Source organism: Helianthus annuus, chromosome 13 (genome assembly GCF_002127325.2).
Source record: "Helianthus annuus cultivar XRQ/B chromosome 13, HanXRQr2.0-SUNRISE, whole genome shotgun sequence".
Classification (NCBI taxonomy): domain Eukaryota; kingdom Viridiplantae; phylum Streptophyta; class Magnoliopsida; order Asterales; family Asteraceae; genus Helianthus; species Helianthus annuus.
The window spans coordinates 87993051-88065139 of NC_035445.2; the positions used below are offsets into that span (position 1 = coordinate 87993051).

Genomic DNA, 72089 nt, shown 5'->3' on the forward strand with positions numbered 1-72089 from the left:
AGTCCCTATAAATACAACGTCTCTTTCCCACATTTGAACATCTCAATTCACAATTCAGTCCAAATACCAAACTAATTCGAAGTTATGGTGGCAATTTTAATCAAAGTGGTGCAATCGGACTGTCAAACCTCATTGTTGATGCATATGTCTGTCGACTTCGTTTTGTATCGAGTCTTGTATCTAGATAGGATAAACCAGAGCTCGGTAACCTAGAAAATAGGAAAATGTTGTTAACAGTCCAGTTTGCACGAACTGGCTTGGCCAGTTCGTACGAACTGACCAGATCGTGTGAGGTTGTCTCATGCGAACTGGGCTATCTGTAAATAGGAGCTCTTGGGTTGTCATTTGTAACTTTGTGATTCCGGAGCAGAGGTGCTGCCGAAGTGTCTCCAGACCGTGTAAAGCTGTGAAATCAATACAAGAGACATTACAAGTGATACTGAGTGTAAATCTAGCTGATTCGACATCGATACGTCTGTTTCCGCCTTTCGTATTGATCAAGAACTCTTCTGATAGACTCGTTTAGATCGAATCTCGATCCTACAAGTGGTATCAGAGCTCAGGAGGAAGAGTTCTTACCGATTCAGCTTGATTTCATCCGAAAATCTCACTTCTACTCATTTTCTTCACATTTTTTCAAAATTAATCGAGTTTTCACAGATAAAATGGATTCATTTTCACATATAATACGTGAAACACTGTTTTAAACAATCCTTGAAAGAATCAGATCTTAATTCGACCTAAAACTTGATCAATTTGTCAAAAAACCGCCCGATTGTGTGACATCAGCATTAATTCACACGAATTGATCATCAGATCGTGTGAAATACCTCCCAGTTCGTACGGGTCTTGCGCTGCGGGATCACGCGGGAGGGTGAGAGCAAGCCCGGGGGTCGTCTTAGTTGAGCATTGGTTGGATCAGTTCGCTTATAAAGGGTCCAATTCGTTTGAAATACCTTCCAATTCGCATCAAAAGGTCCAATTCGCTTGAAAATCAACTCAGTACGTACGAATTGAACCTCAGGCTGTGTGAACAAGATCACTTCGTTTGAAATTTTTTCAATTCGTACGAATTGGACATAATAGGCCTCACTTCACTTGGATTGGACTTAGTAGACCTCACTTCGCACGAATTGAACTTTGTTAACCCCAGTTCGCATCAAATCAGTTTTTGTGATACATCATTAGTTCGCATGGAGTGAATTTAAGTCCAGTTCGTTTGTAATTGTAAATCAGATAGCATCAGGTTGTTTGAAGATTATCTAATTCATTTGAAATTTGTGTTTTTGGGAGTCTTTAGAACCGAATCATGGAAAACAAATTCTACAATGCATTTGCTATTGCCTCGGGTACTCCTGTTACCATTGCTCAGAGCGTGAACATGGAAAATGAAACAAGAACGTTGCAGAAACCTCCGAAACTGATGTGCATTGAAGAGTATTACAGTTGGCACGAGCGTTTTGAAAACTGGGTTCAAGCAAATCATCTAAGATCTTAGGAATGTATTGAGAAAAAGTATGTTCGTCCTCGAAATAATATGGGAGTTGTAAAGACTATTTCTGAATTTACGGACAAAGAGAGAGACATGTACAAAGCAGAAAAAATGATGATCAGTTTACTTCAAAAGCTGTGAAAGAAGATATTTTCATATTACTTCAACATGATAATAGTGCATATTCGATTTGGATAGCACTTCATACAAAATTCGAAGGAAGTACAGAAATGATCAAGAGTAAGAAGTCTCTATTAAAGAAGGAATTTGATTTGTTCTCAAGTTTACCAGGTGAAACTACAAAGGTTCTTACTGAGAGATACTGTCATTTAGTGCGTTCAATGACCCGGTTGGATATCAAAAAGGATCGTGAGGAGTGGGTTGAAAAAATAGCCGATGCTTTACCTCAAAAAGAATGGGTGTCACACCCCGATTTCCACGTGTCTCACCAGTGGGCCCGGTGGGGGATTACCGTGACGATGTTGGCAACAATATAGTCAAACCACACAATTATATAAATGCACAGCGGAAGCTTAAAGATAAATATATATACTTCAACCTCTGGTTGTAATATCAAATGTATTACAGAAGTCGAATATATCCACAGTGGATCAAAATAATAATAACATATTGTTCATTCAGATACGGCATCGAGTTTGCGAGACTATTTGTGATGCTTAGGAAGCTAATACCAGCCCATTTCGTATAGTACCTGCACTTAATCTTTTTGGGGAAAATACGTCAGTTTACACTGGTAAATACATTCAACTGACACATTTGAAAATGTTTATTAAAATTGATTTGAATGCACAAGGCACAAACTCTTTTATAACTTGGGAAAATTATTAAAATCTTGTGAACGTTTTACATGTTCTTTTATGCGTTCAGTAGCCCGGGTCGTGCCGGGTTAAAGATTTATAGACACACCACATTGCGTAAAACCGTAGTATAAAAACCAACGGCTACGTCTTTTAATTTAATGTCGACAATATATACCGGGTGTATGCCTACACCGGGATGTCGATGGTCGTGGCCATTTCGTAAAATGATGCCAAGGATATCCGGGACAACGGTCATTAAACCCCCCAAAGGCTTTTAAGAAACAAAACTGTTTAAATGAGCCGATCATATTATTTAATTAACCACCTAAGCGATGGAAGAATATAATGCTCAATCAAGCGGTATTAATATACCGTAACCCAAGCCCATATAGGGGAAATAAGTTAAAGTATTTACCTTTGCAAGTATATTTCCTTAATTTGGATTAAATCACCGATAGCTTTTACTGGGGCTCCTAATCTGGAACGAAGGTTTTAATTAACCTCTTAGAATCCTAACGAGTCGTTATAATGGCCGTAGCCTAGACCGGTTGGTTCCGATATGTGAATATGGTTTAATCGCGTGAAAAGGCGAAAACCGAGAATGGAGTGCGATTCTGACCCAACAAGTTCAGAGACTTGTTTTATATGGGTTTATGGTTCACACTCTGGATTTTGGGGTCCAAATAATATTATTTGACCCGTATCGGCTAATTTATGAAAACTAGTTTCATAAGCCGAACCGTGCGCGCAATAGGCGAAACGGTTAACCATGAGAGTCGTACGCTTATTTCCTAAGTCAATATGCCTTAAAGAGGTTGTGGTATCAGTAGGATACCTTCCGTGATGCCCGTAACGAGTTTAAGTTAATATTATGCCCCGTAGGGGCTTTTCGGTCATTTTAAAGACTTTTAAAAGAGCTTTTCGAGTTCTACAGGAAATCTGAGTTTCCCGTACAGCTTATAAAGCTTAAAATACTTTATTTATTATTTGGAACCAGTAGCAACTGGAATCGGGTCAAAAGACCTTGTAGAACTCATGTTTTGGCCGAAAAGGGCATATTCGGTATTTACCGAACCGTAGCCATAACCGCAGGTTATGAGCAAGGTAAAATTTATTAAAAATATTTAAAATTCCCAAAATATTATTTTAATACAGTGGGTAAAAGTTTTGGTGACGAAATCTTGGTTTAGATGGTCGTTATGCTAATTGCGTCGTTAATTACTAAAGTTTACTTTAGTTGCGCTTTTTAGCATAACTCTCATTCTAGACCTCGGATTGACGTGAAACTTTAAGGACATGCTTATAATTTAATAAGCAAGGTTCTGGTCCGTTCACGTGTCCGAAATACTCGTTTTATTTTCAAAATGGCGTTACGGTCAACTTTTAGGCGATTAACGGAAATGCGTAAAAGACTCGGATAACTCATGAACCGATCACAGAGGTTTATACCAACATGTGACCTGGTCCTAAGAGAGTCCTAAGGCATATCTATACCTCACTAAAACGGGTCAGAACTGAAGTCAATGCAAAAGTCAAACTTTTGCGACATTCGGCTCCGAACCGGGTCAATATAGCAAATGGTCGATTCAAACGAGCGCAAACAAGTTTATATACTTCATATCATATTTTACGAGTGTCAAAACAGGTTTCTTAGTATGTACATTACAGATTATGCATAAATCGCTAAAATAGCTTTCTGTTGACTTTTTAAGTGCGCGTTTGACTCGATATTTGACATAGTTAGAGTGGTGATCAGGGGGAACCCTTTTAGAGGTTTATTACCCACATAAATACCAACTCAAAACCACTTTTGATTCGTCATAAGACTGATCCAATTGCAAGTTATTGTAATGACAACCGTTAGTTACGACGGTTGTGTTTATAAGCTATAACTATGGAAATGTATGACCAAAATGGTTATGAACGACTTACAGAAGTGGTATCTTGCTTAGAGAGCAGAAGGGAATGCTAGAGAGCTCTTGGAATGATCAGATGAATGTGTTTTGTGTTGTGTGAATGTTATGCACATAATGTGGCTATTTATAGTGAAATTTGGGCTCTAGGATCATTACAACACATGCTACACTGAGTATGGATGATGGGCAGGTGCCCCTAAGTGATATGGGTCGAGTAGGGGGCGCCCATGCCTCATTGATTGAGGTTTTGATCATTCACAAGCTCAAAAGGCAAGTAGTTACTAACTTTCTGCATCTGGGCGTTTTACGCGGCCCGCATGGGAGTCCCATGTATGTTTAATGCGGGTTGCCTGATATTCAAATATCAGGCGCGTATTTTAGGAGGCTCGCGGCCCGCCTCAACTTAACCTTAACCATCACGCGGGTCGCGAGAGGCTTGGTTTCCAGAAATTTTAAATCTTTTGAAATGATTACGAAATCCTGGTAATTAATAACGAAATCTTTCGTAATGATTTACCTGACCTTTCGGGTTTGAAGGGGTAACTTTGCGGTTTGGCCCTCGGTTATTTACCGATAGGGGCCTCATGTTATTTACCCGCATTATTAAGTCCCCGGTTAGTTTATTAATTATTTGGAAAGCCTTAACTTTCACTGTTGACGCTTTTAACCCTTCTCCTACGAATTCGATCGTAACTTTCTCGTTTCATAACGAAACCTCGCGAAATTTATATATTATATTTTAGTGAGTGTATAATACTGTTACAAAGCCTTGGGAACGTCAAAGGGTCACTCAGAGGTATAATTAAATATGTTGACACAGTTAACCCCTTGTAGCTTGTAATCTCTCACTTTCTTTTGTATTTCGCTTCCGTACGATCTACGATTTATTCGTTCGAAGGTTCAAGCGTTATTTAGGGCTACTATATAGTATATTTACCCTTGTTGACATTTATAACCCTCGAATTTATATACTTTCAAGGTTTGTCAAAATTAGTCCTTTATTTACTATCAATGCCACGTGTAAACAAATGAAACGTGTTAACACATTATTGGACACAAAATTTCGAGGTGTTACATCCTCACCCCCTTAAAATAAATCTCGACCCGAGATTTACTCAAATAAATAGGGGTACTTTTCTTTCATTGTGTCTTCGACTTCCCACGTATATTCGGGACCTCTACGAGCATCCCATTTGACTTTTACAATCGGTACGTGTTTTCTTCGAAGCTTCTTCACCTGTCGATCTTCAATCGACAAAGGTTTTTCTATAAATTTTAAGCTCTCATCTATATGCACATCTGTGTGTGGAATCACCAATGATTCATCGGCGAAGCACTTTTTGAGATTGCAGATGTGGAACACATTGTGAATTCCGCTGAGCTCTTCAGGCAAGTTCAACTTATAGGCGACTGACCCGACCCGTTCAATGAGCTCAAAAGGTCCTATGTATCTCGGACTCAGTTTGCCTTTCTTGCCGAAACGCATCACCCCCTTCCAGGGTGATACTTTAAGCAACACCTTTTCACCTACATCAAAGTGAAGATCCTTACGTTTTGGATCGGCGTAGCTTTTCTGCCTATCGCGGGCAGCCTTGAGACGTTCCCTGATCTGGACAATCTTGTCCGTTGTCTGGAAAACAATCTCTGGTCCTGATAATTGGACCTCTCCTACTTCCGCCCAACAAACAGGCGATCTACATTTCCTACCGTATAATGCCTCGAAAGGCGCAGCCTTTATGCTGGTGTGGTAGCTATTATTGTAGGAGAATTCGATTAGGGGTAGGTTCTTATCCCAGTTACCACCTAAATCGATCGCACATGCACGAAGCATGTCTTCTAGCGTTTGGATAGTACGCTCACTTTGACCGTCTGTCTGTGGATGGTAAGCCGTACTAAAGTTTAAACGCGTGCCCAAAGATTGCTGGAAGCTTTTCCAGAAATGAGACGTGTATCTAGTATCCCTGTCGGAGATGATAGACACAGGTATGCCGTGTAAGGCTACAATCTTATCTACATAAAGTTGGGCTAACATATCGGAGCTATACGTCTCCTTGATGGGTAGAAAATGAGCTGATTTAGTCAGCCTATCGACTATGACCCATATTGTATCGTTTCCTTTCCTGGTTTTGGGTAACTTGGTTATAAAGTCCATAGTTACGCATTCCCACTTCCACTCGGGAAGTTTACGCTGTTGTAGCAAGCCAGACGGCTTTTGGTGCTCGGCTTTGACTTGAGCACAAGTCAAGCACTTTGCTACGTGGGCGGCCACAGACTTTTTCAAGCCTATCCACCAATAATTTGCCTTTAAATCTTGATACATCTTGTCAGCACCAGGATGGACTGAATATCTGGAACTATGGGCTTCCTGGAGGATAACATCTCGTAGTCCTCCATAGATCGGAACCCATATACGTCCGTTCAGTCTAAGGATTCCATCCTTGCTAAGAGTTAACTGCTCCTCAGTTACTCCTAACTTTTCATTAGGATAATTAGCTTCCAACACAGCCTCTCGCTGTGCAGCTAAAATCCTTTCAATTAAATTGTTCTTGACTTCAATGCTCTTGGCATTGATTCGAATAGGTTTTACCCTTTCCTTCCTGCTTAAGGCATCAGCAACCACATTCGCTTTGCCGGGATGGTACCTGATCTCGCAATCATAGTTATTCAAGGTTTCCATCCAACGGCGCTGCCTCATGTTCAACTCCTTCTGGTTGAACAGGTGCTGGAGGCTTTTGTGATCAGAATAAATCACAAATTTAATACCGTAAAGGTAATGTCTCCACAATTTCAGTGCAAATACAATGGCACCCAACTCCAAGTCGTGGGTGGTGTAATTCTTTTCATGCACCTTTAATTGCCTTGAAGCGTAGGCAATCACCTTGCCCTTCTGCATAAGCACACACCCCATGCCTGTGTGTGATGCATCGCAGTAAACTACGAATTCATCTGTACCTTCAGGTAATGTCAACACAGGTGCGTTGCTCAGCTTTTGCTTCAGGATTTCGAAGGACTCTTGCTGCTTTGGGCCCCAAATAAACTTTTCTTTCTTCTTGGTTAGGGAAGTCAAGGGCGCAGCAATCCTCGAAAAATTTTCAATAAACCTCCGGTAGTATCCTGCTAATCCTAGGAAACTACGAATTTCGGTAGGCGTCTTTGGCTCTTGCCAGTTCATGACCGCCTCTACCTTAGCGGGATCCACTTGGATACCACGCTCACTCACAACGTGACCTAAAAACTGAACCTCTCGTAGCCAGAATTCACATTTCGAGAATTTGGCGTAGAGTTTCTCACGCTGTAGTAATTCGAGAATGCAACAGAGGTGCTTCTCGTGGTCAGCTTGGTTTTTGGAATATATAAGGATATCGTCGATGAAGACTATGACAAATTTGTCCAAATACGGCTTGCAGACGCGATTCATGAGATCCATGAACGCAGCCGGTGCATTTGTGAGCCCAAAAGGCATCACTAGGAACTCGTAATGACCATAGCGAGTCCTAAATGCTGTCTTATGTACATCCTCATCTCTGACCCTTAGCTGATGATAGCCCGACCTCAAGTCGATCTTTGAGAAATAGCTTGCTCCTTGCAGCTGGTCGAACAGATCATCGATCCTTGGCAAAGGATATCTGTTCTTTATGGTAACTTTGTTTAGCTCTCGATAATCAATGCACAACCGTATTGATCCGTCCTTCTTCTTTACAAACAGGACAGGAGCTCCCCAGGGAGATGAACTAGGTCTGATAAAACCTTTCGCCAGCAGTTCATCCAACTGGGTCCTCAGTTCTTTCATTTCCGTCGGAGCTAATCTGTAAGGTGCTCTTGCTATCGGAGCCGCTCCAGGAATGATGTCTATTCTGAACTCCACTTGTCTATCTGGTGGCAAACCAGGTAGTTCTTCGGGAAAAACCTCGGGGTATTCAGAAATGACAGGAAGATCCTCGATCTTTGGCTTCGGTTCTTCAATTATCACCTGAGCCATGTAAATTACGCAGCCTCTGTTCAAACACCTTGAAGCTTTGAGCATAGATACGTCCTCGGGTAACCCGTACTGCGTATCTCCTCGAATGGTAAGAGATTCACCACTCGGAGTCTTTAAAACTATCTGCCTCTTGCCGCAAATGATTTGGGCCTGATTATGGGATAACCAGTCCATGCCTAGGACTATATCGAAACCCGCTAGTTTGAAGGGAAGTAGAGATAAAGGAAAAGAATGGTTCCTAATGGACATTTCACATCCTTCTAGAATAGTTGAGACGGTTTCTATCGTGCCGTCTGCTAACTCTACTTCGTATTTCACATCAAGGGTTTTGATAGGCATTTTTAGTAGTTGGCAAAATTTCTGGTCTACAAAGGATTTATCAGCGCCAGAATCGAATAGTACTCTCGCAAATATATTATTTACGAGAAAGGTACCTGTAAGCACGTTGTCGTTCTGGACCGCTTCCTTTGCATCCATGCGAAAAACTCTCGCATTTGACTTCTTTGTCTCTTCCGCCTTCTTGGCATACTTGGGGCAGTTACTCTTGATGTGCCCCTTTTCATTACAACCATAGCAGGTTGCATCCTTGATCTTTTTGCACTCCACAGTCTTATGATCCTTGGACTTGCATAGTCCACAGGAAGGAGTCTTTGATTGCGATTGTGAGTTCGATGCAAATCTGCATTTCCCAGAGTGGGGTTTCTTGCAGATTTTGCAGTTGGGCCTTTCACCAGCTTGCCCATCTTTCTTGGTCTCAGCCCCTTTCTTGCCGTCACCGTTTCCACGGTGCTTCTTTCCAGATCTTCGTGAGGTATCATCCTCACGTTTTCTCTTCTCAGCCTCCTTGCTCCTTAGTGTCCTCAGACGGACAGCGTCTAAGGTGAGAGACAAGGAAAGGTCAGTAACTGACCTGAAGGTCGTCGGCCGAGAGGCCTTTACACTCGCCTTTATTGCGGGCTCCAAGCCCCCAATAAAACGGGCGATTCTTCTAGGTTCTGGTGTCACAAGGTATGGGACCAGACGAGACATTGTATTGAAACTCGTCAAATATGCCTGGCAGTCCAGGTTCGTCATCACCAGTGACACAAAGTCAGCCTCGATCTTCTCAACCTCATGCTGAGGGCAGTATTTTTCCTTTATGAGAGCAATAAATTCCTCCCATGTCATCTTGTACAAAGCAGACTTACCAGATGCCTGCACCAACGCCCTCCACCATGCCAGGGCCTCGCCCTTAAATGACTGGGACACATACTTCACCACATCCCTCTCTGCACACCCGCTGATGTCCACTATAGTGTCCATCTCATCTAGCCAGGTGATACAATCAACAGCACCTTTCTCCCCTGTAAATTCCCGGGGCTTACAAGATACAAAGTATTTGTAGGTGCAACCCTTAGCATTTGATGCATCAGTATATTCTCTATCGCGATGAACGCTGTTCTCAGTGGACGAGTGTTTGTCGTCATCTTTCTTGGGTTGAGAGGGTGGTTTGGAGTGTGTCTTGGGTTTAGAGGGTGGTTTTGACACGGTTCTGCCTTGGGACTCAGTATATTGACGATCAAGAGCTGCCTGAACAGCATTGTCAATCAGAGCCTTCAGTTGTGCGCCTGTCAAATGCACTGGCGTATTGTCGTAGTCATCATCATTAGTATGGCTATTCTCTCCGTTGGGATCCGCCATTGTAACTTGAATCTGTTACAGAAGATAACAAAATTTTATTCAGGAGATTATCATATGATTGTCTTTTATGACAATTTGTCAACCATGGTACAGAGACCATATTTGGTTAACTTATTACTTCATTACATATTAGGATTTGAATATATCCTACTTCAGCTATATAAATAGTATTGGCGGCATAAAGCCTAATCATGATGATGTTTTATAATATTAGCCGAGATTTCCGAGAATCAAAGGCATAGAGATTTGAACCGTAGTTCTTTTATCTCTTTCTGACAGGGAGTCATAGACCACCACTGCCTTTTGTCGTTATAAGACAATTATTACGGCCCATAGGCACTACACCTCTAATGGATGTTTTAATATGGTTGGCCCGTAGGCACTACATCTCTAATGGATGTTTTAATATGGTTGGCCCGTAGGCACTACATCTCTAATGGATGTTTTAATATGATTGGCCCGTAGGCACTACATCTCTAATGGATGTTTTAATAAGGTTGGCCCGTAGGCACTAAATCACTAATGGATGTTTTTATAATACTGGCCCGTAGGCACTACATCACTAATGGATGTTTTAAATATTGGCCCGTAGGCACTACATCACTAATGGATGTTTTTATAATACTGGCCCGTAGGCACTACATCACTAATGGACGTTTTTAATAAGATTGATCACCTTCATTGGTGATTTAACCCACGATTTATAAATCATTTAGTTGGGTTTTGAAATCCTTAAAGGATTATTGTATAAGAATGACGTGCGTGATTTTAACAAATAACATCTGCCATGATTGTTAACATGCGTACAGAGGTTAACAGGGAATCAGAATCTTTTCAATTAGGTCGTACCATCTTGACTGGATCTTAAAAGACACCAAGCTAGGTTTCACCTTTTAAGATTCTTTATTTAGGCAGATCAATTAAAAGGATTGGTTTTGATTTATTTCATACATATTAAAACAAAACTCATAACATACATTCCATAATCTCAAATACAATTACATATCGCCCTAAACGGGTCTTTCAAATAGTATATACCTCCATAGAGGTATAAAATAAGTGACAAGTCCACGCAGGGACTAACATAAGATAGGTGTCCATGCAAGGACTAAAAGATAAGTCCACGTAGGGACTGAAATACGATAAGTGTCCACGCAGGGACTTATTTCAAAGTAGAAATTACATTAGTACTACTATTAAGGGCTAATGGTCACGTTTCTTCTTTTTGCCCTTTAGTAGGTTTGCCAAGCCCTTGAGAAATCCTCGATGGCTCTTTTTCTCTTCCTCGAACTCTCTCTCCACACGATCTAGTCGATGGAGTATCTCTTCTTGTTCAGGAGGAGAGAATCGTGGTTGTGGCGCTTGATGCGGAACTGGAGGTCTGGGAGGTATTGGATACCCATGAGCTGAGTAGTCCGGTGGTCCCATGTTTCCATGTGCTCCGTCAGGGTAGCGTGCATTATATCTTGCCGACACCACATATGGGTCGTGTTCATAACCGTAGTTGTATTGTGCTTGTGACGGTTCGAACGGGTTGTAAGCCGTTGGACCCGTGTAAGCAGGTATGGGTTGGTCATACCCAAATGGTGGCGAATTTTGTGCAGCTGGTGCGGAGTTCGCCTTTTGTATAGGGCTTGAAGGTCCTTCTTCATGTAGTGGCGGATAGTGGCTACTACTGGAGTGTCGAGGAGTGCTGAAGTGGATACCCCCTCCTCCTCGTGTAGACATACGAGCATTTGTCCTCCTACGCCTTGGCGGATCAGGTATTACTGGTTGCGCCGGTGGCGGAGGTGGTGGCGTAACTGCCACAAAGCGTGAATCCTCAGAGGAATCCTGTGGATATCGCGGTTGTTGTGATGTCTGTTGAGGTGGCGTGTAGTACCACTCATGTCGGTCGAACAACGCTTGGAAACTGTCTGGTCCCTGATAGGGTGTGCCATGGAAGGATGACCCATCAGAGACTTCTATCGGATGCGTGGGCGTACCACGAGCAGGTTCAGTTGGAATGTATTGAGAAAAAGTATGTTCGTCCTCGAAATAATATGGGAGTTGTAAAGACTATTTCTGAATTTACGGACAAAGAGAGAGACATGTACAAAGCAGAAAAAATGATGATCAGTTTACTTCAACAAGCTGTGAAAGAAGATATTTTCATATTACTTCAACATGATAATAGTGCATATTCGATTTGGATAGCACTTCATACAAAATTCGAAGGAAGTACAGAAATGATCAAGAGTAAGAAGTCTCTATTAAAGAAGGAATTTGATTTGTTCTCAAGTTTACCAGGTGAAACTACAAAGGTTCTTACTGAGAGATACTGTCATTTAGTGCGTTCGATGACCCGGTTGGATATCAAAAAGGATCGTGAGGAGTGGGTTGAAAAATTAGCCGATGCTTTACCTCAAAAAGAATGGGTGTCACACCCCGATTTCCACGTGTCTCACCAGTGGGCCCGGTGGGGGATTACCGTGACGATGTTGGCAACAATATAGTCAAACCACACAATTATATAAATGCACAGCGGAAGCTTAAAGATAAATATATATACTTCAACCTCTGGTTGTAATATCAAATGTATTACAGAAGTCGAATATATCCACAGTGGATCAAAATAATAATAACATATTGTTCATTCAGATACGGCATCGAGTTTGCGAGACTATTTGTGATGCTTAGGAAGCTAATACCAACCCATTTCGTATAGTACCTGCACTTAATCTTTTTGGGGAAAATACATCAGTTTACACTGGTAAATACATTCAACTGACACATTTGAAAATGTTTATTAAAATTGATTTGAATGCACAAGGCACAAACTCTTTTATAACTTGGGAAAATTATTAAAATCTTGTGAACGTTTTACATGTTCTTTTATGCGTTCAGTAGCCCGGGTCGTGCTGGGTTAAAGATTTATAGACACACCACATTGCGTAAAACCGTAGTATAAAAACCAACGGCTACGTCTTTTAATTTAATGTCGACAATATATACCGGGTGTACGCCTACACCGGGATGTCGATGGTCGTGGCCATTTCGTAAAATGATGCCAAGGATATCCGGGACAACGGTCATTAAACCCCCCAAAGGCTTTTAAGAAACAAAACTGTTTAAATGAGCCGATCATATTATTTAATTAACCACCTAAGCGATGGAAGAATATAATGCTCAATCAAGCGGTATTAATATACCGTAACCCAAGCCCATATAGGGGAAATAAGTTAAAGTATTTACCTTTGCAAGTATATTTCCTTAATTTGGATTAAATCACCGATAGCTTTTACTGGGGCTCCTAATCTGGAACGAAGGTTTTAATTAACCTCTTAGAATCCTAACGAGTCGTTATAATGGCCGTAGCCTAGACCGGTTGGTTCCGATATGTGAATATGGTTTAATCGCGTGAAAAGGCGAAAACCGAGAATGGAGTGCGATTCTGACCCAACAAGTTCAGAGACTTGTTTTATATGGGTTTATGGTTCACACTCTGGATTTTGGGGTCCAAATAATATTATTTGACCCGTATCGGCTAATTTATGAAAACTAGTTTCATAAGCCGAACCGTGCGCGCAATAGGCGAAACGGTTAACCATGAGAGTCGTACGCTTATTTCCTAAGTCAATATGCCTTAAAGAGGTTGTGGTATCAGTAGGATACCTTCCGTGATGCCCGTAACGAGTTTAAGTTAATATTATGCCCCGTAGGGGCTTTTCGGTCATTTTAAAGACTTTTAAAAGAGCTTTTCGAGTTCTACAGGAAATCTGAGTTTCCCGTATAGCTTATAAAGCTTAAAATACTTTATTTATTATTTGGAACCAGTAGCAACTGGAATCGGGTCAAAAGACCTTGTAGAACTCATGTTTTGGCCGAAAAGGGCATATTCGGTATTTACCGAACCGTAGCCATAACCGCAGGTTATGAGCAAGGTAAAATTTATTAAAAATATTTAAAATTCCCAAAATATTATTTTAATACAGTGGGTAAAAGTTTTGGTGACGAAATCTTGGTTTAGATGGTCGTTATGCTAATTGCGTCGTTAATTACTAAAGTTTACTTTAGTTGCGCTTTTTAGCATAACTCTCATTCTAGACCTCGGATTGACGTGAAACTTTAAGGACATGCTTATAATTTAATAAGCAAGGTTCTGGTCCGTTCACGTGTCCGAAATACTCGTTTTATTTTCAAAATGGCGTTACGGTCAACTTTTAGGCGATTAACGGAAATGCGTAAAAGACTCGGATAACTCATGAACCGATCACAGAGGTTTATACCAACATGTGACCTGGTCCTAAGAGAGTCCTAAGGCATATCTATACCTCACTAAAACGGGTCAGAACTGAAGTCAATGCAAAAGTCAAACTTTTGCGACATTCGGCTCCGAACCGGGTCAATATAGCAAATGGTCGATTCAAACGAGCGCAAACAAGTTTATATACTTCATATCATATTTTACGAGTGTCAAAACAGGTTTCTTAGTATGTACATTACAGATTATGCATAAATCGCTAAAATAGCTTTCTGTTGACTTTTTAAGTGCGCGTTTGACTCGATATTTGACATAGTTAGAGTGGTGATCAGGGGGAACCCTTTTAGAGGTTTATTACCCACATAAATACCAACTCAAAACCACTTTTGATTCGTCATAAGACTGATCCAATTGCAAGTTATTGTAATGACAACCGTTAGTTACGACGGTTGTGTTTATAAGCTATAACTATGGAAATGTATGACCAAAATGGTTATGAACGACTTACAGAAGTGGTATCTTGCTTAGAGAGCAGAAGGGAATGCTAGAGAGCTCTTGGAATGATCAGATGAATGTGTTTTGTGTTGTGTGAATGTTATGCACATAATGTGGCTATTTATAGTGAAATTTGGGCTCTAGGATCATTACAACACATGCTACACTGAGTATGGATGATGGGCAGGTGCCCCTAAGTGATATGGGTCGAGTAGGGGGCGCCCATGCCTCATTGATTGAGGTTTTGATCATTCACAAGCTCAAAAGGCAAGTAGTTACTAACTTTCTGCATCTGGGCGTTTTACGCGGCCCGCATGGGAGTCCCATGTATGTTTAATGCGGGTCGCCTGATATTCAAATATCAGGCGCGTATTTTAGGAGGCTCGCGGCCCGCCTCAACTTAACCTTAACCATCACGCGGGTCGCGAGAGGCTTGGTTTCCAGGAAATTTTAAATCTTTTGAAATGATTACGAAATCCTGGTAATTAATAACGAAATCTTTCGTAATGATTTACCTGACCTTTCGGGTTTGAAGGGGTAACTTTGCGGTTTGGCCCTCGGTTATTTTCCGATAGGGGCCTCGTGTTATTTACCCGCATTATTAAGTCCCCGGTTAGTTTATTAATTATTTGGAAAGCCTTAACTTTCACTGTTGACGCTTTTAACCCTTCTCCTACGAATTCGATCGTAACTTTCTCGTTTCATAACGAAACCTCGCGAAATTTATATATTATATTTTAGTGAGTGTATAATACTGTTACAAAGCCTTGGGAACGTCAAAGGGTCACTCAGAGGTATAATTAAACATGTTGACACAGTTAACCCCTTGTAGCTTGTAATCTCTCACTTTCTTTTGTATTTCGCTTCCGTACGATCTACGATTTATTCGTTCGAAGGTTCAAGCGTTATTTAGGGCTACTATATAGTATATTTACCCTTGTTGACATTTATAACCCTCGAATTTATATACTTTCAAGGTTTGTCAAAATTAGTCCTTTATTTACTATCAATGCCACGTGTAAACAAATGACACGTGTTAACACATTATTGGACACAAAATTTCGAGGTGTTACAATGGGGTACATATCTTATGATCTTGAAGAATACCGGAGAGTATGATGGTTTGACAATTGCTCAGTTCATTGAAAAACTTAAAGGACAAGATCTTGAGCAACAGAAGATTGCTAGAATGAACAATCCAAGTGGTCAACAAGACATCAAGATGTATTACAAAGGGAATGTTCAGAATGTTGAAGCAAATCCGAAGATCCAAACCGCTTTCAGCGCAGAAAACTCATCCAGATCACTCAATCAAAGCTCAAACAACAACAGTGGATTTTCTTCATATCCAAGTGTTAATCCGAATGTTTCAACTTCAAATCATCAATTCCAAAGCTCAAACAACAACAGTGGATTTTCTTCATATCCAAGTGTTAATCCGAATGTTTCAACTTCAAATCATCAGTTCCAAAGCTCAAACAACGGTAATGGTCATGTGTTACAATACAATATCGCGTTGCATCTTCAGAACGGTCAGAGTTTCTCTGAAGAAGTTGCTAAAGGTCATATGGGATTACTAGCCACTGTGTTAGAATCATATGAGGGTTTGGTTGCGGGAAGGATCGGAAATCCTATGTTAACAAAAGAGGACTACGATCAAATTGATGCTGAAGAATTGGAGATAATGGATATTAAGTGGTGTTTAGCAAGTGTGTTGAGAAGAGCTGAGAAATTTAAGCAAATTACAGGAAGAGATGACTTTCGTGATGCTAATGTTTCTACTTTAGGTTTTGATAAGTCTAAAGTTACTTGTTTTCGATGCAGGGAAAAAGGACATTTCAAGAGGGAATGTACCAACTGTGAAGGAGGAGGAGCTCAGAATCCTTTTGGGAACAATGATTATCATCGCAAAGCGATTTATCATCAGGTAGCTCAATAACCGTCATCATCCAGTGCTAATTCGATTGAAGATGGAAAGAAGAAAGCTTTTATAGTAAATCAAGATGATGAAAGACTACCAAAGGGATTTAGCTGGTACAAATACATTCCGGCTGATACTGATTCAAAGTTTAGAGCTTTTATTGCACAGATCATTCAAGGGCCAGAGTTGATGAAAGAATGGATGGATGTGTTTGCAAATGATGAGAAAAATCAAGATGGAGAGTCTATTTCTTCAGATGATAGTTCAGAAAAGACACAAGTGTTTGATCAATCATCAACTAATAGTAGCGATGATGAGGAAGAAATAAATCAAATTAACATTGGCAAAACTTATCTATCTCCTGAAAGTTTCAAATTTTATTTTGCAGATAAATTGGAGAAGCTAAAGGAGAGACGAGCAGCAAAAGAAAAGAATGAAGTAAAATGTGAGAATGTTGCTGAGAATGAGATGAATGAACAGAGTAAAGAGGTCAAAGTTGTTGAAAAGATTGTAGAGGTCACTAAACCTTGTCTGAAATGTTTGGAACCATGCAAACATTGTGAAGAGAAAGAAAAGAAGTATAACGAGCTCAATGAGATGAAAGAAAAACTATTGTTCGATGTTAAGTACGTGAAAGAGTCGTATGATGTGTTGAACAGAACGGTGAATAGTTTGGAAAGGACAAACTCTGAAAGGTAAGATGCTTTGACTATGATGAATGCAACAATGATGACTAAACAGAAGACCATCAATCACTACATTGAAGAGTATGCAGAGTTGAAGAAGGAATTGGAAACTGAAAAGATTGAAAATGAAAGAATCAGACGATTGTTGTTGAGTTACTCAAGTTCTGATTATTTGATTGATAGAATTTATCCTATTGTTGCAGGTTTTGAAGCTTTTCAAGATATGAAGACGGAAGAGAAGGATACTGGTAAGAAACAAAGTGTTAGTTATAACAAGTGTCCGCCTCCGATATGGGAAGGTTATTCTCCCAGAAAACCAAATGAGGAACAACTCAAAAAGGCAGTGAATATAAAATTAAAGTCTGAAACAAATGATGAGTTACCAGACAACATTGACATCACATTCACATCGTCTGACACTGATCATGAGTCTGAGTTAATAAAGAAAGTGGTTGATCAGGTGTTGGATAAGGATGAGGAGTCAGAGTCAAAGTCTGAGTCAGAAACTTCGAGTTCGTCGGTCAACAGTTCAAAATCATCGGTCAAAAGGGTGTACAATAAAGAATTTCTGTTATCAAAAAATAATTTGAATGACGAACCAATCAAAGTGGCATATACTTTGAATGATTCAGACAAATTATATTCTGATGAGGAATTTCCAATAAGAAGTGTTCAAATTGAAAAAATTAAAAAGGTTTTCAAAATAACAGAAATTAATATTTCTGAAATAAAAGATGTAAATCTTACTGAAAACCCTAAAAAATACACTTCAAGAGTTCAACAAAGATTGAACAAGAAAAAAAGGTTACAGTTCTGGTTCTGGTTTTCAAAAGAAACCAAACCATAACAGTAATTTTAAAAAGAAAGGTTTAGGATTTATTCCACCCGAAAATTATAAAAATGAGAAAATTTCTAAAACAAAAACAATATTTGTTTCAGGGTCAAGTTCTGAGGAAGAAGAAGAAAAGAGCTCATTCTGGAAACAATCGAACAAAGAGTTCTTTACAGAAAAGCAAAAGTTTGAAAAGAATTGAGCTAATCAGAAAAGGGAGACAAGAACCTGTTACCGATGTCAAGAAGTTGGTCACACCGCCTGGAACTGTCCAATGGCAACCAAAATAGTTTGTTTTCAGGGGGAGTTCTGATTGTTTAAGCCAAGTGAATGGAGAATTGCTTGAAAATCAGTTTGTTCAGTTTATTTGTACAGTTTATTGCGTTTATTTTCAAATTTTCCCAAAAAATCAAAAATTGAAACATATTTTTGATTTTAGGGGGAGTAAAAAATTTTAGAAATTTTGAAAATTTGAAAAATCCAAAAACATGATAAAATCTAAAAAGCCAAAAACATTGAAAAAATCAAAAATGAGTTTTGTTGTGAACAAGAGGAAATGATAGTACATCAGTGGACAATCACAACATGCTAAAGATTTGGAAAGTCAAATGTGATAAACGATCTCGCTGACGATATGCCAGTAGGTTTTTACACATTCAGTAGATTGTTTTCGAGATATAAACCTAAATATCAAATACTTACTTATCTCGTGGGGAACATATCTCGGATATATAGGTAACCCCTGAAATCTTGTTTGAAAGATTTTCTATTTCTGACATACTAGGTCTTTGTGCGTGATGATATCTGGGGTATTATACCAGGACTTCTGATTTTGCGGAAGCAATAGCCTAGTCCTCGTATAATGCTCTGCACTGCTTTAATCTTAAAGCTCACCCTCAGCATAAAAATGATGAAACATTGAAAAATGCTAATCATGTGCTGTTGAAGAAAAGATCCCCAAACGGGACACACCTAAAGACGAGCCATCATCTCTCTGATTGAACGGAAGTTCTAACCTGAGCTCTCATGGTCTCGCATTACACGTTTACAGATATCATTAGTGTACATTCACCTGTAAGACTGAATATAGGAGTCTGGATACGGGAGTATATTCTGAGGTGGGACACGCGAATAAGTTTAAGTGCTTAAAACACTAAATCTCGTATCCCGAAACAGTTGAACTTTGTGTGAAAATTTAAGTGGATCAGTATACTGACAATATAAGTGAATTGTTTAGAACTTAAAATGTTTAAAGCTTAACGGTGTTTGTGATTTGTCTCAAAAACTGATATGATCCTCTTACACGAACTCACAAAAATATTGTCTGTAAATATTTCTTTAATGCTTTTCATTAAAAACAAAATCCAAAAAGAATGTGTTTTAGCATAAAATTTTGAAAAAAAAAAGATTTGATTTCATCTTATTTTCGACAACTGATGTTGGAAATCTAATTTTCAAAATTCCAAGTGCTAAACATTATGAACAACAGGGTTGGGAGAGTTTGTTTGAGATGAAAAATGAATTTGAAAAGAGAAATGGCTTCAAATTACTGAAAATGTCAAATTTGAATGTTTCGAATACAAGTGGTTATCAGGGATTCTAAATTTGTTAAATCTTATCTATTGTGAAAGCTACAAAACAATGTCCCCGTGTCTAAGCCTGAGCAGAGTTTAAGCCAGGTCACGATCTTAGAAAGAGAGCTATGTCAGATTGCGATCCCGGTACAACTTAAGGGGGAGTCTGCTAGCAAAGGGGAGTCTGAAGATGTGAGAGCCAGCTACAGTTCTTGGAAGTTTGTTAAAGACAAGAAGTTGATGATAGAAGATAAAGTTTGAAGGATACTTACATTGTCAGATACTTTGGAAAGAGCACGAAGACTAATCAAGATTGAAGATTCGTCATACTGAAGACTCGACACCGAAGACTTCGTCAACATCCAAGGGGGAGTCTGTTGATGCATATGTCTGTCGACTTCGTCTTGTATCGAGTCTTATATCTAGATAGGATAAACCAGAGCTCGGTAACCTAGAAAATAGGAAAATGTTGTTAACAGTCCAGTTCGCACGAACTGGCTTGGCCAGTTCGTACGAACTGACCAGATCGTGTGAGGCTGTCTCATGCGAACTGGGCTATCTATAAATAGGAGCTCTTGGGTTGTCATTTGTAACTTTGTGATTCCGGAGCAGAGGTGCTGCCGAAGTGTCTCCAGACCGTGTAAAGCTGTGAAATCAATACAAGAGACATTATAAGTGATATTGAGTGTAAATCTAGCTGATTCGACATCGATACGTCTGTTTCCGCCTTTCGTATTGATCAAGAACTCTTCTGATAGACTCGTTTAGATCGAATCTCGATCCTGCACTCATGCGATTGTCTCGTCGATGTTCTAACGCTACTCCGTCAAACCCTCCCCCTGCAGCAATCTACCCTCCATTGGCACAAAGGCCTGGGCGATCACTTCGTTTAAATCCTCATCTCGCAAAACTTACGCCCGCTGCAATCTACCATCCTCAACCTTCAAATCCAACACCTCCGGAAGAGTTTGATGATCCAAATCTTCTAACAGATAACGAGTTGAACTAAGTGTATGACTACACCATGGCTCAACTGCAATTTGATCGTCTACGACTTGGTGGGTTTCAAACAAACTTCAACAAAAAAAAAACCCTCTACCCACAAACCTCTGTCCAACACAAGTCGTACCCCAGTTGGCTGAAGGGTACCGGTGCACGATGAACCATCCCATCCAACTCCTGACTTTGGACACTTACCTCAAGATTATAGGTCAGATGGTCGTGATAGCAATCGTGGTGTGTCACCTCCACCGGGAAACATATTTCGTTGGGATGGGTACCATTAGGGTTTTTTGTGTAATATAAAAACAAGGTGTGTGTAAAATTAAAATTAGGTTTGCGTAATTTTTTTTTTTTTTTGTAATTTGTTATATATATTTTTTGTATAACTTAATTAGGTTTAATTTTTTATTAAAAAACATAAGAGTTTATTCAAAAACATCAAAAAATAGTTTTTTTAATTTATTTAAGCCAAGACCCCACCACACCATCACCGAACGAGTCCGCTTAAGCAGAACACCCCACCAATGGACCAGCCACCTCACCTCCTCCAATAAGGCAAGTCCACTTGCCTTTGGTTTGCCCCGAGCGGACCACCCCACCAAACGACCCGTTTGGGATGCTCTTACACAAACAAAAGGAAATCCAACACAATTACATATTAAAAGTTTCAACACCTTGGTTAAGATGAGACCTCAACTTTCATTCTTTAAGTGAGATCATCGATCGATTCGAAAGCCAAACGAACGCCATCTCTTTCATGTCTTCCAACACCTTAGAAACAGAATTAGCCTTGTCGTTGTGGTTGATCCACATTCTCCATATCGTAGCATAAAAGATAGATATGATCAAGTGTCTTTTAGTTTTGTGTTGAATGGAGTAGCATTGAGTAAATGGTACTGAGCAACGAAATTGATTCGGTACCGGTACCCAATGTATACCGAACAATTTTCGATACCAATTCGGTACCATTTTTTGCGTTTTCAAGATCGGTACTTTTGGTTCAATACCGATATATTACGTTGATTTACCTTCAAACACCGTACCGTACCGGTACCTGTTTTTTGCGATTTTCAGGATTGATATTTTTGGTGCCGGTACCGAGAATATTCATAGATTGGAATATAGAGGACTTTACTTCATCCAAGGTATTCAAAAGCAGAATTTTGATCCATCTACATACCTCCCCCAAACCGTAGCAACAACCGAACACACTGACAAGAATATGATCCGAATCTTTATCTCCATTTACTTACATATACATTTACAAATGGCGGAAATAGTTGTTGTTCCACCACATTGGTGGAAAATCCCCCCCCCCCCCCCCTTTTTTTAATTTAATGTTAGTATAATATAATATAATTATAATTGTCCTTCCAAAAATTATTACTTCGTTCTCCGTTCAAAATTACGCTTTTGCCCTCAGTTCAAAATAAATTTATGCTTTTGTCCACAGCTAAAAATTACGTTTTCGCCCTTAGTTCAAAACTATGATTTCCCCCCAGTTCAAAACAAAATTTTGGTTTTGCCTCCCAGCTAAAAATTACGAATTTGCCCTCAGTTTAAAATTATGAGTTTGCCCTCTTTTAAAAACTTATGATTTTGCCTTCAGTTAAAATCTAAAATCTGGAGTCTTGCCATCGTTTAATTGTTTTTTTCAAAACTATAGTAGTTTTTTATTTTACTTGGTTTACTCAATCTAACTTTTTTGTCAAGTAGGTGTCTGACACTCGCTCATTGTTTATGACAATTTACTATTTCGCCCCAGCTCAGGCTTGCCATCCTTTTTTTTAGCAAAATTATGGCAGTGTTTTGGTTTAATTGGTTGAGTCGATATAATTTTTTTGAGATCGTGTTATAAGTAGTATGTACAAGTAAACTAAAATACATGCGTACATATTATTAAACTAAGAAATATTCGGCTTAGCGCCCCGCAACGCGGGCGGGGCATCCAACTAGTTAGGACACATACTTGAAAAAAATCCTTGTCTAATTCTGCTATAGATACATGATGGCCCTTATTTAACCCGAGCCCATTCCACACACAACCCAGACCCGAGCCCACATTCTCAAAAGTCACGTGAGTATCACGTGAGGAGTGATTAATAAATAACACGTTGTATTGATTGGAGGGTAGATATGATGCGTGATATTAAAGCCAGACAAATATGGTTGAGTGCAGGGTGGGTATCTCTATTTCAAAACGCAGAATCTGCACCTGCTTCTTCACTATATATACACATACATACATACATACCACCAACTCATAACTCATTCATACTTCATTCTCTCTTGGGTTTTCTAAATGGTATGTTGTTGTTCAATGAATATAACACGTTGAACTTTGTTATGTTATCTTGTAGAATAATATGTTCTTTTTATATATATATGTGTGGTTGTTTTGTGTTTAGGCTTTGCCGAATCAGCAAACCGTTGATTACCCGAGCTTTAAACTTGTTATTGTTGGCGATGGTGGAACTGGTAAGCTTTCTGGATTTTCTATATATGCTTTTGAATCACAGTTATTAAAGGCGCTAGGCCTCGCTGCACTCAAGGCGCACAGGCCTCGCCTTGGGCCTAGACGAAAAAAAAGAGAGGGTGCGCACGATGAAAAATATATTATGTATTAGAAAAATTATAATATTCTTCAAATAAAATAAACAAAACTATTATATAACATTTAATATCATATATTTTGTACCAAAAGTTCCAAAATATTTAGGTAGCGTTCGTTTCATGGAATGGAATTAGGAAGTTTTTCTTTGTAAAATTGATCTTGGTTGGGGGAGGGAGGAATTTGAAATCCCATGAATTTCTTTAATCAATGAAATTTGTGACTATTTCAACATTCCATTCCATTCCTTCATTAGAGTGAAGGAGTTCTAAGGAATGTTGAAATAGTCACAAATTTCATTGATTAAAGAAATTCATGGGATTTCAAATTCCTCCCTCCCCCAACCAAGATCAATTTTACAAAGAAAAACTTCCTAATTCCATTCCATGAAACGAACGCTACCTTAGTGTACTGGTGTAGACGGTGTAGAAAAGTAGTTTGCCTTAGAAAAAAAGTAGAAACCTAGCTAGAATTTTGCCGGAAAATATCATAAATCTAGGAATCTCGTTGAAATATGCGCCGAAACCATCCCCTGGAGAATTAAAGTGCAATTGCCTCGCCTCTCCAGGAAAATCGGCCTAGGCGCAAGAGGCGACGGCTTTTAACAACTATGCTTTGAATATGTTGGGTAATATTGTAATAATATTATTAATATTATCATCTTTTGAAGTTTCTATGATTAGTTTGTAGTTTTTAAATAATAGTTTCAATACAACTTTTGTGTTTAGGGTATAGGGTATATGGCTATGGTTTAGATTCATGTTGTTATGTGTTTTTTTTTTCTTTTTTTTGTGTCATAAATGGAGTTTATCTTTCAAATGGAATGATTTGTTTATAACTATAAAACCATGTTTTGCGTTACTTGACATAAGAAAATTGACGTCCAAAGGGATGCAACACAAAATGTCCTTTTTAGTACTCGCTCCGTGATACTGTATCTATATCAGAAAAAAAAAATCATGTACCGGAGTGGATTATTATTTGTGCAATTGGGTGGTTTCATTTAAGCACGATTATGCGTTTAGGTGTAGACGTGTAGTTTCAATCTCAATTTCGTTAATCGGTATTACTGTTTGCTGTTTTGGTTAAGCCAGATTATTTTTGGTGGCTCTTTACATAAAACTAGAATGCTTTAAAAAGAAACTATATGCTTTATTGGGTTTGGAAGTTCAAATCTTTAACAAAATCTTGGCCTTTTTGTATAGTAAAACCCTAAAAAAATAAAAAAAAAAAAAAAAATTCACAATTTTTAACAGGCTTGTAAACTGGTTTGGTTATAAGCACCACTACACAAGTTTATATCAAATGTTAATTTTTCTCAAGTTGTTGCTTTTAATATATATATATATATATATATAGGGTTAGGATCATGTGAGAAGAAGTAGGCTATTTGAGAAATTTGAGAAGAAATCTGGACCACACATTTTTCCTAAGCTTTTCGTAATATACACATATGTATAGTGTAAAATTGACTATATACATATATGTATATTTAATTATACACATATGTATATAGTCAATCGTAATCTATACATACGTGTATATTACGAAAAGCTTAGAAAAATGTAAGGTCCAGATTTCTTCTCAAGATTCTCAAATAGGGTGCTCTTCTCTTAGGATCTCTACCCTATATATATATATATATATATATATATATATATATATAGAGAGAGAGAGAGAGAGAGAGAGAGAGGAGAAGGATCCGTTAGGAACCACCCTTTATTGCGAGAACCAGTGTGAACACAACCAAAAATACCTAAAAAAATCTAAAAAACACACAAATTTTTTTTAATATTTTTTTATAAAAATCGCTACTTTTCGTTAATAAAAAGAATTTAAAAAAAGGATTTTTTTTGACCGGAGAACAGATATAGCTCGAGTTTTAGTTTATAGATTACCTACCGCGTGTGTTTAAAGATCAGAATTATAGTGTTAATTGTTAAATGCTTCTGTTGTTTTGATTCTGCAGGAAAAACTACATTTGTGAAGAGGCATTTAACCGGAGAATTCGAGAAGAAATACGAACGTGAGAACTTGTAAAATATTTTTACTTTTTTTTTAAGTTTATGTAACAAACTTTCTGCTATATAACTTCACTATTTTTCATCATGGTTAGCAACAATCGGTGTGGAGGTTCACCCCTTAGATTTCTTCACTAACTGTGGCAAGATTCGGTTTTACTGCTGGGATACAGCCGGGCAAGAGAAATTTGGCGGTCTTAGAGATGGATATTAGTAAGTAATCTTTCGTTTTAACATGTAAATTCTGTTTTATACATCGGGCTCGAGTTTCGTTCTATTCAGAAAGGGATGGCGGCGCAGTTTATTGCTCGTCTACCTGCTATCCTTATGTAATTTGCCCTGATGATTGGAATGAAAATGCCTTTATTTAAAAAAAAAAAAACGGGTTGATAAATATTGGTGAATTAACAATAAGAATGAATTGCAGTATTCATGGTCAATGTGCTATCATCATGTTTGATGTAACTGCTAGATTGACTTACAAGAATGTTCCGACGTGGCATCGTGACCTATGCAGGTTTGTGTTTAAAGATTCTGTTTGTTTTTTGGTATGCAATGCAACAGTCTCGTTGAAGGGTATTTTAGACATTTTAACTGTTGGGCGAATGTTGATAGGGTATGCGAGAATATCCCGATTGTACTATGTGGAAACAAGGTTGATGTGAAAAACCGTCAAGTGAAAGCGAAACAAGTTACATTTCACAGAAAGAAAAACTTGCAGTATTATGAGATATCCGCAAAGAGTAATTACAACTTTGAGAAGCCGTTCCTCTACTTAGCTCGGAAACTTGCAGGGTAACTATTGACAACTCCTTACTATTAATATTTGTACGTTAAAAAAAGTTTATACGAGTTCTGACGTTTTTTTTTTTTTTTTTTTTTTTTTTTGTGATTAGGGATGCAAACTTGCACTTTGTTGAGTCTCCTGCACTTGCTCCACCGGAAGTTCAAATCGATATAGTTGCTCAACAGCAGTAAGTTCAACTTTTGACCAACTACAGTAGTTGTCGGCTTGTTAGTTTAGGGGTGTGAATTTCTGACACGACACAAATTTAACACGACATTTGCGGGGTTGTTAGTCTAGATGGTTTTGGGCCATTTTCGGGTTGACCCGTTTGACATTTGTTTTTATATATTATAAGGAAGTTGTATTATTATGTCATAATAACTTAAAGAGTAAATTACGTTTTGAGTCCCTGTGTTTTAGTGGTTTTAATCACTTGAGTCCAAAATCAAAAAGTTTAACGCCCTGAGTCCCTAGCCATTTATTTTATAACGTTTTGACTCCAATTTTGTTTAATTTATAACGATTTGAGTCCAAAAAAATTGGACTCAAAAGGTTAAAATTTGGATTCAAAAGGACTCAAATGGTTAAAGAAAATGCTTATAGGAACTCAGGTCGTTAAACTTTTTGCTTTTGGACTCAACTAGTTAAAACTACTAAAACACAGGGACTCAAAAAGTAATTTACCCTAACTTAAAACTAATTGTATATTTTATGTCAAAGTTTATAAGATAAAAAGACAAATAAGTATTAGTTTTATGATTTAAACATAATTAGATACAATTGAAATTTTTGTTGTACATTGTAATTTGGTGTGTCAAATGCAAGAAATAAGTTTTTTGTGTTTAACGGGTCGTGGTCGTGTCAACTCATGTTAATCAGGTCATGTTTGGTTTGACCCGTCAACCTACAAACACGACGTATTTAACAACCCTACTTGTTATTCAGGTCGAGTATTTAACTATTTATTTACTAAGATGCATATGATTGTTTGTCTTGTAGGCATGAAGCTGAGCTTGCACAAGCTGCAAACCAACCCCTTCCAGATGATGATGATGATGCTTTTGAATAGAGGAAAAATGGCTACTTTGGTTTAAAAAAATATATATGACTAAGTTAAGTGTGTTTAAAGAATATTTATTTGACATTTGTTACTGTCAAAAGTGTTTGGTTATAATAATTATTTCTCATAGATCTTTATCGATAAATATACTATTAGATGATACCCGCTCTGATTATCCAAACATACATACCCATTTGTCCAAACTATACCCGTAAACTTTTTTTTCTTTGTGATCGGGTGAGGTAGTACTCCGCTAATCTATTAAAAAATTATTTTATATTTCTGACGTTTTAGATAATAAAACAAAAATAAAAATTATAATATAATATAATGAAATTTACTTAGCATCCTAACGAGTAATTTACAATCGAGTGTGAGACTGAGATTTCTTGTAGTCGTCGGCCCATTACCATCACCCTAGGTAAACAAAGGATGACGCGTCTTAGCCAAATGAGGCCATCACAATAGGTTTGAGCATCGGTTCCGAACCTTCAAGAACCGGCCACACTGAAACCGGAACCGAATCTTGATAATCATATGAACTAAAACCGAACCGTGATAGGCACCTTCGGTTCAGGTCCCACGCGGGTCCAAAAGTCCCTATGCTATTTGCCACTTGATCTGTATCTATCATGCCATCTCTACCTTTCAACATCTTTATCTATCTTGCCATCTCTACCTTTCAACATCCCCTGTCTTTTATTTTCAAAAAAAAAAAAAAAAAAAAAAAAAAAAAAAAAAAAAAAACCCTAGTTGCCAGCGGTTATAAGCAGCACCGAACTGAAATCGATTGTGCACACATATAAAGAGCCGATAACTGACCCATAAACGAAATGGTTCTGTCCAAGAGGTTTTTTGGGTCGGCTCCAAGGTTCTGGCGGGTCTGAATCGCCAAACGCTTATCCCTACGTCACATACTTATGCTACAAATTTTAAAGGGTATTACATACTAGTCACATAAATATGAACTGTAAGAACTTTCATAAATATATGGATTGTGACAATAGGATCAATTTATTATTTATTATAACAAATAAAATAGCAACACCACATACCATCAACTACAACATGTCACATTCCTCAAAAGAGTATAGAAATATTAGCTTCTTTGTTAATTAAATCAAAGATAAATTAAGATAAATTAATATTAGAGTGGTGGCTAGTGATTAGTGAATGAGCCACTATGACTATATTTTTTTTTTTTATAATTTTTGAGATTAGTGCCAAATGGCAACAAACTGTCTTATCTGTGTAGCAAATGGATAAGCTCATATCAAATGTCCCACAGCTTTTTCCAAGAGAAAGACAGCCAAACCCTTTGGAAGCAAGAGATGCATGCCTCCAATTGTCACTCTGGAAAATGTACACCATTCATCAATAACATTCTTAAAAAAAAATGGTAAACTATACTTCACGTACTTTAAGTTTCAGCAAAATTTCAGACGTTATCCTTTATGTCATAATTTCTTTACATCAGATGTCTTTTATGTTTTAATATAGAGTTAATTGCTCGGATGGTCCCTGTGGTTTCACGTTTTTTTACGTTTAGTCCTCACCTTTTGGAAATAGCAAGTATGATCCTTATATGGTTTGTCATTTTGTTACTCGGATTTGACATTTACTCAGGGGACTATCCGAGTAACAAAATGACAAACCATAGGGAGCATACCTGCTATTTCCAAACTAACTGACATCTACTCAGGGGACTATCCGTGTAACAAAATAGCAAAACATAGGGAGCATACCTGCTATTTTCAAAAGGTGGGGACTAAACGTGAAAAAGCGTAAAACCACAGGGACCATCGGGGCAATTAACTCTTTAATTTATTTACAACATTTTTAGGAAGAAAGGACACCGTCTGTAAAGAAATTAGAACGTAAAGGACATCCGTTATAATTTCGTTAGGTAAAGGACATCGCATGAAATTTTGTTGAAACTTAAAGTACGTAATATGTAATATGCAATTTACCCTAAAAATATATAATAAGATTTGAACCAAAGCATCAATGTTGAATTTCACCTCATACAAGACTGGATTACATTGCATTGCATTACTAATTACAAATTTTAAAAAGTCTATGCAACTACAGAAAGAAAGCTACTTCTTACAACATTATTGAAATTGTACAAGAATCCTAATCTTAAAAGCGGCAAAAAAAAAAAAAAAAAAAACCAAAAGATGCGTAAAAGTTCACTTTTAATCAAGAATACGGGATCCAGACGAAATTAAATGCTTTAGCTCCGTCAAATGTTCATCATTTGAAATATGGAGACTAATACGAAGATTAGTCAATACCGCTTCTTTTTCCCAACTTAATGGGCCAGAAGCATATAACGCCTCCAACGTGGAACGATATGCATGTAACTCTAACCTATGAACACTTGCTGCAACTTCATGTTCGACCCGTGAAGTACTAAAAGACTCTCCGTCGCTAGACAGAATGTCTACATCGGAATGACTAGATAACTTATTATTATAACCGTCACTAAGAACACTACAACTACCAACAGAGCATTGGTCGTTATCAGACTCGTATGTTTTTCTTTTCTTGTTCTCTGTTTTATAATAACCGTTTAAAGTACAGTTAAAGGATTCTTGCGTGTATTCCTTACCCTCAAAAGCATCTACCTTTTCGAATGAATGCCTTTGACTTTGACTTCGACCGCAATCTTTCTCAGCACGTTTGACTTTCTTAGCTTTGTAATTAGATGAGCGAAACGGGGATGCCCTCTTCGAGTTCTTAAATCTAATATTGTTGTAGACAGGCAAGCAATCAACTTTCTTTTGACGAATCGTCATAGAGTAACTTGGTTCGACTTTGCTGTTTCTTAAAACCTATACGTAAACGAACATTAGTATTTTAAAAATAAACATATTTAGAAAAAAAAAAAAACAAAAAAAAAAACAAAGAAACAAGAATTAGCGAATTACCTTCCCGGCTGGAATCCGTCGATCATCATGACACGATGCACGAACCTCCTTGTTCATGACCTTCACTTTGCTACCCTTTTTAAACCTCATGGTGTGTGTATTCAACCCAAGTCTGCAGAATAAAAAAAAAAAAAAAAAACAATTTATATCTAAATCTGTAGTTAACTGATTACAATCATAACATGACACACACACAAAAAAAAAAAAAAAAAAAAAAAAAAAAAAAAAAAAAACAGATTTGAAAACAATTATTACTATGTGAAGATCCATAACTTTTTATGATCAAAAGATAATAACATAACTCAAAATCCAGTTTTCTGATGAGCAAACATTATATAAAAACACAACTGTCACAACAAAACAGATCTTGTATTTAAAACTACAATACCTCAAAAATCAAAACAAACAAATATATATTAAAAAAAAAATCAATACTTTACAGGCAATGAAGCTATTAACAAGTAAATAAATCACAACCAAACAACAGATAATCTGATATAATCCACACTAACACATCCTAATTACCATAACAGCAAAAAGTATGATCAAATTAAAAGCTGAGTATGTATTTAAAAAAAATTAAAAATACTGACAACTTTAATCCCCAAAATCTAAACTCATCAAGCAAATAAAATCAACAAAATTTACAACAATAACTCTAATAAAAAATTAAAAACAACAAAATGATGAAAAATCAAAGATTCAAAAGTACTAAATTGGGGGAAATGATTAAAGCAACAAGCTTTATGAAATTACTAACCTTTTTGTTGAAATTGGCAGAGGGATTTGTATGTATGAGTTGATTGTAAGATGAATTTGATGTTTGATTAAGTTTTGGATGACCGATTTTGTGATTTGAGTTTCTAGGGTTTGGTTGATTATAATTGTTAATTGAAAATTATAATAAGAAAAAAAATTATATATGAGGGTGGAGGGTAGTTGTGTAATATTGGAAAAGGGTTAAGCCTAAAAAAGGGAAAAGGGGAGAGAGGGGTGCGTAATGCGCGCAGGCGTACAGGATGCTTAATTCGTGTGGGAGAGAAGTTTTATCTCAATGGATAGCTTTCTTCACGCTTTTAATAAGCGCGTGTCTTTTACAAATCTATTGTTTTTTTTTTTTTTTTTTTTTTTGAGTTAAATGCATTTTAGTCCGTTTTGGTTATTTTTTCAGTTTACTATATAGGTTTTATTTTTCGTCTACGAGTCTAAAAAGATTTCACTATTATCATTTTAGTCCACTAGGTTAACTTTATTCATTTTTTCTGTTAACGAAAAGAACAATTCGGTCATTTTATATGTAATTCTGTTAACTAGAAGGGAAATTAGGCCATATAAAATGACCGAATTTCCCTTCTCGTTAACAGAAAAAATGGATGAAGTTAATCTAGTGGACTAAAATGGCAACGGTGAAAATTTTTTGGATCCGTAGGCAAAAATAAAACATTTGGACTAAACTGGCAAAATGGCCAAAACCACAAGGACTAAAATGGCATTTAACTCTTGTTTTTTTATTTAAGATTTTATAATAAATTATTCTTCGTCCCCCCGTGTGTTCCGGTGGAGGATGTAAAACTATGTTATCAACATTGCAGGGAGAGTGTAAAATCATGCTAAGTAGCAACCGAACGACGACTATAATCGAGAAAAAGCTTAAACTAAAAACACGAATTTCTACCAAGTGACTCACGTGACGTAAAACGTAGACGGAGATGAATTTACACTGACGCGTATTAGAAAAAGTCGATAGGTGTAAAAAAAACTTGAGGAACCAAATATGACCACCAAATATTGTGCTAAGTATAAACCGAATGACGAATGAAGAAAACGTAAAACAAAACTTACAAATAAAAATTAACTCATTTGACCTTTGTCGCAAATTAATAAAATACCAAAATTACATTACAAAATAAAAAACCTTAACATGTAGTATTTAAAAACAGAAAATACAAAATCATAAAAATATCACTATTCATTGTAATGTTATGAATTAACTAGAATTCACTCCCCACGTTGCGAAGGTCATATTCTAACGTAATTTGAGCTTACGCCCTAAATCAGAAGCCGAAAGCGTAATACCGTTCATTACAAATCATATAACCAAATTTCATATATACTTTATCAATCAATAAAACAACTAAATTACATTTATATTGTCTTTGACATCTTGATTTATCTTTTTGTTGATCTCATTAGATGACATGTAAGATGTGTTACTAACTTGCAAGGCAAGAACAAATAACGTAAGATCGTTTTAAAATAGGTGGAAATAGACACAACGATAAAAACAACGTTAAAAAAAGAAAGCTAAAACTAAAATAACAAAAAAAAAAATCCCATTTTTTTCATCCTATTAAGAAAAAAAATGTGATTTATGCAAACATTTGTAATGGAAGTGTCATAAGGGTATGCGGGGCGTCTTCGGGAAGCTTATGCGGGGAACGGTTTTGCCGAAATGGGGGGTGCCGCCAACCTCGCGGTGAGTTAGAGAGAGGGTAAGAGGGCGGTGGGGAGCTGCCGAAGAGAGGGGGAGGAGAGAGAGAGGAGAGAGGGAGAGCTTGACCAATCAAAAGCCTTCCTTTTTTTAAAAAAAAAAAAAAAAAAAAAAAAAAAAAAACCAACTCCCCTAATAGGGGAGTGCCCCCATCAAAAAGGGGTATTAGGGGAGTGTTAGAGGGGAGTTGACGTGGCATTTTATGGTTGGTTATGTGTAAGAGAGGGGACTCACCTAAGAGGTGAGCACCCCTTACACCCTAAGCACCACAATTCACAATTACTACAGCTCAATTCTTTCAATGTCTACCCCGGTTGATTTATTGATTTCTGTTAATGGCCTTATAGCTTAGTGACATATTGAGATGGGATATGACTTTAGGACCAATAGATCCTAGGTTCGATTCTCATAAAAGGGGTTTCTCCCAAATTATTAAGTTTCATTCCGAATTGGTGTATGGGCATTATGGCTAGTCGAGATGAATATGATCGGTTAGTTCCGCTAATGACACGATGATACTCCAGTAACTATCAGTGATCCAAATTTGCCGCTAAAAAATATTAATTTGCCGCTAATGACGGGAGATTGTCTTTGGCAAACTCTCAGTGACCTATGATCAGTATATAGAAAGTCACCTTCCAAAAAAAAAAAAACACACGTGTATCCCTCTTATGGTAACGTATAAATTATTTTAATGGTGTTTTAACTGCTTGCTTATCTTTCATTATAAATTATTTTAATGGTGTTTTTACTGAAAGTGATAAAAGAAGGTTATAAAAGGGTAAATACGAACACCAAACCAAACTGTTGTGGCAAACAAAAATATCAAAAAGTACACTGCCGTTTACAAGTTTGTCAGTTATTTTATTTTATTATTATAAAGAAGCAACAAATATAGGCATCAAGAGTTGTAACTTGTGTTTAGGGCATTTTTCAAAAAAAAAAAACTTGAATTTTTTACTTTTAACCCAAAAGGTTTTTATCTTTTTCATTTTAACCCTACATAATTTGTTTTTTTAACTATAACCCAAAACTTTTCATTATTTTCAATTTAACTTCAAAACTTTTGTTACTTATACTTTTCATCTTTCGCAAATTTCGTTTTGCGTATAGTTTAAATTTTTCGAGTTAATACGACGCAACGTGCATGTGTGGTTCAACGTTTTTACCTCTATTTTTCCATGTTTGACAGGTTCGTTGCAACACGCATATCCTAGGTCGAGTCATGTTGGTGGCCGATGACGGTTTTTGACACCGTTTTACGCCCCGCCACAACGCGGTGTGTGCTTTGGGGGGTTTTCAAAGAAAAAATGGTTATGCATATGGTTGTCGCAACGTTGGCATCGGGGGTTTTAAAAAAAAAATGATTTTTTTACTTATTACCAAAAAGTATTTAATAAATTACTTTTAACCCAAAACTATTTGTTTGTTTACTTTTAACCCAAAACTTTTTATCTTTTGCAATCTATCCTCATAACTTTTTTTACTTTCAACTTTGGTCCTTTATAGTTTTCATTTTACGCAATTTTTTCGCTATATGCTTGGTTCTAAATTTTGTGACTTAACACATCGTAACGTGCGTCTTTGGTTTAACATTTTACGTTTCGTTCTAAATTTTGCGAGTTAACATGATGCAACGTGTGTGTGTAGGTGAATGTTTTTTACATCGTCTCTTTTTCCCCGTTTGACAGGTTTAACATAACGTGCGGGTCCTAGATCGACTTAGTTATAACTAAAGAAATCCCCGCCGCATTGCGGCGGGTCTGAATCCTAGTATATATATATATATATATACAAATAATGTTATGAATTAATGTATATATAGATAATTATTATTAATTAATATAAAAAATTCTTAAAATAAAAAGAAAAAAAGTTCATATTTTGTTTTAAGATAGTTACTAGATTTTTACCCGTGCCGCGCGTTGCGGCGGCAACATCATGTTTGTCACTTCGTTACATGTGATACGATGATGATATTAACACGTGTTGCCCACGCGTGACGTGACACATTTTTAAACATTGCTACACTTACGTTAGAGACGTTAACGTGGTTAGACATAGATAAAAAGAGAATAATGTCTCGCGTATTGTGGTGTAAATTCGTAAAATGAATTTAAACAAAATAATTGAAGTGTTGGAGAATATGAGGTGTGAAGTTATTTAATAGAAATAAATCAAGAGCAAATGTGTAACTTATCAAAAGATTGGGGTTGAATGGTAAAGTGTATAAACTTGATGGTCAAAAAAAAGAAAACTTAGGACCATGGGTCACCGACATGGTTTATAAGTTTATACCAGTTATTTAACCCACGCGTTGGGACGGGGGACACGGTGAGAACTTAATCGATATTGACTCTGTTTGTTACGGGACTGGTAAGGTATTGGTAGGGTACCACCAACCGCTACACCAACCGAATCAACATGTATTCGACTGTTAGTTTTTAAAATTTGATTTTTTTGTAACAAGGGCAACATATTCATCAGTTACAAAGTTATTTACTTACATAATTAAAAATCCCATAGCTTATTGGTCTAATGGTATGGTATTCGACTCATCGTAAAAGTAAATTAAGTAATGTATGTTCAAATAGTTACAAGTAGAAAGTTAGGTAGAGTTTTGATGTAAAAAATATTGATAACATATCTAAAAAATATTAGTTAAATAAATAATTAGAAAATAAAAAACCTAAATATTAAATATATATTCAAGTTAAATAATAAGCAAAATGTAATTTGTTAATTCTAGTTAAATCAAATATTGAACGACACATATGTGAGTCATGATCCATACATAACGTGTGTTATTGTTGTGGAGCAAGTCATTATCCATACATGTGTTATATTTTCGAGGAAGTTAAGTTGTAATAATAGTAAAAAAAATAGCAAAAGTAAAAAGGAAAGAAGAATAATCAAAAAAGAGGTGGAAGAGGAATCGAACACCATATCTATGGGATAAATTTGTGTCAACTAACCAGCAGACCAAATTAGCAATTTGAATATTATGACATCAAACATTTTTATATATAGAAAAAAGATGAAGGTTGTGCTATGAAAACACAGCCACCAACATTCATCTTTAATGTTATATAAATATATATTTATATTTTAAATTATTTATTATAAGGATTAGAGAATGTGAAAATAAAAAATTGTTTTAGGCCATTTTCATTTGCTTTAATTAGTTAGATGTAAAACTATTTCAGTTTTCGTTATGTTTAATAAACTAGTTTTATGCGCAGTGCCGCATTGCGGCGCGCTCAACCAAATCATTCTTGGTGTGTATGTTTTACATCACAACTCATAAGTCAATTGTGCGGCCATCAATTGGGTGGCCAGAGGTACCGATCCCTTCAGGATCTAACAACTTGCTAACGTTTTAAGCCAGAGAGCTGTTGAAACCCTAAACACCGTTACGTTCATGTTAATTTCATTGCTCATTTCCATTGGTGGCAATTTAGTTAGTGTTGGCTACTTTTTTTTCTTTTTCTGATGTTGGTGTTGTTTATATGGGTTTGCTTTTGTTTATTTGATGTGTTTTGGGCTTTAGTTTAGTGGTTTGTTGGCTATTTGTTTATGGCTTTGGTGCTGGTTCGAGTCTACAACGTTTCCATTTTTTTCTTTTTTTTTTTTCAGTGCACAACACGTGTGCTCTTTAGGTAGGATGCAAAGCTGCCAGATCATACTTGTTATCCGGCTTTAAAAGCTTGATTTCATCTAAATTGTTAAAACTCTGAAACATATCGGGAGCCAATTGCATTGTTTAAAACAATCAGCAGATCCTTATTCCTGCATATTCCACGGATTCGAAACATTATACATTAGAAAAACATCCTTAAATGTTACATATATACAACCATGTGTCAACAAACCTGTTTTTCATGTGCATAATTCTTAAATCAAGTCCTTTATATTCATCTTCGTTTTCATTCGTTAAAGATACATCAATGGCATTGCCTTCATCAATTTTAACATCATAATCACTATTTAGATAATGTGGTGTTTCTACAATCTGCTGCTTGCTTCTTGCATCACCCTGGTTGATAAGTAAAGGCTAAATGTAACAACAAATGGAACTAAAAAAAAATACAATTTTATATATTTTAAACTTACATGCTTGTCTACCAAGATTAAACATAGTTCTCCATTGTACGGGTCCACTTTCTTATGACTCAGACTTCAAGTAGCTCCACACTTACTTTCTGTTCGCTGTATCTCAAAAATCCTTTTAGATGTCATAGTATATTTCCTGTTGCAAAAGGTAGCGATGGAAGTGTATAAAAGAAACAAATCATGTTTGTAATTGTGTATATTTTGTTAAGAAAAGATTTTTTTTGGATAATAAACACCTGTGAAAGATGAATATCACATAATAAGTCCCAAGTAGACAATAATTTTTGTTAGCCACCAAACTCATCCTGTCTAATAATGGTTTAATTTAATACTAACCAAATGAAAACTGATTCTTAACCACAAAATATGTTCAGCGTATAAGGATAGCTGCAGAAAAAGTCATGCATCATATCTATCCTTCTTTAATCCCAAAATTCATCCTTTCAAATCCACAATCCAACATTCTTAACCACAAAATATGTCCAGCGTATAAGGATAGCTGCAGAAAAAGTCATGCATCATATCTATCCCTCTTTAATCCCAAAATTCATCCTTTCAAATCCACAATCCAACAAATTTGACAAATGTACTCGAATAATTACTTTGACCTAATGGTATATGACTATATGCCGCATCATCTCGGAATCCATAAACCTCAAAGACGATGGTGGTAATTAAACATAATACACAATTGACAATCAAATTAACAATATATATATCCGCTGATTAAAAAAAAGTTAATTATTAACCTTATACAATTAATTAAGATGAGCAACAACATACATACCAGATACCCAAAAGTCAGTGAGCAGCAACGTACATACAAGATACCCAATTGTATAAGGTGCACTTGATTTTGTTACTTGTTCCGGAGGCATCTCTGTCGCAGGTGGTCACTATTGCAGACCACCCACATAAACGTGAACAACCACAACTTCATCACCGGAACCACCTTTACCCGTCACCAGCCACTGACCATGGTGCAGCCCTAAAACCGCCACCGTTAATAATTGTCGGAATCATCATCAGTAACTTGAAACAACGAAAATGAGTAAAGAGCCCAAAAAACTAACCTTTGTGGTTATCGATCTACACTGGTGTGGAACTCGCCAGAGACTCTAAATCGGTCAGCAGAGCACCAACGGTTACTGAATCAACAAATATCATCGGTTTAAGAGCCATATGACCCCGACCTAACTGTAGTTATAAGACGCACATCTGAATCAGAGTACCGGAACTTTGCCGGACCTTCACCGGAACCCTAGCAACTTCTCTCCGCCGCTTAAACGCCTTCAAAAACACCGATCTTGGTTAAAAAAACGACATGCAAAAGAAAAGAGGCTTACCGAAGACTCACCGGAAAATATGTCGGAACTAACTCGTATGGAAGTCGTCTTCATCTCCATTGAATCCGTTAACCATCGGTGCCGGTTACTCAGAAGACCATCAATACCGCCGCCATATGAGGTCATGGCAGAACCCTAGGTTCGCCGAACCGTTACCGGCATCACCGGAGAGTCCCTCGCTTTTGAGAGACGGCTGGTTTACACGTCGGCGCAGTGGCGGAGCAGACGGAACCACCGTCTCCACCCCCTTCTGTCACGCTCTCTCTCTGTCTGTCTATGTCTCTGTCTGACCTTATGAGTTATGACGACGCTTTCTTCTTTTTAAGTAATAAGCAATTGAAATTACGAAGATACCCTCTTATACTGTTCAAAAATCAAAACGTTCAAATTTTAATATGTATATAAATATAATGTGTTTACATATTAGAAAAAATAGTAATAAATGCTTATGGATCGGTACGGTTTTGTATGGTTGCATTTTTTATAAACCATAAGCCAAACTGTTTACTACGTTTTGAAAACATTAAAACTAACCGACCGAAAATTAAGTAAAAATCAGACCGTAAAACCAAACCGATGATCGGTTTGGACGATTTCACAATTTAAAACTGAACCATTAACACCTCAAATTGTTTGATCTTTTATTGTATTTCTTTGGGAATTTGTATAAACGTTTATAAGATGCTAGAACAGTTTACTTAAAGATAATTCTATATTTGAAGCGCACCTTATATTACATTTGAGACGTTGGTCATAAAATAAAAAAACAAAATTAAGCACCTCATGGACCTCTTGTTGTACGTGACCGTTGAAAGTGACCCAAATATTTGTGGTGGTGCTTTGCCATTAAACTTTGAATTTATATATATTAAAAGTTCTTTAAGTTAAAACATCATAATAGTAAATAAGATTCCCTTTTGGAAATATTTTCTTTCTTATTATCAAATACTAGTAGGGTGCCCGCGCGATGCGGCGGGGGCGACACTTTGCATTGCAACACTCGTTTGTTTCTGGTAGTTTTCTTATTCGTATAATATTTATGATAACATTATTGTGGTGGATATATGTCATAAGTTTACACATATGTAAAAGTTTTGTTCTTTTATAAAAAATAATAACCAAAAGACAAAAAATATTGTTTTTTTTTTTGTATAAAAATTAATAATCAAAAGACAAAAAATAAAAGATAAGTTGTTATAATTGTAAAGTTTGTTTATTTTATTGGTTAAATTATAAAGTATAATTTTATTCTTTAAAGTTCATAACTTTTTATAAATATCCACATAGTACTCATCCAATAAACTTTAAGTTTAAAATTTTTGTTTTTATAAAAATAAAAAATAGTATTTGACTCGTAAGTACGTTTTAGAGCTTTAACTTAAATTGTTAAATTTCGGGTTTTTACAAATATAAAAAATTTATATTTTTATAAGATTTCATAAACTGTTTTTATAAAAAATAGGATGATAAGAGTTTATATCTTTATTAACTTTATATCATACTAAGTTCAAATTTTTAGTTCCTAACTAATCTTATCTATATGAGTCTACTTTTAACTAATAATCCCTAAAAATATGCAACACAATCTACTATGTATCTAGTCAAGTTGGTAAATAATTATTTTAGAACTGACTAATATTATCTATAACAATATAGTTGAACTTATAATTCCTAAAAAAATGGAACCCGGTTTAGAATTTATCTAGTAAAGATTGTAAATTTCTGGAGTATTTTATTTATATTACTTGTTATAAAAATGTTTATAAAATAATAATTTTTTTATTAACTTTATATTATAGTAAGTTCAGTTTTTTAGTTTAGCTTTAAAGTTTATTACTTTATTACTTTTTAATTAAAAAATGCAAATTGTTATATTAATATCCAAGAATAACTGCAATAATTATTTTTTTTATTAGTTGACTTATAATTCCTAAAATTTTGGGACATAGTTTACTATTTATCTACTAAATATCGTAAATTAGTATTAAATAATTCCTAAAATTTTGGGATATAGTTTACTATCTATCTACTAATCCGTAAATTAGTATTAAATAATTTCTAAAATTTTGGAACATAGTTTATCTTCTATCTACTAAATATCAAAGTTTTGTTTTGTTATAAAAATTAATAATAAATAAAGTATAGAAAAACTGTTTTAAACATGTAAATATTCGTTTGTTAATAAAAAATACTAAACAAATGACAAAAAATAAAAAATAAGTTGCTATCGTTATAAAGTAAGTTTATTTTGTTGGTGAAATGATAAAGTTTATAATTTTATTGTTTAAAGTCCATAACTTTTTTAAATATCCACATCATACTCATCCAATAAACTTTAATTTTAAAATTTTCGTTTTTGAAAAAAGTAAAAAGTAAAAAATAGTAGGTGACTTGTAGGTACGTTTTAAACACCTTTAACTAATGTTAAATTTCATTTTTATAAATATTTAAAAAATCATATTTTTATAAAACAGTTTTTATAAAAAAAATAGGATGTAAAAGTTTATACCTTTATTAACTTTATCTTTTTATTTAAGAAATACAAATTATTCGAAAAATCTATAATATTATATAATTATTTTTTCATATCTCGTGTCGTCCAATAGTTTTTTTATAGAAGGCACTAATGGATATATACGAAATCCTCGTGGAACATGACTGTTAAATTGAATAAGTTTAGTGTGCTTTGTAAATACAATCTTGAATTTACTCCAAACCAAGAGGTAGTTTTCATGTTTTGGCCATTCTTGGTAATCGAATTTATCTCTTTGGAAATGATCAAGTACGAACATGTAAATTATATAATACGAACATGATTAAGTACTAAAGTATATTAGTTTAATCGAGATGTAAATTATAAGTGCAATAAAATAACACAAAACATAAACTTCAAATATAAAATAAACTTTATTATTCATGGGATAGTCTATATCAAACAAAAACAACTGAAAATGAAAAAAAAACATAAAAACACTTGATATATTTCATCTAAAATCTCTTCTTTTTTGATCCGTTTTTCTTGTTTGTGCTCGAATCAGCAGTATCATCTAATTCATCTTCTTTCTCATCGTCCTCAGAATCATCTAAATTTATAACCTCGACCCATTTCCATTCAGAGAGTCTGTTAGATCTTTTCTTTTGATTCTCATACTTCCGATCCTTAAAAAACAAAAATTTAATAAAAAAGTTAAAAAAATGATTAAATAAATTTAAAAAAAGAACAAATATTGAATAAAAAAGTTTAAAAAAGATTAAATAAATTTTAAAATTACCTCTTCACTAAATTGACGTTGAAGCTTAGACTTGTATGGACTGAACATTGCACCATAAGAAACAATTTCAACACTATTATCACCAACATCCTACAATAAAACACCAAATAATAACATAACGAACTTGTTAATATGAAAGATTATAAGCGAAAGTATTACTTAAAAACTAACAAAAGCTTGTTCGACAACTGGGGTGTTTAAATGGTGTGTTGAATATGAAATATCAAATAAGTTAGTATTCACATAAAAGTAAATAAAAGAAAACAATTATTCATTATTGCGATATAACAAAACTTATCATAGAACCGACCTTAGATTTTTCAATATCGCATGCTTGTTTTTTCGCATCAAGTGAATTCAGAACTGGCTCCATATTTTAAATCTGTTTAGCAATAGAAATGTAGAATTGTGAGTGTTTGCTATGTATTTATAGTAGTCCATTAGGGTTTAGTTTTAGAATGGTCATCTATTTATTTAGGAAGTTTGTTGTGAGTTTTAAGTTTTTAAAATAAGATGCACATATCCTGTTTAGTTTGTTGTGGCATGTTTAATATGAAGTTTGTTGTGAGTTTTATCTATACTTACTATATTAAACATGCCACAACAAACTGACTCTGTACAAGTAAATTAGGGAATGTTTTAGTTTATTAATGCCGTTCAAAATAAAAAACTTGGGTAAAAAACAAATGTTAATGTACGGTAGCTAGGTAATGGTCAAAGCTGGCTTGGGTAAAAAATAAATGTTGGCTTTAATCAATTGTACATTTACGCATCGGCTATTTGTACTTTATGAACGCACGGCGAAACTAAAAAAGACAACTATCGAAACGTTTAAAAAAATGTGCCGATCGTCATGGTACCTTCGGATTTTTTTAAAACATTACGGGTTGTAAGATATCGCAGGAATACATTAAAAAATTAAAGGGGGGAGGGAGTGTAACTAATTACCTATAATTATGTTAAATGTCAAGGATTTAAATGTAATAGATTGAGGGACTTAAAAATAATTATGGTTTAAAAGACCACTTTACCCTCATTCTAGGGGTTTATTTATATAAATAATGGGGGAAGAAGTTCTTAACTTTTGGGAATCATTCCCTCATGTATTATAATATAGTATAGATTGTCATCATACCGTGTCATAGATAGTTGCGGAACAGAACCAAAAGTTTCGAGTGAACGGAAAGTCATGTGACCCAATTTATATATTGTGTATAAATTTAGGCAAAATAATTGGAGGACAATCCTATATAATTTTTAAAATTTTCGGACAAAAAATAAGAAATTTTACACTTCTAACCGAAACATTGGAGGGGACGGATGAATCCCCCACTTCCCACTAAGCTACGCGCCGCGCCTGATCATAGAATGATCGTGACAACCTTTTCATCCATTCCATTTTAGTAAATAACAAATTGTTATGTTTAGTTGGTTAAGTACAGAAATTTTAGATAATGGTTTCTTGGTCTATTGACATCAGTGGCGGACCCATGAATTTTTTTCTGGGGTGCGGAATATTTTCAAAGATTTTAGACCCCTAACTGTATAAAAATATCGGTTCATAGCGGGTCGGGTCGGATCATGTAAGACAAAAGAACATCAAACTAAAATTTATAAATCATCAAAAACACGTCATTACAAATTACGAACGTATTTAAAATTGTGCCCTACAGGTTTTTTTTTTGAAATATCATCTAAATATACTAAACACGCCATAAGCTCATTACATTCTTACTCATTGTTCCTTTTTTTTTTAACGGCTAATTTATTTAATCCCCTGTCTTCTATGGGACTTGAACCCAAGACCTTACCCTTCCCAACCTGCGTGTTTTAAAGACTTTGTCTTTGCCAATGGACCACCACCCCATTGGTTCATATAATTTGCTCCATAAGTTCATAAAACAACACTAAACACTTAAACAAAATAAACAATCATGTTCAACCATAGCCCATAACTTTCAGTTATATTTTTAAACATTCAAGCCCTAATATTAAATGTTGATTACTTGTAACTAATAATTTAAACAAACAAAGCTATAAATAAAACAACAAAATCATTTAACTACAAGTCTAGAACAATAAAAAAATATAAAAAATAAAAAAAGATTAAACCCTTACACATCTATATTTTCTCCTAATCATCACATAAAACAAAATAAATAAATAAATAAACCATACTGGTTCTATATTGGAATTCTAACGTAATATGGGTCGGTCCAACCGGAATTTTGGTTTTTCCGATAAAAAAAGCCACCAGGTCGTGAGCAGTGGCGTCAAGTTGCTGGGAGTTTTTTTGTGGGCTGGATTTGGAAATGGAATGGGTGGATTGGTTTGGGTTATTTTATTTAGTTGAAATTTCTTTAGGTTGAGATGGGCTTGTGTCAATAAAAATTGATTGCAGATTGGGTTTTGATTGGATTAAATAATTAAGTGAATCAACGGTTAATAATTATTTTTTTTCTAAGTGGGGTGGTTGAAAATTTTCAAGGGGTGCAGGTGAAAAATTCAAAAGGGTGCGGTCGGGATTTCTGGCGAAAAATAACACTAAAAATTATTTTTTTATGGGGTGCGCCCGCCCACCCTTAGCTTAGGGTGGGTACGCCCATAATTGACATAAGGTGTTTATCTCTAATAAAATGGTCTCGTTTCGAGACTCACAAAATCATCAATATGTGAATTTTAAAAGTATATTTTAGAAGAATATGTGTTTGCCGTTAAAAAAACTAAAGGAATTTCAAATAAAGTCAATTTCATAACTTTTTTTATTGAATAACAAAAAGAAATATAGTTTACTCATTGAATCAATTCTAAAATTGTTCTGAGTTATTCTAAATTTGACTTTTTAAAATTGTATTCAACTCGAATCAAAGAGATTTCGGAAAAAAGATGTGCATTTGGTTGGTTCATATAAACCGATTTATAAGAAAAATATATAAATTTTCATTTTTTTTTCTATTTAAATTATATAGAACCCTAATACAAAACATTTTTATTACCAACAAAGTATATAAATACCAAATAGATTTTAATTAAATACTCGTTTGTATCCTTTGTTTTATTTTTATAAAACCAATTAGTATTCAAAAAAATCTATGATTATTTAAATAGTAACCAATATTTATAAGCCATTCAAGTGATCATCAATCTTGTGAGATAAAACTTTATGAGAATATATCGTTTACGTGATTTGCCTTGATATCTTGTGATATTTTCACGTAACACGTCACACGTTTCTTGATACGATTCTTCACGCTTTCCTTAACATATCTTTTTGGCATGTTTTACAAATGATTATTCCTAAACCAAATGTATTGTTGTAGGTTTCCCGTTTTGATAAATTATTTTATTAGAAAAAGAATAAATAAATAAAAATTTATTTATTTGAGAGTTACAAAGCTGTTTGTTTCACCTCTTAATGGGCTCTTAATGGTTCAGACATCGGCGCATTATAGTCTATTAATCCACATAATCGGATTAACAAAACAATTAGAAACACACATTTAGAAAATTTCGCCACACATACACAAGCTCAAGCTTGTTTAACACTTGTGGGTTAGAAACCCTTACAAAACAGAAAGTTTGGAGGGATTAAACACCTCCGATTTGTATGTAACAACCTTGTTTTTATGCACACTAATCATAGACTTGATTCGTGGCACATAGGAATGTATGAGTAAAACATGAGTTTAAGAATGTTTAACAAAGTTTTTGTTCAAAACAGAAAGTTCTTGCACTTTTAACCTCGATGTGGTGATGTTCCAACTTTGGTTTTCCATGGAAAACCTATGGAAACATTCCTAGAGGTGTTCCAAGTGTTAAGAAGCAAGAAGAAGTGAAGAAGATGGAAGATAAGTGAGTTTAAACTCACTTTCATAAACTGCCTTGAATCTGATTATATTCTGAGATTAAGCTGCTGATTTAGGGTGTTTGAGTGAGGATTAGTGTGTTTGCAAAGTGAAAAAAGTGTGGTAATGAAGTGTGTTTTATAGTGGAGGATTAGGGTGAGTTAGGTGAGTAATTAAGGAGAAACACACACCAAAGAAGCACAAAACTGACCAACCAAGGAGCTGTTAACGTGAATCAGCGGATTGTGGGTCGTCGCATGCCGTGACGACGAAGGCACCCCACGGTCGCACGACGCGAGGGTAAGGGTTTCCGTGATTAAGTTTGTTTTATTGTCAATTCCAGTCCCTAGTCCCTGATGTTTATATAGATTAGATTTTAAAATGTTTTAGGTATGAAAGAGCATAGTATAAGGGGAAGTTATGTAAATTAGGCATATGAATAAGTATATAAGTCATGAATAAGTATACGTAGGCGTTCAATAGTGTATAAACAAGGGCGAGAACGTATAAATTGCGTATGTGTGATACGAAATTGTGAGTTTATTACGTGTTTCCAAGAATTACGAAATAGGTAACAATGTATAACGAATCAAGACGTTTAAGTATAAAGTGCATAAGTAAATGTATAATTTGTATAAAATAGGAGTGTTATTACGATTGGAGTCTCGGTTTGCATAGTTATAAACGAAATACGATTACAAAAGGGGCAAGGTTTCCAAAAATAGAATTACAACGCAAGCTTTCTAATTCAGGTAATTTACGAAAAAGCGAGGCGTTGTAGTTTGATCCAAACAAAGCTCGATGCATTCATTGTGGTTCTGTGTGGAAGTTGGATTCAAACACAACTTTGAAAAAGAACATTTGGATAAGTTTTGTAAAGCGTTGAAGAACAATCTAGACCGAGGTCAGAGGTCAACCACAAATGTCAACCGACGGAACCATTTGGCATTATGATGTTGAGGCGGTTCGAGAAGGTATGAGAAGTTTCGTGATTCCCACGTGGTACACATTTGTTTTTTAGAGCAACACATTAATTACATGGTCGTGGGTTCGAGTCCCACGAATGGCGTCAACAAGGGATGATTAGAACCATGCTACAAGGTACTGAGAATGTACCAACGACGGATTGCGATATTGAGTTGGGTTTGATGAAAATTTGTGGTTCCAACGACGGATTATCAACAGAGATCGAGGAAAACGATAAAAAAAAATATTATATGTATCACAATCGAGTAAGAAACAGCACAACACTTCAACCATCATTTGTAGCCCTTTTACATATGAAATATGAGCAAAATCTTAGTGATAAGTATGAACCAAGTTTGAATAAACAAGTCTTGAAGATTAATATATAATAACTTTCATCTGTGAATGATATGACTATGGATCACTAAAGAGATAATGAAGTAGTGGAGCAACAACTGCCACACTTAAACTGTTCCCCAGCAATGCATATCTACACAAACAAAAACAGACAGCTTAATCTTTGATAAAAATCATTAACCCTTTACTCTTTAACTAGTTTATTTCCCCCGCGCTTCGCGGCGGGATCTTGATCGGTATCGATTCGGTTTATTTCGTACTGACACAATACATGCATTTGGTATAGTAATCAACATCTGCTCTACATCGACCAAAAACCATAAAACGAACAGAGTGCCAATACCGATGTTGTTGGGTTCGGCTAAATATGGTACAATACAGTTAATAGTGATACCATCACTTTATTGAAACTAAAAGCAAAATATAAATACCGGTACCAAATATCGATGTTGTTCGTTCAGTTTTATGTTCAGTACAGTAGCGACACAGTGTCTACTTTCAATAAGATTTACTGAAAACAATAAATATGAATACCAACACGTATGTTGTTTAGTCGTTTTCTTTTCGGTATGGTGGCAGCACGATATCCATCTTCAATAAGATTTATATCGGAATGTTGGAAAAAATACATAGATGTGTATTTAGATTATTTTTAAAAAATTAACGTACACAAATTATTTAAAAAATCATATTAAATGAAGAGTACCTAAAACAAATACTTTAAAAAAGTTATTTATTATTCATGATCTCTTTACTTTAATATATAAATATTAATTAATAAAAAAATCAAATGAAGACTAAATAAAATATTACTAAAAAACAAATCTTTAAAAAATTTCATTTACTGTTCATGCTAACTTTGTTTTGATATGTATAATAAAGGGATGAAACTATCCGAAGGTCTATACTAGTCGTGATTTGCTAATCTGTTGACTAGAAAAAGTCAAAAGAGAACGCTTTTTCTAAAGAATCTTGGTTTTATAAAAGCAAGATCGATGTGTTTAGGTCCCAAAAGGCATGAGGCATTGCTCTATATTGGTTTATTGGTGTCTTCGCTATGTAGAAATGACTACATGTACGGGTTTAAGAAAGGCGTAAATCAACATACCGTTGCCGAAGTGTTACATGCTCCGGGAACTCAAATTCCTTAGGGAAAGAGTGCAAATTCGATACCTACAGAATAATTTTCTTATAAAGTTGTGAAACAAAAGAAAAGAACAAATAAAAAAGAAAGCCGACAAGAACCGAAAAGAATAATTTGGATTATAAAACATTAAAACCTACATACCTCTCTAGGGGTAAAGTATCTGAGACAAAGTTCGTCTAATGATGTTTTGTCTCTCGTCTTTGGCTGCAAATATTAACCAGTACGTTTACAGAAACCGAAATAAACACTGTTGTTTGCAAGAACGACGTATTTTATATATAAGAAAACAAAAATGAAATACGATGTTTGTTGAAACTTACCATAATAGTAGCCAAAAGGGAGCCGGTGCCCTTCACATATCGATAATAACTCTTTGTGAAACAACAACAGCGCGTCGAATCAGGATAGACAATATCTAAACCAATTTAAGGAACAACTTTTGCATGGGTCAATTTAGGTTATGTTTTATCTCTAACGGGTCAAAAAAAGGGGCGGATGTAGCTTGAGAGTACGGGTAGCCTCCGCTACTCCTTGACGCTCCGGCGGTAGTGTAAATTTTGGAAAAATTTGACGTTTTTTCGATTTCGCTGCCTCTATTGAAATGAAACTTTTGAAACGTTACCCCTTAATGTTTTTTCTAAATCCGCCACTGGTCAAAAAGGTAGCTGGGTTAAAAGCCTCCCAAGGTGCAACTTTAACGTTTAAAACAATTTATTTAAAAACTAGATCATGTTGCAATAATATAAACTTTATAATCCTAATTGAAAAATAAATAATTTATAAATGGAAAATTGAATTTTAATAATCCCAACTTTGACATATTGGCTAGCAACACCCCAACTAAGGAAATGTTCTGGGACAGTCCCGACTTTTAACTTATTTTCTATCAGCGATCCCTTACTAACTAAAAGTTAACCCAGTTAGTTTTTGCTGACATGGACTGCTTATGTGGCGGTCCACGTCAGCAAAAACTAACTGGGTTAAGTTTTAGTTAGCATGGGATTGCTGATGAAAAATAGGTTAAAAGTTGGGACTGGCATAAAACATTTACTTTGTTGGGATTGTTGCCGGCCAATATGTCAAAGCTAAGATTATTAAATTCCAATTTTCCTTTATAAACAAGGTTTAAAAAAACGGAAACGAGTTTCGAGGCGTAAGCCTCGAGGCGAACCGAGGCGTGAGCCCGAGGCGGAGTTAAAAAATAAATATAAATATTATATATCTTATAAAAATAGTAATACTAACTAAATTCATCATCAAATTCATCAAAATAATAAAAAACACACATAAAAAAGACACAAATTGCTTGAAATTGACATAAAAACTCAAAACATCAAAAACAAATATCAAAAACCCCTGAGGCGCAGCCATTTTAGCGCCTCAGCCCCTCTGAGGCGCACATACAGTATAAACCCCCTGAGGCGCGCCTCAGAATCGTTTTTTGGCCGTTTCGCCTTGAGGCGCGCCTCGAGGCGCACGCCTCAACCGTTTTTTAAAACCATGTTTATAAATAATATAAAAAAGTGTTTCGGTTCAGTCTAATCTAACATGTTACAAAATCACATGTTTTGATTTTGACCCGTTACCCAACCTAACCAAATACCCATTTTACATGTAGCACCTCTATCAAGGATACCCATGGCACTTCCCCATCTCTCTATCAAATTTGACGGAACAACGTACTGACTTAAAGAACCTTCACTTGAAAAACTATTCGGGTTCATATCGTTTCCAAATTCCAAAAATCTTTCTACAGGAAGGCACGTTTGGTGCATATCATCGGAAGTACTTATCAACTGATCATTTTCATTGATTGACACGCTCTCTTTGCGGCCAAATAACGGTTTTGGCACCAAAATAAGCTGTCCGTTGAATTCCGGGTTGCAAAAAGACGACGGTTTTCTTTTCGCCTGTAAACATGACATATACAAACACTTAAAAAAAACTTTGATTGCATCCATCGGTTCATTAGTGTTGCGCATAGTTGTCAATAGCGATCGTAGCAATCGCTATATCGCGCTACATAGCGTATAGGTATAGTGTCACTATTAGGGCTGTAGCGATGGATAGCAAGAATAGCGACACTTTATTTATTTTTTGTTTTTTAATATAAATACCAATTACATATAGCTATAAAATAGCTGGATTTTAGGTTTTTGTTAAATATACATGTAAAATAGCATATATACCAGGGTATTTTGATATAATATACATATAATATTTTTTCTAGTGTATCGCTATTTATAAAATAGCCGCCCGCTATTTTTCGCTATTCGCTATGTAGCATATAGGTACCTTATCACTATTTGTCACTATTTGCCTTCAACAACTATACTATTGTGTACCAGGCAAAAGTAACGGGGACGTGAGTACGGTACTCCGAATTGCAACGGGCTTAATATGAATTCTTGTGTCACAAATTGGCTTTCATTGAGTATCTGAATCATCTTTTGGTGTGTATCGGATGTCTGAAACGAAACAATAGATTAGTAAATGAATAATTCATCAATCGAACGTAAATATTACAAATTGAGTTCAAATTGGTTCCGAACCTCAAATCCAACGACGTTCTCAACAAAGATCATGACTGGAGGTTGCATCAATTCTGGTATGATTTCGAGAATTCTAAGAAAAGAGGAGGCTCGAGCGTCAGCGGATTGTTTCTGTAGACCTAAACACAAGCTTAGCTCGGGAATAAACTATAACTAACTAAAGTAAATACCGGTACCATACCTTGTCGGGTGTACGGCTGGCATGGTGGAGAAAGAAGCCACACGTTTGCTTTATATCGATCAAGATCAGCAGCACTTAAGGTCTGTATGTTACCCTATTTTCATATCCAAAATGAAACAAAAATAAGCATTTGAACCATATTGACAATATCAAGTAACTTTTAACAGCTAACTTTTACTTTGTAGCACTTGCGTGGTTTAAACAATAGTGTGAGGCGCTCTTAGGGGCTGTTTGGCAACATCTGAATGGTTAAGTGCTGAACCATTAAGAGCCTATATAATGCTTAACTGTTCAGAGGCAATTGTCCGACCAATTCAGATTAGAGGTCTTAACCATTCAGACTGTGTATAAATCTTAACCATTCAGAGGCAAATGTCTGAACCATTCAGACATCTGCTCGTGAAACAAACAGTTTGAACCATTAAGTGCTGAACCAGTAAGAGGTCTGAATCATTAAGAGCCTCATTAAGAGGTAAACAAACAGCCCCTTAGGCGTTTAGGTCCCAAAAGTTGAGGCGCGAGGTGCGCACAATACGTATGAGAGTCACGAGGCCGAGGCATTGCTCTATGTACAACCAAACCAAATAAGCTTTATTTACAACCAGAAGTTTTGTTACTCTCATCTGTTTTACATCCTTTCATAATTTCTTCATCCCTTTGGTCGTTTTTACATTTCAACCTCCTATAGACCCTAATTTTGAGCAAGAAGTACATGAGACGCCCGACGCCGCCTCGCACACTCAAGCGCGCCTTTTAAAACCAGAGCACTCAACTCAAATCATCATCATCATCATCATCATCATACTCAGTAAATCCCACCAAAAGCAAAGCTAAGGTAGGGTCTGATGAGGGTAAGATGTAGACAGCCTTACCTCTACCCCGTAGGAATAGAGAGTCTGCTTCCAGTGAGACCCCCGGCTCGATAGTAGCTTTGCATCAAGCCTTGGACATAAGACACATGACACTCAACAACCGGGACAAAGGCCGCTTAGTGCATGTATCCACATATCTTTCGGCTATCAACGCCACCACACGATGCATGATTAACCGCCCGTCGCTTTTAACGTCATTTTCACGAAATTAGTAAAATAACATTAAAATTCGCGCAATTTCACTTTTGCTCCCCGAGCGCCCACACATATATACATTATACGCGCACACCGGAAGCGGGGGTAATCTCCCCGAGGCGCCCACACATATACATTACAACTTAAATATACTATCAATATCAATTGTTAGAAATAAGTCAAATAACCATTGAAACCACATAGTAGGGATGTTGTCATTGGTAATCTCAGCCAGCCCCATAACTGATTATAAAGAACTGACTGACTGACCTGAAAGGGACGATGGCCAAAATTATGGGCATAGACATCATTAGCCAAGTCGTTTATGTCAAAAGCTTCGATCATTTTAGCGTTGACTCCGGCCTTCATCGCCGAATATCTCTGTTCATATGTTATTACAGCAGAGCAGATTATTATTATTATTTTTTAATAAAAACACATCACTACGGAGACAGAGAGATGGGTTACCATGCCTCCAATGCCACTGTAAAATTCGAGCACTCGCCATGGTTGTTCTTCTTCTTCCATCACCTGCGAGTAATTTGACTAGTAAGGTTTAGGGCTTTCAACTTAGAACTGAATCACTTGTTTAGGGTTTTGAGCTTACTTTTGATTTGACTCTCTGACTAAGAAATGATTAAGTTGATAAACTTGGTTTTTTGATATGGATGAGAATCGAACCCGAACACCCGTTAATAAATCCGAAACCCAGTATATTTGGAGCGGGTTTGGCATGGGCGCAACTTAAGTAGGGCGGGAGGGGCGGCCGATTCCCCCGAACATTTTGCTTAGTAGTGGAGTTTTTTTTTTTTAGTTTTCGTATAATTTCTTTTTGGTATATACGTTTTCGGTCCCTCGGTTTTATAGAAATTTTTAGGTCCGATGACTTCCGTCCCTAGTCGGAAATCTCAAGTTTCGCCACTGGAGTTTGGGACCAGATATGAGATTACGTTTGAATATACAAGAGTATTTTCTTTGATCTCAGTTATTTCTAAAACAAATGTAACATGTCTTCTAGTCTTCTCAAACTAGGGATGAGATCGGTACGACACCGGTAACATACCGGTACCGATACCGTAAATATTGTTACTGAAATTGAGGAAATGTGGATACCGATTACCGTACCGTATTTATAGATTCGGTACCGGTACGGTACCGGTATTTCGGTACTTTACCACATTGGTACCGTTTTGGTGTCATCCATTATTTTACCTAAAAAAATTTCATGTGCAATCCATACATCCATTATTAATTGAACTAAAGTAATATATAGAGGAATGTAAACAAAAGGTAAACATATTAAATAGTCAGAAAAAAAATCAAAAGGTAAATATCCATGGGTGACTTTTAACATCCAAATTCCAACATGTCTAAAAATGCATCATAATTGATTAAAAATAACCAAACAAAAGAAATTTGATATTGGTTTTTGTAAAACAATATTCAAGAAAATATAAATTCATAGTGGGATCTAAGATAATAGCAAAATACATAAAGTTGTTATTAAATTCGGTATTAATACCGGTATTTACCGAAAAAATACCGATACCGATACCATTTTTTTACCGATATCTAATTTTGAAAAATCTATTACCGATACCGGTACAGTACCGATATTTCGGTAAAAAATCTCATCCCTATCTCAAACTTTTATGAGAAAATCAGGTCTGTTGTTAACACAAAGTTAAGCTAATGACATGAATAAAAGCATGTCTAAACTAATTCAACATGCCTTAACCAATTTGTTCAATTATTGTGGTTAATGTGTTGTATCATTTATGTCATTGAACTTCTTATATTTAGTCATGTCATAATGTTATTATAATATTATTAAACTGTTTATATTTAATTATCTTACATGCATTATAGCGTGTATGTTTGTATTATACTTAGAGTAAACAAATAACACATTTAGTCACCAATGAAGTTGGTGGTTCATTGGTAAAGACAAAGTCTTCAGAAACACCTAAGTTTGAAGATCTTGGTTTCAAGTTTTGTAGAAGACACATAATTAAAAAAGAGTTAAATGTCATTTTAGTCCCTGTGGTTTGGACCATTTTGCCAGTTTAGTTCAAAGGTTTCATTTTTCGCATGTGGGTTTAAAAATGTTTCATCGTTGCCATTTTAGTCCACTAGGTTAACTTCATCCATTATTTCTGTTAACGAGAAGGGCAATTTGGTCATTTTATATGGTCAAATTGCCCTTCTATTTAACAGCATTTACATATAAAATGATCGAATTATCCTTCTCGTTAAAAGAAAAAATGGATGAAATTAACTCAGTGGACTAAAATGGCAACAATGAAACCTTTTTAGACCCACAGGTGAAAAATAAAACATTTGGATTAAACTGACAAAATGGCCCAAACCACATGGACTAAAATGACATTTAACTCATTAAAAAAATTGTCCTTCCAAAAAAGAGTAATATGCCAAAATGGCCTCTGAGTTTAGGTCACTTTTGCCACTTTGGTCCAAAAATGAAACTTTTTATATTTAGGTTCTTGAGTTTTCATTTTTGTTTTCATTTCTATACAATTGGCAAACTTGGTTAGAAATTTCTGCCCTTTTTCTGTTTAAATGATGGAGTTTAGGCATAATGACGATTATACCCTCCATTTAAGTGTGGAAAACGACTAAAAGGGCATAAATTTCTAACCCAATTTGCCAATTGGATGGAAATGACAACAAAAAATGAAACCTCAGGGACACAGATACAAAAAAAATCATTTTTGAATTTAAATGACAAAAATAACCTAAACTCAGGGACATTTTGGCATTTTACTTTTCTATAAAAAGATAACACATTTAGTGAAACAAGATTAAAGAGTAGAAAAGATAACACATTTAGTGAAACAAGATAAAGAAAGAGTATACTTTCGTTTTGCTCTATGTGGTTTGATCGTTTTAACCGTTTAGTCCCAATCATTTAAAATGTGTCATTTTCCTCCAACCGTTTACTATGTTTTTCCCAATTTGCTCCATGGCCTTAACTCCATCCATAATGTTTGTTAACTAGAAGGACATTTGGGTAATTTTAAGACAAAAGTAAGGGTATTTTGGTAATTTACTTGTAAAGATATTTCTATGATATACACACATGACAATCATATACACGCATACTCTCCTCTCTCTTCTCTTTCTCTGCATGATCTATCTATCTCTTCTTCATCACCAACCACCACCTCATCACCACCGGTTACCACCCAACCACCCCACCGGAACCCACATCACTAGAACCCAACCACCACCATAATCATCACTTCTGACACCACCTCACCGGAACCCACATCCTACAACTACCACCCCTCCTCTTTCCCTTGCCACCACATCCACCTGCTACGACCATAACCACCTCCTACGACCACTGAAACCACCCAACCCCCACCACTACAACATTGATTTGAATCGTCACGGTGGAACCCTAACGCCACCGTCATCTAATCGAGGCCTGAAGCCTTCGCCGGAACCCTAACGTCATCTAATCGAGGTCTGAAGCTTTCGCCGTCATCCAACACCAACAAAGACCGTCACCGTTAACCACCAAGGATCTGCCATGGATGGTGGTCAGCCGCTGATCTCCCCCTCTTATCTCTCTCTCAAACTCGCACTCTCCCTCCCTCAAACCGTCTCTCTCTCTATCTCTCTCGGCTCCGTACTCTAAAAGTATGGAAAAAAAGGGTTTGAGGGTTTATTGATGGTGCCAGTAGGTGGTGGTGGTTGGGGATAATGGTAGTGTCTGGTGTTAACGGCGGCGGTGGTGGTGGCTGCAGTGGATGGTGGGTGGGTGGTGACTGGTGATTGATGGTGGTGTCTGATAGTATTGGTTGTTGTTACAAAGAGAGAGAGAGAGTTAAAAAAAGATGCAAAAAAGAATGATTTTTGAGCAAATTACTTTTTGAGTCAATGTTTTTAGTGGTTTTAAACTCTTGAGTCCAAAATCAAAAAGTTTGACTCCCTGAGTCCCTAATCGCACATTTTATAACGTTTTGAGTCCAATTTTGTTTGAGTCCAATTCTGTTAAAAAAATTGGACTCAAAAAAATTATAAAAAAGCGTCTAGGGACTCAGGGCATTAAACATTTTGATTTTTGACTCAAATGGTTAAAACCACTAAAACACAAGGACTCAAATGGTTAATGCCACTAAAATACAAAGACTCAAAAGGTTACTTTTAATTTATGTTTCTAATGAAAATTGGATTTTTGTAGGTAATAATAAATAAATAATAGATACTTATATGTAAAATTACTGAAATACCTTTATTTTTGTTGAATTGAAAGATAAAAGTGCCCTTTACTTTTAACAACAAAAACGAACAAGTTAAGGACGAGAGTAGAAAATGTATATTTTTAAATGATCGAGGTAAAACTATTAAAATGATCAGATGTAGAAAAAACGGAAATTTACACTTTAAAGAAATTTTTGTCCTTAAACAAAATGCAAGTAGACCATTGTAAAACCCAAAACCACAAGGACGAAATAGGCACTTTGGTAAAAGACAATTAAAGGGTTTCTGTTTGGAAATTGGAACCACAGTGACCGCAGTGCGCTCCTTCCGTGTGATAACTGCTCGTCTCCGAACATCTCCGGCACGGCGGCGCTATATTTTCCGGCAACCTTAAGGTACTTTTCCTTTTTTCGTATACAAATACATTCTCCATCGTTTATTGTTGTTAATTTTCAGTTTCATAGCTTATTTAGGGTTCTAATTGGGGAAAATGATTCGCTTTTTTATGATGCTACTTTTTGTGTAATATTGGTAACATACAGTAGTAATCTTGTACAATATGCTATATGATCAAGGAAAGTATTGGTGATAATTTTGTGAACAAATAACTATCAAGTTTTTAGATTTGGTTTAACCTAAATAGTCAGATTCATTGGTTATTGTTAGAAGAATATGTTCTTTGAAGTTGTTAAATTATTATAGAGTAATAACCGGATTTCGTGAAGTTAACTAACCAAATATAGTGTTAGATATTTAAGTGTAATCGGGATTAACTTGGTGACCAAAGGGAATTATAATATACATCGGACAAGTTAGAGGTGTGGGAGTGCACACTTGTTCGAGTTATTATAATTCCCAAGTGTTCGGGTGGGCGGCAGCCCCTGGCGGGGTCCAAGGGGCAGAGGCATTTTAATTTTAAAAAATAATAACTGCCAAGTTTTTTAGATTTTACTCATCATTTATCATCATATTGGAAAACAATTATGCATTTTAATTTTAAAAAATAATAACTGCCAAGTTTTTAAGATTTTACTCATCGTTTATCATCATATTGGAAAACAATTATGCATTTGCATCGAGATTAGGGTTCTTGGTCACACTTAGTGGTTCATTCACGAATTTGCAATACAAACATACTAAAAGGGTGTTTGTTTTTTTGAAAAGTACTTCTCGACCTCTTATATTTGGCCCACGCAGACCACGTGCAGACGTTTAAGTCTACAGTGTGTGTTTATTTTTTGGAGGTGATTTCATTAAAAAAAAAAAAAAAAAAAAGAGGTTCTAGACCTCTTCTCATCCTCTGCTCTTTCAAAACACACTGAAACCCTAGCACTTGCTACCATATCTCCCCTCCGCCACCACCACATCTCCATCACCTCCTCCACCTCCGGTTGCCCGACGTCTCCTCTCCCACCTCCGCCTTCACCGCCGACAACACATCTCCCCTCCGCCACCACCACGCTGCGTCGTCGGCCCCTGCTGCAAAGGAGCGGAAAATCATTCATCAGGTTTTGTTTTACCCTCAGTTATACATACGCTGTTACTGATCAACTGCTCTGCTCTGTGTTTGTTTATTGACTGCTGAAAAGGATTATAGAAGGTTATTAATACTGATTGAGTGGTTGAATTAGAAACTTAGAAACTTCTGATTGAGTTTGTTTATTGAGTGGTGTGAAATTGAGCCATGAAATCATATGATAATTGAGATTTTGATGTTGAATTAGTTGTTGTTAATCTAAAAACATTAATAATTTACCTCCCGTGGTGCCAATAATTCCACTACAATTTGTATCATGTAAAATTCAAATGGGTTTCACCAAGAACAGATGTATCAGCATTCACATCATCAACAGCAGCTAAAATTGCAGGCTTTACGGACCTCCCAATAACTGAATTAACTGTTAACAAAGCTCCAATATTCACAACTTTAGGCCTTGTTGATAAAGATGATGAATTTCCAGGTATACCCTCATCTGCAACTGCCACTGCAAACATAACCCATAACCCATATGCCAAAAAAGCAATAAAAACACACTTTTTCTCATCATAGGCCAATCAAGTTCCATTTTTTTAAATACCCTTTTGAAATTAGAGTCAACTGGATGTGGGTTTGTGAGAAATCATGAGGATATTATTTTAAGGTTTATTCATGTTTAATGATTATTACTTGCTGGTGTTTAAAACATAGAAAATTGGTTGTTGATTGTGAATTGACTTCTTATTGGGCGTGCATTGACTAATAAAGAGAAACTTAACCATGCTAGGTGACGTGCATTGACTAATAAACAGAAATTTAACCATGCTCATGCAAGACTTCGAACGTAATTGAGCGTGCTACTTGTCTTTTTTATGAATATTATTTCAGAATTGTGTAACTATTATTTAAGTTTGAATGTTGAAAAACTCTTTTAAGTTTTATAAATTAGTTTATTTATATTTCAGTTTATTTCAGTAGTTTGCAGAAGTAAAAAAAAAAACAAACAGTCTCTTCTTGCAGACTGCAGAGGTTTGGTCCACCTCTTCTGCTACAGATGTTTGCAGATGTGGTCCGCAGACTGCAGACGTTTTACCTCTGAAAAAACAAACACCTAAGTTTTGTTCTCGAATTCAGAGTTGTATCCGATTAAATCATTCGGGAGAGTCACCGAAATAATTTGACCTGAAAGTGATTACACGTCTCTCTAATTATCTGTGTTTACAAAATTCTCCAACATATAGAGAGTAATTGGGGCTGTATTTTGAACGTGATTATGTGATATGGGATCATTAGATTCAGAGTTTAGACTGCAGGAGATAGTGTTTGGATGTGGTTCGGGCGTTTGAAATTGTCTTAAATGGAGAATTAGTTGATCGAGTGCTTGGAAAATATTGATTTTTAAAAACTTACATGAAAATGAAACACTGTATATTCAGATGATCAAACCTTCTTTTGTTGCAGCCATTAATTACTAAAATGTTTAATTAAGACTGATTATTTGGCTCCTAATTATTAGACAGCTAAATCAGTTACGTTTAGTGATGGCAATTCCTGCCATGACACTACACCATAAAAGTCCGGTTTTGGGTTGTCATTTTAAACCTGTTTATAAATAAGCCGTGTTCGGGTTGACCAGTTTAACCTGTCTAATTAAACATGTTGTTTGTGGGTTAATTGCTTAACCTGTTCAAAATTTAGAAAAACAACATTTTTTTTGTGTATGGTCATTTTTTTTAATCCACTTACTATTAACCCGTTTATAACCCATCAACTTTTTTGACTTCTTAAGATAAATGGGTTACACGTAGGGCTGCAAACGAGCCGAGCCAAGCCCGAGCTTGACCAGGCTCGAGCTCGAGCTCGATTAACTTATGAGAGCTCGGGCTCGAGCTCGGCTCAATTTGAGCTTTGTTTTCAAGGCTCGAGCTCGGCTCGTTTGTATTTTCTCAAGCTCGAGCTCGGCTCGGGCTTGGCTCGTTTATTATCTATTAATTAATATATTAAGTTAATTGCTCGGATGGTCCCTGTGGTTTTACGTTTTTTCACGTTTAGTCCCCACCTTTTGAAAATAGCATGTATGCTCCCTATGGTTTGTCATTTTGTTACTCGGATAGTCCCCCAACATTTACTCTGGGGACTATCCGAGTAACAAAATGACAAACCATAGGGAGCATTCCTGCTATTTTCAAACTAATTGACATCTACTCAGGGACTATCCGAGTAACAAAATGACAAACCATAGGGAGCATATCTGCTATTTTCAAAAGGTGGGGACTAAACGTGAAAAAACTTGAAACCACAGGGACCATCCGAGCAATTAACTCTAAAAATAATATAAATAATAGACTTTTTAGGTTCGCGAGCTCGATAAGTGAAGCTCGGGCTCGGACTCGTTTACTAAATAAGCTTATTTTTAGGTTCGAGGTCGGCTTGTAAACAAGTTTGAATAAGCTCGGCTCGTTTACACTAAGGCTCGATAAGGCTCGACGAGCCTAACGAGCCTCACATGCAAGGCTCGAGCTCGATAAGGCTCGGCTCGTTTCGAGCTTTTTCTCGAGCCGATCTCGAGTAGCTCGCGAGCCGCTTGACTCGTTTGCACCCCTAGTTACACGGGTTGTGTTCGAGTTGCATAATCTTAACCATAGTTATCACAGGCGCTAGGCACACAAGGCTCGATAAATGGGTTACACGGGCTGTGTTCGTGTTCATGAATTCAAACCGCCAACCCAACCAAAATTCATAAACCCGAGACTACTACCACTCCTAGTTACTAACACAACTTTGTTTTGTCACTGATTTGAAAATCTTATAATTACATTTTTCTTTCCCTATATTTACTGATATAATAATCCTGGTTTAGCTAATCATGGAAGCTCAATTCTTTCGGTTTCTCAAGATTGTTGGTGTCGGTTTCAAAGCCAGAGCCGAATCAGAAGGGCGCTTATTGTTTCTAAAGCTGGGGTACAGTCACGAGGTGGAACTAAGCGTTCCTCCGGCTGTTCGAGTATTTTGTTTCAAACCCAATGTTATTTGTTGCACCGGAATAGATAAGCAAAGGGTGCACCAGTTTGCTGCCGCAGTTCGTAGCTGCAAGCCCCCGGAGGTTTACAAAGGCAAAGGTATCATGTATGTTGATGAGGTTATTAAGAAAAAACAGGGAAAGAAATCAAAGTAAGTGTTTCTGTCGTTATTTGGTTGCGGTTTTCTCAAGAATTAGGTTTAACTTTTTGAATCCGTTTTTGTTCATGTAACCTGATCTTTGCTCTTGAGGCCATAATGCCGATTTTAGACAAATTCAAAGTTAATAATCGAGCATTTGTACTTCATGTCTTTTGTTAAGTGTTCTTTGTAGTTTTACCAGAAATCCGTGTATCAATTCTATTGCGTAACATAATATTGTACTATGTTGCATAGTACATGGTAGTTAAAGGCGCAAAGGGATCGCCTGATGCCTTAAGGCGCAGAAATGTAAAGAAAGCGAAACCTGTTTTAGGCTGGTTAAGGCCTGTATTTAGTCAATCCAAGTTTGTCATGGTTAATTCTGAGAGATCCAAGTTCAACATCTTCATCAAACACTAGGGATATAGATAGAATAAGTTTAGCTGGAGGACGAAAACGAACAAACATTACCTTTGGTTTTAAAGAGGTTGGGTTGCCGTTGAGGGTTGGATTAAAAAAGGTTGGGTTGCAAGAGTACCGACCAATTTCGACAAAAAATCCGTCGGTAATAGACCGACCCCAACAGTCTCTGCAAAGCCTGGGTGGGAATCTTATCGGAAATTCAAACTGATAGAACGGTGAGGGATTAACAATTGCAACTTGGGTTCACACCAACAGTCACCTGAAAAATAGGGGGTAATCTTGTTAGGAATTGAATACAATATTACCAACGGACTACCGATGGAATGTCCGTCGATATATGTTTGCCCCGCTTGTGGTGTGCACATATAATGTATATATGTGTGGGCACTCAGGGGGCAAAAGTGAAATGGTACTAACTTTAACGTTATTTTGCTAATCTCGTGAAAATAACGTTAAAAGCGGCGGATGGTTAATCATGCATCATGTGGTGATGTTGATTGCTGAAAGACACGGGGGTACATGCACCAATCAGTCTCTGTCCCGATTGTTTGAGTGTTATGTGTCTTAGGTCCAAGACTTGATACAAAACTACAATCGAGCCGTGAGTCTCACTGGAATGAGCCTCTCTATTCTTACGGGGTAGAGATAAGACTGTCTACATCTACCCTCCTCAGACCCTACCTTATCTTTGTTACTGGTGAGATTTACTGATTATGATGATGATGAAAATCTATAAATTGTTGTTCTTAAATATGTTTAAATTCTTTTTGGGGTGGGTATTCCATTGGAAATTGGTCAGAAATTACCAATGTAATATGTTCGTCTGACTATCGATGATACTCATTTGTTTAGTATATGTTCGTCTGACTATTAATGATACTCATTTGTTTAGTAGTGTGACGTGTGTGTTTTTCTTGTGACAAAGCATAATTCATAATCCGAATAACTTTGCTTCCTTAGATTCTTTGTTCTTTAAAAAACATTCCAACATTCCGTAGGGGACAGGAAGAGAACACAAGTGTGTGTTGAAGCATAAAAGTAAAACTGTTTTATCACTCACTCACACACACACACGACACACGTAAGCACGGACAAACATGTACACCCCCTCATACCACACACATAAACACATGCACCAAGATATAATAAAAGCATGCAATCTCAGACATCTGTACCACATATACAAACGTTAGTTTGTAAACCTTCGATTGAATAATATATGAAAAGGAAAAAAAAACATGTCATTTAATTTTGAAAAAAAAAAAAAAAAACAGGAATGCTTATATAAGAGGCATAAGCAACCTATATTCCTTTTTAACTAAATTCCATATGGACATGATGTAGAATTGAAAGGATGATTCTTGGTAAAAAAAAAAAATCAATACACATATATTAAATTTTGAGTAAATTTCAAAGTTCGTCCTTTATGTATGTCTAATATATCAAAGTATGTCCTTATCTTTAATATCTTCAAGAAACATACTTAATGTTTGCAAATCCTTACAAGTTATGTCCTTTAGCCCTAACTAGGTTAATTTTTACAGTTAAGTATGACCAAATGGACCCTACATAAGGGTATTTTGGTCATTTACTTTATTTACTCAAATTAATAAATATAAAAAGTAATAAATAAAACAATTAAAATATATTATATATATTTACGTATATAGTTACAGGAACAAGACTCCCTCTCTCTCTAAACTCTCTCCCTGCCCCACTCTCTCTCTAACTTCTGGTGACACCACCATCTACCACCATCTCCCTCCCTCTGTCGCTCCTTCTCCGGCGACCACACTCACACCCGATCCTCCTCTGTCTCCCGATATCGTCGCCCACACACACCCACACCCCCCTACTGAGCAGATCGGACAGATCGAAGAGAGAGAGAGAGAGACGGAGAAGAAGAAAGGAGTCGATCCCCTCCTTTTACGGCAACAGTGGCAGCGGCGCCCCCCTCCTTTTACGGCAACAGTGGTGCGGTGAAAAGGTTTGTGCAGCGGTGATGGGGGTTTTGTAGCAGGAGTGGAGGTGCAGCGGTGATGTTGGTGGTTGCAGGTGGGGTGTGGTGGTCATTCATCTCTTAGATCTGGTCGTTTTATACAATTTTAGTATGTAAATTATTATGTTTTTTAGTTTGTTTGTGTTGCGTAAAACTGGAAAATTGACAGGTTTGTATATAACAGAAATATAGAAAATGAAGCAAAAAATTTGAAAAAAAAAAGAGTTTTAGTGGCGACACTTGTCGCCGCTGTTGATCCATACCATTAGCAACGACTTAATTCCAACGACATATGTCGCCGCTATTGGGTTATATCAATAGCGGCGACATGAAGCAATAGCGGCGAAACCAGGACATTTACCGTCCAACCTTTAGCGGCGACCCTTTAGCAACATGATTTAGCAAAAATGACAATGATCGGAAAAATCGTTAACGTTTTACCGTGAATCACGTCAAGAATCTACTAATTCACACATATAATTAGCCGTAAAATGACATAAGCAAACAATGACGATGAAAGAAAGATCCTTGAGTTATATCTTGCCATTGTCTATTTCTCTACAACACACAACTTGCCCAGTTGCCTTATAATTCCTCTACTTGACACACAAAAACAACTTAAAAGGCATAAAAAATAAACAACGAAAAAACCAACCACCAAATCAGACAGGAGCAAAAACAATGCCACGAGCTCGAGAAATAGCCCTAAAACAACAACTTATTAGTGGAAGAATCGTTAGCGTTTATCTCGCCATGACGTCAAAAATCTGATAAATCTCACAAATAAATAGCCATAAAACAACAAAATTTTAAAACAATGACGATGATCGATACGGTTTATCTCGCCAGTTGTTTAAAACGTAAAGAATATAAAAAATCTAACAGGCAATTAGCCCTAAATCAACAAAATTTAACGGATATATAAGCAATGACGATGATCGGAAGAAAGCTTACTCTTTATCCGGAACTCAACGTCGCTAGAAGGCCCGTTCTCCTTTTTGTTTAGACAAAGATAAATTAAAATAAATAAGGGGCTAGTGGTTTGGGTCATGACCACACCCTTAGGGTAGTGGTTTTAGATGGTGGATTAGATGTGGGTTACATGGTACTAACATGGAGGGTCATGGTGGTCATGAGGGTCATGACCACACCCTACAGCCTAATATCATTTCATGTCAAGTCTCCACTCCACTCCCTATTTTTCACTCTGGCAATGGTCAAACATATAGAGAGTGGTAAAGAATTAAAAAAAAAAGTGATTGGTTAAAAGGGGTTGGAGCGCACCATTAACCCCCCCCCCTCTCCTTTTTATCTTCTCTTCTCTTTCGGTTTCATACTCGGTGAGTATGCTAAAGTCGATTTGTGGGCACACTAGGCTGGATAAGATAAGAAATGAGGACTGTAGGGAACGATGTGAGGTGGCTAGTATAGATAAGAGAGATGACATTGAGATGGTATGGGAATGTAAAGAGCCAAATAAATGATGGCTACAGAAACACGGTGTCTGAGATTAAACCCCAGCCACTCATTTCTTTTCTCGATCCAACGGCTGGAGTTTAACCTAGTTAATAGCGGCGACATGTATACATCAATAGCGGCGACACTAAAAGGCGGGTTTCTTCCCTCATTTCTCACTTTTCCCCCAAATCTCTTCACCTGCTGCACGACCAGATCGCTCCAATATCGATTATTAAGGTTTGTTTTTGTTAGTTTTTGTTAGATTTCTTCTATAATTGTTGTTATATATGTTATCCCCTTTAATTTTTGTGTTTGTATGTGTGTATGCTAGATAAATCGGACCACCACCATCACTTTTGCGCCCATCGCGTCGTTTTATGCAATTTTAGTATGTAAATTATTATGTTTATTTAGTTTGTTTGTGTTGCGTAAAACTAGAAAATTGGCAGGTTTGTATATAACAGAAATATAGAAAATGAAGCGAAAAATTTGAAAAAAAAAGAGTTTTAGCGGCGACACTTGTCGCCGCTGTTGATCCATACCATTAGCAACGACTTAATTCCAGCGACATATGTCGCCGCTATTGGGTTATATCAATAGCGGCGACATGAAGCAATAGCGGCGAAACCAGGACATTTACCGTCCAACCTTTACCGGCGACATGTCGCCGCTATTAACAATAGCGGCACAGATCAGGGTCTTTAGCGGCGACATATGTCGCCGCTATTATCCCATTTTCTTGTAGTGAACATTGTCGTGATAGTTATATATTTTGTTAATTCAGCTTTTAAAATAACATTTCTTTTAAGTTGGGTATTAATTTTGATTTTTCATTGCCGTCTACTTTTTATTATTGTTTAACATATTGTATTTTTATCATTCTTACTATCCAACCACATGAAATGTTTGAAAGTTTTTAGAAACTACTCATAAAAACAGTTATCATCATTATTCTTGGATTCTAAACTTTTAACCATCGTAGTTTTGAACTTGGTGAAGCTTTTAAGTAAAAAAAAACAAGTTTATTAATAAAATAAAATTAATTTCAGATAATCTCTAATAAAAAATAAGTATTCATAATTTAGTAGGAAAGAGCGACAAAAAAAAAAAAAAAAACAAAAAGTAGATGACTCGAACCAATGACATGTATCCCCCAAGGTTTTCTTTTGTTATATAGTATATATGATTTTTTTTTTTTTTGCAAACTAATGTTACTATACAAGCATTGATATGTAAAGGTTGGACACACAATCAATTTCACGTAAATATTTACAATTCAAATTCGAAATTCAAAATTTAAAAGATCATATCATATCCGTTACTAAGTAGCCGTTAGAATTTAAATTGGTGTTGCCTTACAATGTTACCGTTATATCAAACTCTATAAATAAACGTTCTATGAAAAACTACACATTCATTATACCAGGAGCTGAACTTAGAGTATAATCGTGACTTCATGCATCCTTACATCTTTGCTCCTCTTCGGTATCACTATTCTTTACTGGTCAGTTTATATTTTATTTTATTTGTGTTTTATAATTTGCTTTTGAGTAGTAATGTAACATCTAAAATAAATGGTTAATGCATAAAACACCTATAGACATCCATTATTTAAAAATCTAATCATCCGACTTAATTTCATATTTTTACAGATCTCTACAACGTTTTTCTAAGCTTTAAGGTTTACATCTTTGAACGAGTGATTCCGATGGCGAGAGTCTCCATCAGTGAAGAATACGTCACCGATGACCAGGGGTGGATGTACCATACAAGAAGGGGTAGCCTCCGCTACCCCTTGGCGATCCGGCGGTAGTGTAAATTTTGGAAAAATTTGACATTTTTTTAACGTTTTTTCGATTTCGTTACCCCTTTCTTTTAAGACGTTACCCCTATGAAAGTTTTCTAGATCCGCCACTGGGTGGGATCCTTCTTGATGCGCACGTGGACAAGAGTATTGATGTCCTCAACAACCTTTCCCTTAAAGATCAGTTCCTGTTGGTGAAATGGAATGCATTCCTTAGTCTGGATCTTGAGTTTGATGCTGCCAATGGTGGCCGAGTCTTTGACTTTAAGGGATATGATCTTTCCAGTGGTCGAGACTAATATTATATGTGAACAAGGAAAAACAAAGATAATAAATCAAATAATTACTTCTCTAGTTCAAAATTGATATCAATTGTATCACAAAAGTTAACATATCCGCCATCACACATTCAAATGGCATTCCTCTATAACACACATAATTTCACAAACTGAAACAACTTAACATATCACTAGGTTAGGCATGTGGTATAGTGGTCAAGAGAGTTCTCCTCTTGTGGAGTATTTAGGTTAGGGATGAGCTCAGTACTGGTGCCGAAATTCGCCTAATATGGGTATTGGTACCGGTACTGCAAATGCTTGGTATATCACTGGCACCTGACCGATATCGATATTTGAGAGTAAACTTCCATAAAATTCTGGTATCGTACTGAACTAAAAGTACAGGTACTGAAAACGTCCAAAGGTGGGTACCGAATCTGTTCCGAAAGTAATTCGGTTTAAGAAATTCTACCCGGTATCAAATGTTCATCCCTAAGACAGGTTCAATCGGATGGGGAGTAATTTAGGAATTTATGAGTGGAACCCTTATTCAAACAAAAAAAGAAAACCCTTGTATCATATATAGACATGTTAAGAATATTAAGCTTCAGACCTTCGTTTTTTAGGAATATTAAGGTTCTAGACTGGTTAAGAAACAACGGTTTAAAGGATTATTTGGGGAGACAACATCACCTGATATGGTATTAAACTATTAATCCACTAATAAACATCGAGTTATAATAAGTTTTATATTGGACTGAAGTTTTTTTGTTCCACTATTATTTTGTATTAGAGGTTTTGAAGGAGAGATGATGGTACAACTTCTTTAATTTTATTTTATTATAATGAATTTATGTATTGTAGAGGTTAAAGCGTAAAATTTTCAACGCGTAACGAACTGAATCGTACGGAAAAGTCGTTGCCCGCCGTGAATTAGTTTTATACATGTGATTCAAAGTGTTGGCACTCGATAGGGCTGTAAACAAGCCCAGCTGTACCGAACCAGGGTGGGCTCAGGCTCTACTTGTTTAAAAAAGCGAGTTGAGTTAGTCGAGCCGGCTCATTTTTCTTAACAAGCCGGAAAGTTGGGCTTGGGCTCGTCGAGTCGGCTCGTTTGTTTAAAAGAAGTTTATATTTTGGTATTTTTACACATAATAATAATATACATAAAACCAAAAATTATAAATAAAACATTAATTTACTTAGGCTAATAACTTTGGCAAACTATAAAACGAACAACAAAAGATTTTGTGTTACCTTAATCTATATTTTTTAAGGGTGGAGATACAATAGGAAGTTTATTTGGCTAGAAAGGATAGGAAGCATGGTTGTAAAACAAGGTTTTCAAGGCCGAATACTCCCCGAGTAGTCGCTACAAGGTAGGCTGCCGAGGCGACTTTCTCTAACTCCGCCTAACTACTCGGAATCGATCAAACGCGGTCAAACTTGGCCAAAATCGGATCTAGTAGGTCAATTCGGGCCGAGTTTGACTTCAAAAATAATAAAACATAATTTATATGACTATCATATTAAATAATGAACATCATTTCACGTATTTTGTTATAAATATTAGTAAATTTATGTTATTAGACATAGATTTAATTTCCAAAAACTAATTTCTTTATAATTTAACATGTCTGAGTACTCTCCGAGTACTCTCCGCCTATGCCGAGTACTCTCAACTCCCCGGTTAACCGACTAGGGAGCGCCTAACGACTTTTGCAACCATGATAGGAAGTGATCTTGACCATCCATTAAGTTAATCAAGGGCTAAGATTAAATCAGGGAAATTGAAAATAAGAAAAGAGGCGCGTGAGTTTTTCAAGGGCATTCTAGTCAATCCAAGCCAATAGTTTCTCTCTCCTCCAATCCCCCCCCATTTTTTAAACGTTAATAACTCTTTCATACGACATTATTTTTTTTATAAAAATTGCACCAAAAAAACGAGCGTTTTTTATCTTTAAAACGAGTATACTATTGCTATATTTAAAAAAAAAATTTAAAACCCAGTTGCGTAAAACGCAATAGAAAAACCACCAGTTACGTAAAACGCAATGAAAAAAAAACCTAAAAAATGACATTTTTCTAAAACGCAATGCACAAAAAACACAAAGAAATGACTTATTTGTAAAACGCAATGGCCAGAAAACACACAGAAATGTCTTATTTGTAAAACGCAATGGCCAGAAAACACATAAAAATGTGTTTTACCTAAAACGCAATGCACCAAAAACACAAAGAAATGACTTATTTGTAAAACGCAATGGCCAGAAAACACACAGAAATGTCTTATTTGTAAAACGCAATGGCCAGAAAACACATAAAAAAGTGTTTTACCTAAAACGCAATGCACCAAAAACACAAAGAAATGTCTTATATGTAAAACGCAATGGCCAGAAAACACTTAAAAATGACTCATTCTAAAACGCAATGGACTGAAAACACCTAAAAAATGTGTTTTACCTAAAACGCAATGACTAAAAACACTTAAAAATGTGTTTTTTTCTAAAATGCAATAGCCAGAAACCACATAAAACTCTCTTATTTCTAAAACGCAATGGACACATAAAACTGTCTGTCACTGTGAACTGTCTGAATTGTCTACGATTTACTGTCTTCGAAATGAGCCAATTTCTGGAAAATTATTTTTTCTGATGCGTTTTTAGTACAGCAATTCAACCCCAGCCAGGGGCTCTGCCCCTTGGACCCCGCTAGGGGCTGCCGCCCCTGGGACCCCGCTACCGGGGGTTGCCGCCCCCGGACCCCCGCAAAGATCGTAAAACGCAATGAATAAATCAAAAACCCAGATCGTGAAAATGAAATTAAATAATTTCTTACATGGATCGAAGCCGATTTCTTCATCAATTGACGAAATTTGAATGATAGAAACACTTATCAACGCTCGAATCGAACGAATCGAGTGATTATCTCCAAAATCACCGGAAAAACGATATTTTTTTATGAAATTAAACTGGGTTTTCTTCAAAAAAAAAAAGCTGAAGAACACGTTGATCGGGTTCTGAATCATTGATTGGTGATGAAAATCGCACTATAATGTAGTGATTATTGAGATAGAAATTGAAGAAATAGTTGAAGATGGTGGGTTTTGAAAATGGTGGGTTTTTGAATTTACTGGGTTTTGAAAAAGGAAGAAGAAGGAGTTGGATTGACTAAAGAGTAAATTTCAAAGTTCGTCCTTTATGTATGTCTAATATATCAAAGTATGTCCTTTATTTTTAATATCTTCAAGAAACATACTTAATGTTTGCAAATCCTTACAAGTTATGTCATTTAGCCCTAACTAGGTTAATTTTTACAGTTAAGTATGACCAAATGGACCCTACATAAGGGTATTTTGGTCATTTACTTTATTTACTCAAATTAATAAATATAAAAAGTAATAAATAAAACAATTAAAATATATTATATATATTTACGTATATAGTTACAGGAACAAGACTCCCTCTCTCTCTAAACTCTCTCCCTGCCCCACTCTCTCTCTAACTTCTGGTGACACCACCATCTACCACCATCTCCCTCCCTCTGTCGCTCTTTCTCCGGCGACCACACTCACACCCGATCCTCCTCTGTCTCCCGATATCGTCGCCCACACACACCCACACCCCCTACTGAGCAGATCGGACAGATCGAAGAGAGAGAGAGAGACGGAGAAGAAGAAAGGAGTCGATCCCCTCCTTTTACGGCAACAGTGGCAGCGGCGCCCCCTCCTTTTACGGCAACAGTGGTGCGGTGAAAAGGTTTGTGCAGCGGTGATGGGGGTTTTGTAGCAGGAGTGGAGGTGCAGCGGTGATGTTGGTGGTTGCAGGTGGGGTGTGGTGGTCATTCATCTCTTAGATCTGGAAGGAGGCGGCTGCTGGTTGTTGATTTTAGGTGTTCGGTTTGGGGTTCAGGTGAGGGTGTGGTGGGAGGATGACAAAGACGGGCCATGGCCGGAGTTATAAAGTCTCCGGCGAGTCGGATCGAGTCACAGAAGGTCGGGATTTTGCTAATGTTCGATTGCTGCTTCTGGATTTTGGTTGTAATGTTTTGATTTTTGCTTCTGGATTTTAGTTTTAGTGTTTCGATTTCGGTTTCTGCTTCTGGATTTTGGTTCTAGTGATTCATGTCTAGATTTGGTTATAATGTCTTGATTTCTGCTTCTGGGTTTCAATTCCTGATTATGGATTTTGGCTTTAATGTTTTGATATCTGGATTTGGTTAGAATGGTGGCTGGTGGGGGTGTCTGGCGGTGGTCGTGGTGGTGGCTGGTGGGGGTGTCTGGTGGAGGTAATGGTGGTGGCTGGTGGAGGTGATGGCAGAGAGAGAGAGTGAGTGTTTGTGTCTGGTGGAGGAGAGGAGGTATATTGTTTTATATAAATAAATGGTAAAATGTCCAAAATACCCTTATGTAGGATACACTTTGTCTGATTTAACCATGAAAAGTAACTGGATTAGGACTAAAGGACGTAACATGTAAGGATTTGCAAACATTAAGTATGTTTCTTGAAGATATTAAAGATAAAGGACATACTTTGATATATTAGACATACATAAAGGACGAACTTTGAAATTTACTCTTAAATTTTAGATATGAAAATCATAAAAAAAATGTATGATTAGTTTCTTTCATGATTTATCGAAAATACATGTACCACCTCAAAAGTATGTGCAGTATGTAACGTACACGTTGGAGCGTCTTTGATTGGGGGGGGGGGGGGTTACAGATGCCCTTTGTCAGTCTGTCACATTTCCCCATCCGTGGGCATCAGTCCCCACAAGCAGTCCGCGGCCCAGGGGCGGATCCAGTGCGTTTGGAAAAAAAAAAAACGGAAAAAAAAGTGAGAACTTTGTAGAATTTAGAAAACTTTAGTGAGAATTAAAGAGAATTTACCAAAAGGAACCCATTAGAATAAAATCCTGCATCCGCCACTGAGTTCGCCTCTCTTCTCCAATCGCTCCCTAAGCCGCCACAAGGACCACTCATCTCCGCCACTGAAATGTTCTTACTACACAATAATGGTTATGTGTGAAGGACTTTCGCAAATAGTTATCACTTTATATTTTTTACATGATTTACGACGAAAGTATAATGTTTTGATTAATATTAGCAGCTGTATATCCAATCACTAAATATTCTTGATTGAGGGTGCACTCCACACCTCCTATCTCGAATCAATGTTTATTCAAATTTCTCATTTGGTGTTTAAGTAAATACTGATTACCCAAATAGCTTGATGACACTAAAATCACCAACAAAATGGTCATAATCATCTCGTATGTGCGAGTTATAAGATTCTTGGAGAGTACTCTTGGCCTCCCCGGAACCTCACAGAGAGAGTTTCACATTTTGAGTCTTGTAGGGATGATTTTGTGGTTATTTAGAAAGACATCCTAATGAAGGACCCTTAAGAGTTAGGCTTGTAGTTGTCATTAACTCTTTCAGTTTATATAGTTGATAATAATGTTCAAAACTATTGCATAAGACCATAAGTTAAAAAAACTTTCCCCCCTTAGAATAATCTTTATATGTTCCTAAATTTCAACACCATATCAATATTATACGTACACCATACTCGAAACTTCACATCATCATGCTTTCCTGAATCAAGATGTATGCCTATTTGTGGGTATGTATACGCCGAGATTGTCGCTATAGGTCACTAGATGAGAATATATGAGGTAATTTCTTGTTTCTCATGTGGAAATAATGTTCACATATTATCATATTTCAATCATCTTTTCTTCTGCCAATTGGCCTACAAGCATATATTCTCAAAATATCCATAGCAGCCTCATTTTAATGTTTTAGATTGGTTGGAACTCTATCTTTATTATTCCTTTTCGCAGATGTGCCTTTTTGTCATGGGATTC

The 72089-nt window shown here is 36.2% G+C and overlaps 4 protein-coding genes and 1 long non-coding RNA gene across 10 annotated transcripts; 2 read left to right on the plus strand and 3 right to left on the minus strand.

Moving 5' to 3' along the window:
• The first annotated feature begins 22776 nt into the window (after positions 1–22776).
• On the plus strand, positions 22777–27265 carry LOC110898535 (GTP-binding nuclear protein Ran-3). The gene is made up of 8 exons (XM_022145328.2): positions 22777–22946; positions 23050–23119; positions 25222–25278; positions 25369–25486; positions 25701–25790; positions 25889–26068; positions 26170–26247; positions 27060–27265. The coding sequence occupies exons 1-8, from the start codon at positions 22944–22946 to the stop codon at positions 27127–27129; spliced, it is 666 nt and encodes a 221-aa protein (XP_022001020.1). The 5' UTR covers positions 22777–22943; the 3' UTR covers positions 27130–27265.
• Positions 27266–28078: 813 nt separating this feature from the next.
• On the minus strand, positions 28079–31042 carry LOC110898536. Of its 3 annotated transcripts, none has more exons than XM_035982045.1 (4): positions 30814–31039; positions 30054–30165; positions 29751–29957; positions 28079–28473 (listed from the first exon to the last, which is right to left on the minus strand). In XM_035982045.1, the coding sequence occupies exons 2-4, from the start codon at positions 30141–30143 to the stop codon at positions 28252–28254; spliced, it is 519 nt and encodes a 172-aa protein (XP_035837938.1). In that variant the 5' UTR covers positions 30144–30165; positions 30814–31039; the 3' UTR covers positions 28079–28251. The 3 variants fall into 3 exon arrangements, with proteins under 3 accessions (XP_035837938.1, XP_035837939.1, XP_022001021.1); XM_035982046.1 differs by having other exon boundaries at positions 29735–29957; positions 30814–31026; XM_022145329.2 differs by lacking the exon at positions 28079–28473 and having other exon boundaries at positions 29086–29957; positions 30814–31042.
• Positions 31043–35881: 4839 nt separating this feature from the next.
• LOC110898534 lies at positions 35882–38315 on the minus strand. Of its 4 annotated transcripts, XR_004877443.1 has the most exons (6): positions 38015–38315; positions 37731–37947; positions 37445–37645; positions 36658–36793; positions 36417–36580; positions 35942–36333 (listed from the first exon to the last, which is right to left on the minus strand). It is a non-coding gene; the product is annotated as an uncharacterized LOC110898534 (long non-coding RNA). The 4 variants fall into 4 exon arrangements; XR_004877442.1 differs by having other exon boundaries at positions 35884–36333; positions 36658–37645; XR_002569474.2 differs by lacking the exon at positions 35942–36333 and having other exon boundaries at positions 36346–36580.
• An 8006-nt stretch (positions 38316–46321) lies between these two features.
• On the minus strand, positions 46322–52068 carry LOC110898533 (tRNA (cytosine(38)-C(5))-methyltransferase 2). Its single transcript, XM_022145327.2, has 11 exons — positions 51998–52068; positions 51859–51921; positions 51661–51771; positions 50324–50417; positions 50143–50261; positions 49936–50058; positions 49227–49500; positions 47911–48005; positions 47732–47794; positions 47552–47616; positions 46322–46576 (listed from the first exon to the last, which is right to left on the minus strand). Exons 2-11 carry the CDS (start codon positions 51916–51918, stop codon positions 46501–46503), a joined length of 1080 nt encoding a protein of 359 aa, XP_022001019.1. The 5' UTR covers positions 51919–51921; positions 51998–52068; the 3' UTR covers positions 46322–46500.
• Positions 52069–55864: 3796 nt separating this feature from the next.
• On the plus strand, positions 55865–60454 carry LOC110898531 (60S ribosomal protein L6, mitochondrial). Its single transcript, XM_022145326.2, has 2 exons — positions 55865–56015; positions 59958–60454. Exon 2 carries the CDS (start codon positions 59964–59966, stop codon positions 60270–60272), a length of 309 nt encoding a protein of 102 aa, XP_022001018.1. The 5' UTR covers positions 55865–56015; positions 59958–59963; the 3' UTR covers positions 60273–60454.
• The last annotated feature ends 11635 nt before the right edge of the window (positions 60455–72089 follow it).

What these genes read in the sequence shown, in the direction of transcription:
- LOC110898535 (XM_022145328.2), top strand. An exon ending in GGTCTTAGAGATGGATATTA is followed by an intron (nt 25,487 to 25,700) that starts GTAAGTAATCTT and finishes AATGAATTGCAG; the next exon opens with TATTCATGGTCAATGTGCTA. An exon ending in TGGCATCGTGACCTATGCAG is followed by an intron (nt 25,791 to 25,888) that starts GTTTGTGTTTAA and finishes GAATGTTGATAG; the next exon opens with GGTATGCGAGAATATCCCGA.
- LOC110898536 (XM_022145329.2), bottom strand. Translation starts at nt 30,143, where the DNA reads ATGAGGTTTAAAAAGGGTAGCAAAGTGAAGGTCATGAACAAGGAGGTT. An exon ending in GACGGATTCCAGCCGGGAAG is followed by an intron (nt 29,958 to 30,053) that starts GTAATTCGCTAA and finishes GTTTACGTATAG; the next exon opens with GTTTTAAGAAACAGCAAAGT.
- LOC110898533 (XM_022145327.2), bottom strand. Translation starts at nt 51,918, where the DNA reads ATGGAAGAAGAAGAACAACCATGGCGAGTGCTCGAATTTTACAGTGGC. An exon ending in CCAGCCGTACACCCGACAAG is followed by an intron (nt 50,262 to 50,323) that starts GTATGGTACCGG and finishes GCTTGTGTTTAG; the next exon opens with GTCTACAGAAACAATCCGCT. An exon ending in GAGATGGGGAAGTGCCATGG is followed by an intron (nt 48,006 to 49,226) that starts GTATCCTTGATA and finishes AAATTGGTTTAG; the next exon opens with ATATTGTCTATCCTGATTCG.
- LOC110898531 (XM_022145326.2), top strand. Translation starts at nt 59,964, where the DNA reads ATGGAAGCTCAATTCTTTCGGTTTCTCAAGATTGTTGGTGTCGGTTTC.